Source organism: Helianthus annuus, chromosome 3 (genome assembly GCF_002127325.2).
Source record: "Helianthus annuus cultivar XRQ/B chromosome 3, HanXRQr2.0-SUNRISE, whole genome shotgun sequence".
In the NCBI taxonomy this organism is placed as follows: Eukaryota; Viridiplantae; Streptophyta; class Magnoliopsida; order Asterales; family Asteraceae; genus Helianthus; species Helianthus annuus.
The window spans coordinates 57,076,646-57,132,895 of record NC_035435.2 but is presented as its reverse complement, the minus strand read 5'-3'; the positions used below and the strand labels follow the sequence as shown (position 1 = coordinate 57,132,895).

The window sequence follows — 56,250 nt, the reverse complement described above, 5'->3', positions numbered from 1 at the left end:
AAACAACTTTTACACATCCTAATCGACCAAAAACCTTATTTTTGGACACATTGAGGACAATGTGTAATTTAGGTGTGGGGGGGATGCTAAAACCTTGAATTTTGCAAATCCTAAACACAAGCCTTACACAAAACTCTATTGGAACCGCTAAACACCCCAAATTTTTTCAAAAACTTTTTCATTTTTTATTTTTATTTACTTGTCTTAGTTTAAGTTGGGAATAACAAGTTCTAAAAAGGTTATATTTTTACAAGTTTACAACCGATAGCGTCGTGATAACAAAGAACCAACATAAGAAAATTATGAAACGGCATAACAAGTCTAGTTAAAAATTCGATTATATATACTTGATCACATTAAAAACCCATTTCCACAAAAGTGAGTTTTGAGCCTTTATTGAGCATAAAAATACACATATTTAGACTAATTGCTCATTTTTCGTTTCTTGTGTGAATAGCCGCTTGGTTCTTACAAATCTAGAACTTGCCACAACAATACATTCCCGGTCCTTACCAACTTAAACCCAAGTAAGTAAATGATGGAGGCATTAGGACTAACCATTTTTCTTTCAAAACCATTATTTTTCATTTTTTTTATCACCTACCCAAAATCCCCCTAGATAGCCCCTTTGAGCCTAAACCTTTAATTTCATTACCCCAAAACCCTTTTTACCCACCAAAAACCCTTTTTATTTTTCACCTTTATTTTAGTAACAAGCTCGGTTTTTCGTAAACTCACCTTTTTATGTGATGAAAAAAAATAAAAAACAATGATGAAGTCAAAAACAAACAAAAGCTATATAAAAGCTTGTTTGGAGAAATACTTCAAAATAAAAAGTCACTAAAGACAAGGTATTTTACGAAAACCGACGCTTTTTACGATTTTTTTCGCCCTTTTTACTAACCACTAACCCAACCACCCACCTTTAACCCAAGCCTAACCCTTCACCCAAAAGTCCTCTTGATATTTACAAAGGTAAAAAGTTAAAAAGGAGGAGGATTGATTGCTTGGCAAGCCTATGGAAGGCGTAAGTTCCATGCCGCTCTCGAGTGATTCACTAAAAATATACACCTTCGGCCGAGTGTTGAGTGATCCCCCGTGAGGTATGTGAACTTGTATATAAATGGAATTTTAATAAGGCATGCTATGCCCAAATAAGTAATTTATCTTATGAAACGTTCAAAATAAATCATAACGAATAGGATTGTAAATAAATAAAAATAAAACTTACAAAGACCTTGGATTCCCGACACTCTAGGACAAGCTAAAAACTTTCTCTTCTACCTATTCCATTTGGGAGTGTAAGCCACATTTAAAGAGTTTTGCTTGAGGACAAGCAAAAGTTCAAGTGTGGGGGTATTTGATGTGTGTAAAATGCAACATATAAATCACATCAATTAAGGCATAAAACTAACCCTTTTTAAGTACTAATGTTGGAAAAAGAGTGTTTTTGTCTTCCTTTTGTATTTTCAGGATGAAATGAGCTCAAAATCACAAAAGAAGCAAAAAGACAACTAATTCTAGCATAAATACAAGAAAAGGAACAAAAGTAGACTGCCCGGACCCTCAACGGCACCTCCCAAGGCAAAGAAGAGAAAACAGAGACTGAACACGCCCCGTGTCCAGCGAACACGGGGGCGTGCCTAGGAAGCAGCAGAAAAGACAAACCAGTAGAAGCTTCCATTGCCCACCACGGGGCCGTGTCCAGCGGGCACGGGGGCGTGGTGAAAGTACAGCAGGCGCATTAATTGTAATTGCGAATTACAATTAATGAAGAGAGAGAATGTCAGACGGGCACGGGGCCGTGTCCAGCGGACACGGGGCCGTGCCCAGCCTTCTGTTCAGCCTATAAATAGGGGTGCTTGGCTTCATTCCATTTCATCCCTTGGCACACCACCTCTCTCACACTTCATCCACCACCCACCACCACCATAACACCATCATCCACCACCATCATCCATTGTCCATCGTAGAGTGTGTGAGTCGTCTCGGGATCCAAGATTGATCGTAAGAGTTCTTGACAATCAAGGCCATGTTTGCCTAAGTCTCTTACATCACTTGGTGAAGACAAGTGTTTAGTATAATACTTTTTATTTTTAATCTTTTGCACTTTTTATTTGGTTTTGTATTAATGACTTTAATAACTAGTTACTTATGTTGAAGGTGATCTTTCCTTATCGTTTGTCCGTGGTGTCTTGGCGTTATTTTACTGTCTATATAAAATAAAAGATTTTCACCATTCATATCTCCACGGTCTATATGGAGGTATGTTGGCTACCTGGTCGGGGGTTAAGGGAACGGTTTGGTAAGGGTCTTGCCCTTGTTCAGCGTTTAGAGGTCCTGCTTGGGACCTGGGTCAAATTTAGTAGGATCTCCTTCAATGCCCATAGGTATTGGATGGCGGGGATCCAAACTCTTTGACCCCCTCATAAGTTAACTACTATTAATACTATAACCCGGCTATTTAGGACTGTATCCCTGCTGACTCAGACTACTTAGCCGAGGGTAACGTCACCGCCAAAAGCGGGGCCTACCACAATTTGCATTAATAACTTAATTCATTATCTTCCAATAATCCGACCCTTTAGGATTGTATCCTTGCTGACTCAAACTACTGGGTTGAGGGTAACGTCGCCTTCAAAAGAGGGGCCTACTACAATAACTAAGATAATCTCTTAAACAAGTGCAAAAGTGCGAAAATAATCAAAGGTTATACTAATACACGTGTCGGATCCAAGTGATTCATCTTGTCTATCTGTTTTTATTTTATTTTATTTTTCAGCATTTAGTTAGTTTTTATTTTTCTTAGTTTAAAACATTTTTCTCACTTTTTGATTTGGTTAGACGTTGATGGTAAACCGGTATTAAAAGCTCTTGTGTCCTTGGACGACCTCGGTATCTTACCAACACTATACTACGTCCACGATGGGTGCACTTGCCCATATGTGTGTTTAGTGTTAGTAAATATCGTGTTTTATAAATTTAAAACTTGGCTAAAAGTGTAAAAAGGGGCTTAAATATACATCAAAAATATAACACACTTCACGCACATCAACTACCAATCCAAACAAAGACATAACATAAAGTAAAGTGTTTTGAAAATAAAATACAATCCGAGGGTGTTTGAAATACTAAGCAAAAAGAACACCCGAAATAACAAGTACAGAAATAAAAACCACCAACGAACAACACCATCATCTCCTACTCGTCATCACCATCATCGTCTCTCGTGAAGGATGGGCCCGCATCACCATAACCAGGAGGGTTCCATGAAGATTTATTCTTTTATTTTCTCCATCTAAAATTTCTAATTTCATGAAAATTTAAATTCCCTCCAAAAAATTTTCAATTTTGCGATCCTTCCCAAAACTCATGCTGCTTTCCAAAGACCTAATTCATTATACCCACATGACCTCTCAACTAAAATTCATAATCGATCTCTTCTCCAAAACCAACTCATATGGTTTCCTACCTATAATCCCAATCATTTGACCGTACTTAGCCGCGAGCGACCACCACTCGACCGTTGGCAGTAGCTCGACTTGAGCAATCAACCCATTCAATTGCTTCAACTACAACAATCAACCACGTTCCAATCGACCCCTTTGTAAGTGTGTATACGTTACTATATGTTCCACTTGTTTGTTGTCCTAATTGCAATATTTTGTTTGTCATATTTTCTTTGGACGCCCAACGGTTTCTACTTATTTTGTATGTTTGAGGGTTAATGTTTTCTGTGATGTTGTTTATAAGTGAAAGGTTTGAAGTTGCACGCCAACTGCTCGATGAAATGCTTCATCCAAACTGACTTTTAATTTCATATGCCTTTATATGAGGTAAGCGAATCTTTGATATCTTGTTTTTCAGTAATATTTTTGGTTTGCAAACTGTGAAGACTTATAAAACTGAGATTTCTTTTAAAATTGAATTTGAATTATGCTTTAGAATCAATCCTTTATTTTTTATTTGCTTGTTTAGTTTTTAGATAGTTTTTAACACTCTTGCTATTAGGAAAATATGATCATTTTGACCGCTTTGAACAATTTTCTTTTAAAGATTAAAGTTTATGACCCACCTAATAAAAATTGCTGCTTATAAATTATAACTAATTCAGCCTTATCCCTTTTAAAATACATCAGGGGAAGTTGCTTACCATGGGCCATTTTTTGGGATCATTGTGGATTATCCAGAGAGAGAAGTTACTATTATAGAAAGTGTTCTTAAGATTCTCGTTTGTTGTTAAATCTTTAACAAAATGTTAAATGCTTACATTTGCGGTGCTTTTGCAGTTGAATATATGTAAGTATTTACTTTGAGTTACTTACTTGAGATCGGCTCGAAACGCTTAAACGAGCTCAATCCCGAGCGTCAAAACAAGCTCGTTTAGTAAACTAGCCCGAGCTCAAGCTGGTGCGCAAGCCAAAATGAGCCTGCTATTTCTATAATTTTTTATTTATATATATCGGAATAATAATAATAATTATTATTATTATAATAATCACCATCTATAAAATTATGAAGATATAGCTAACCTATATATAAAATAATAACCATAATTAATATAAAATAGTTAATAAATAACAAAAAATCCGAGCCAGAGGCCCAGAGCTGAGCTTTAGAAACAAAGCTCGAATTGAGCCGAACTCTAGCCTAATCGAGTTCAGGCTCTCCTCGATTTGTTTGCAACACTAAGTAAACTTCATGAATAATTTTTTTCCTTGGCTGGTTCTTTAGGTTTACTTCATTAAAACAACTGCCATGGAGGTTAGTCCAATTCTTCTACCCTTTAAGTAAGCATAATTTTGTTTTCTCTTATTTTTCATTGATTTGTCTGTTTTTTAATTGTTAGGCTAGAATCAAACTAAGGTTGAGAGGAAATTTTGGTGCCTGATACCACAAAGAGAACACCAAATCAAATCTATATGGTGATGATTATTTTTCTTATACTTAGTCAAGATGCTTCTTTTAATGCTATGATACATATCCAACTGACCTAATGGGTCAAATTAACCCATTTCCTACTGATGATCATAGACCCATGACCCAATCAAATGACCCACTTAATTGCAGTCAAATGGCTTATGATTTACTCCACGAGTCTAACATTATTTTCATTTCAATGTGTTGATAAGCAACCTGCTTGATTTGTTTTAATCATCGTTTGACAGGTTGGGCGTCAAGGGCGCAAGAAACTCATTTAGAGGGCTGCACAAGGCAAAGATCAAGGTTATGATCTGGTTTTAAACTTAAAAGAAGCAATATTTAGTGTTGAAAAAGACATCAAAGTAACTTGTCATGAAAGTTGTGGACCTTGCAACGAGTCTTGTGCCAAACCTAGGAGTAGTGCGCCCAAAAGCACATGTGGTGATCAAAGTGAAGTTGTCTATTCAGCTTTGTTTATGCAATTTTAGCTCTCTATATTTGTAGAACTTATACATTGTTGTAAATTTTTATGAATATAATATCTGTAAAATACGTTTAGAAACTTATTTGTAATAGAACTCAGTGAAAATCACTCGTTTTGTATTAAGACATGTTAAATACTAAAAGTAAATATTACCCGAGATTGATTTCTAGTCTCTAAACCATACCTGAGTCTAAAATGACATGATATTTGAGATTAATTTTCAGTCTTTAAAACAATCATAATAAGAACTAAAATGATGCGGTTTCAGAGACTAATTCTTAGTTTCCAAAACATCTTATTAGAGACGGACTAGACATGGTTTGAAGTACTAATTTTCAGTCCCTAAAAATGTGTAGGGAACTGATATATTGTAGTATCAGAAACTGAATTTCAGTCAGAGAAAAAATGCTTCGAAGACTGAAATGATGTGGTACTAGGGTAAACATTTAGGACTAAATTTTTATGTATCAGAGACTAAATGATAGTTCCTGTTGGTGCCATCCAATGGGGACTGTTTTTTAGTTACTAAAACCACTATCTAGTACTAGGTATCCGAGACTGGCTAGGGACTGGCAAATCAGTCCCTGATACACATTTGGGACTGATTTTGATGTATTAGATACTGAATTTTTAGTCCTTAATACTCATTTTTTTGTAGTGAAATCCGGCACTCACCCCCTGGTATAAACTCTCCTGGCTATGCCTAAGCTGATCCTGAGTGGCCCTGAGCTGATCCTGACTAGCCCTGATCTGGTCCTGATTAGTCCTAATCTGGTCGATATAAGTCCCATGCTGCTCCTGCGTAACTCGCATCTGCTGGAACTGCTGGTAAAACTCTGGCCACTCCTGATGCTGGTAATCATGGTGCTGCGGCTCATGTGGCGGTGTCTGTGGCTGGTGTGGTGGTGTGTGCGGCTCATGCTGCTGAACTTCATGCTGCTCCTCCATTTCCTCATCCTCATCGTCTGCTGGAAGTGGGGGCAACGGGTCCCAGACCTCGTTGTTGAGCCCCCTCAACCTATCCCCGTGATCAGTCTCAGCAATTACCCCATCGCCTTCAACGATCGAATATCAACATAAACACCATCGGTCACATGAGTGAGACTCTCAAGCACCTCATCAGTCATCAAGTCTAGGTTGTAAGCAATCTCGGTCAATAATATTGACCGCCATGAATCTGATTGTTGGGCGTTCTACCTGAGCACTGTACAAAGTATTCAGCCATCCTTGCGGCTAGGTTGATGTGTACTCCCTCAACCAGCGCGTATAGAAAAATCAAATCCGGTGTTGGACAGTTCCCCAAACTGTCCATGCGGCCGCAAATGGTGTGGCTAAACACATGATGCATCACTCGAACCAAGGGGTCTCTCAACCGTGAAGCCTTAGACATTCTCGGGTCATAAGGGTCACCAATAGCATTTGCAGCCCAGAATGCAACCCGTGCTTCATCAGACGGAAAGGTAAACTGCTCAGTGAAGAACTCGGAGTCCATGTCTGCAGTTGTGTAGATACCCAGCCTCCTACCCAATCGACCTACCGACCAACTGTGCCAGCGTCCGCCCAACCTAAAAGTTACCCGCTCCTTGTAGCGGAATTTTGGCCTTCTAGCAACAATTGTTTTTTCATAGGCATATGTGGAGAAAAACTCTATCGTTAGCTCAAGATAGATGGGTCGGTCGATAGCTACTAAGCGCGCAAGTGGGATACTGATCATGTTTTCAAGTCTATCAAACTGATTGAGATCCCTCATAACGTCCCAATCCAACCTCCTGGGGACGCCAAATTGCCCTCGCCTTCTCCATAAGGCATCCCGTCTTGGGATACAAAGGGCTTCTCGTTCATCATTGGGGTTAAACTGAAGGAAGGGATGATCCATCTGCATGAGGAATATCGTTAGAATAGATGGAACAGGAAAAATTTCATTCAAAAACAACAGAACGCATAATTATGAAGTTTCTGTCTTCTTGATCTGGGCCTGTGGAACGGGCGTGCGACGGACCGCACGGTCGTGCGTCGCCGACATTTGGCTGACCCTGCACGCCGTTCTCGAAGATGCACCGGTGGTGCGACTCATCGTTCCGGCCAGCCCGCAAACGCACGGGCGTGCGATAGGTGGCACGGCCGTGCCATATCTGCAGATCAGATTTTTCTGCAGAAAACAGTTTCAGCACCTTTTCGGCCGTTTTTCGCCATTTTTACCATCCGCAAACTGTTCTAACACTTTTGCTCACATAAACCCTTCACTCGGCACGTATAAAACTGTACAAACTAACGGAAACTACCAAACACTCCTAAATTATGCTAAAACTAGAAAAACACAAAAAGGACGATTTTACCCCTAAAGCGCTTTTGACGCTCTTGCTATATTTTTGATCCGCAAGTCAGTAGCGTAGACTCTCTCCTCCCCACACTTATGATGTGTGCGGGGTTTGGAGCTCGATGACCTCCACCGCCGACTTTATCGGCCCGGCAACGTACAACTTCAAGCGATGCCCATTTACTTTGAAAATAACGCCGTCCGCGTTCTCTATTGCAACAGTCCCATACGGAAATACCTCTTTGACTGTGTATGGGCCTGTCCAACGTGAATGAAGCTTCCCGGGAAATAAGCGCAACCGCGAGTTGTAAAGAAGAACAAGATCGCCCGCTTGGAATTCTTTGTGGTCCTTCAAGCGTTTATCGTGCAATCTCTTCGTGCGCTCTTTGTACAACATGGAGCTTTCATAAGCGCGTTGTCGCAACTCTTCCAATTCATGAATCTAGAGAAGCCGGGCTTCACCTCCGGCTTTTAGGTCCAGATTTGCGGTTTTTAGAGCCCACATCACTTTATGCTCCAACTCAACCGGTAAATGGCATGCCTTTCCGTAAACAAGCCTAAAGGGAGTAGTCCCAATAGGCGTCTTGTAAGCCGTACGGAAGGCCCACAACGCTTCATCAAGCTTATCCGACCAATCTTTGCGGTTTGCACCTACTGACCACTCAAGGATTCTCTTCAGCCCCAGGTTCGTGACTTCCACCTGCCCGCTTGTCTATGGATGATAGGGCGTGGATAAACGGTGATGCACACCGTAACGGGACAAAGCTCTCTCGAGCTGGGTATTGCAAAAATGCGTCCCTCTATCACTGATAAGCGCTTTCGGAGCGCCAAACCGGGCAAATAAGCTTTTTAAGAATCTCACGACCACCCTGGCATCATTGGTGGGTAAGGCCTGTGCCTCCGCCCACTTGGATACATAGTCAACTGCGACCAGGATGTACTTATTACCTCGTGAGGGGGGAAATGGTCCCATGAAGTCTATCCCTCAGATATCAAAGACTTCACAAACCTGAATCCAGTTCTGAGGCATTTCATCACGTGCCGATATATTTGTCGCCCTCTGGCAGGCATCGCACGCTCTAACCCAACTCTGCGCATCACGAAATATAGTCAGCCAATAAAACCCGGAATCCAACACCTTCTTGGCGGTAAAGTTAGCTCCATGGTGGCCTCCGGTAGGTCCCTCGTGACAATGGCGTAGAATATCGGTCGCCTCCTTCCCTGAAACACACCTCCTTATCACCTGATCAGCACCAACCCGAAACAAGTAAGGGTTATCCCAAATGTAGTGCTTGACATCCGAAAAGAATTTCCTCTTTTGCTGGTGAGTCAACCCTTTAATCAGAATCCCGCAAGCAAGGTAGTTCGCAAGGTCGGCGAACCATGGTGACTCATCGCATATCTCAACACTCATCAAAGACTCGTGTGGGAAGTTGTCATTTATGGAATCCCAACGCGCGTCCACGATGTCTCCATGCTCTAACCGAGATAGATGGTCAGCCGCTACATTCAACGCACCCTTTTTATCTTGAATTTCAATATCGAACTCCTGCAGCAACAAGATCCACCTGTTCAGACACGGCTTAGCGTCCTGTTTGCTGAAGAGATATCTGATGGCTGCGTGATCAGTATACACAACGGTTTTCGAAAGCACCAAGTACGATCTAAATTTGTCAAATGCGAAAACGACCGCCAAAAGCTCTTTTTCTGTCGTGGTATAATGCTCCTGAGCGTCTTGAAGAGTCTTGCTTGCATAATAGATCGGGTGGAAGTGCTTTTCTCTCTTTTGGCCAAGAACGGCCCCTATAGCGTAATCACTCGCGTCGCACATAATTTCAAATGGCAGACTCCAGTCTGGTGCAACTAAAATAGGGGCCTCGATCAACTTTTGCTTGAGAAGGTCAAAGGCACTAAAGCAATCATCTCCAAATATGAACGGAGCATCTTTCTCCAACAAACGGGTCATGGGCCTAGCAATCTTTGAAAAATCCTTGATGAATCGCCTATAGAACCCCGCATGACCAAGAAAGCTCCGTATCGCTCTCACAGAGCTGGGAGGCGGAAGTCGTGAAATGATATCCACTTTGGCTGGATCGACCTCCATACCAGCATGCGAAATCTTGTGTCCCAAAACTATGTCCTCCTTTACCATGAAGTGGCACTTTTCCCAGTTTAGGACAAGATTCGTCTCCTCACACCTCTTCAACATCCTTTTCAAATTTTCCAAACAATGATCGAAGGAATCCCCAAATACCGAAAAGTCATCCATGAAAACCTCCATAGAATCCTCGATCATATCACGAAAAATTGCAACCATGCATCTCTGGAAGGTCGCTGGCGCATTACACAGCCCAAAAGGCATCCGCCGGTAGGCGAACGTGCCGAAGGGACAGGTAAAGGTAGTCTTCTCCTGATCCTCAGGAGCAATAGGAATTTGGAAGTACCCAGAGAACCCGTCCAAGAAACAGTAATACAACTTCCCCGACAGACGTTCCAACATCTGGTCGATGAATGGAAGCGGGAAGTGATCCTTGCGGGTAGCATCATTGAGCTTGCGGTAGTCAATGCAAACTCGCCACCCAGTGACGGTACGGGTAGGAATTAGCTCATTCCTATCATTTGAAACTACAGTCATACCACCTTTCTTAGGTACAACCTGCACCGGACTCACCCACACAGAGTCAGAAATAGGATAAATCATGCCGGCATCCAACAACTTAATCACTTATTTCTTCACCACGTCTTGCATATTCGGATTTAAACGCCTCTGATGCTGTGCACATGGTTTGTACTCGTCTTCCATCAGAATCTTGTGAGTACAAAAAGAAGGATTGATGCCCTTGATATCCATGATTTTCCATGCAATGGCTCTCTTATGAAGTCTCAGAACCTTGAGAACCTGATTTTTCTCATCCTTTTCCAATGATGCCGAAATTATGACTGGTAAGCAACGCTCCTCGTCCAGAAATGCATACTCGAGATGTGGTGGGAGTTCTTTCAACTCCAAAGGCGTCGGATCTTCAACTGAAGGCTTTGCTTCCTCTTCTTTTACATGGCCAATTTCTAGAAACCTCTCCGGACTCTGGGAACCATCGTCACCAATCTGATAGACTGGCTGCTCGAAATCGTGGCCCTCCTGCGTAATGCCAATCAGGTCCCCACACGACAGACATGTGTCCGAATCAATCTCGTCAACAGTGCCTTGAAAATGAGAGCAAACACATGCGTCGACAATGTCGACATAGTAAAGCATGTCATCATGACTTTGCGGATGCTGCATTGATCTTTTAATATCAAATGTCACGTGCTCGTCATTTACTCGGAGCGTGATTTGGCCAGCTGCCACATCAACAATCGTCCTCGCTGTATTGAGGAACGGGCGTCCAAGTATTAAAGGCACTCTTGAATCTTCGTCCATGTCAAGGATAACAAAGTCCACGGGGAAAACAAATTTATCGATTTTTACAAGCATGTTTTCCACAAATCCACGCGGATACTTTATCGAGCGGTCTGCCAACCGAATGCTCATCCTAGTGGGTGACGGCTCACCCAGATCCAGCTTAGTAAAAACCTTATACGGCATAAGGTTGATACTTGCTCCTAAGTCAGCCAATGCATGGCTAACAGACATGTTTCCAATCAAACACGGGAGCGTAAAACTACCCGGATCTCCCATTTTCGTGGGCAGACGGTTTTGCTGAACGGCGGAACAAGTTTCATTCATCACCACACATGATATATCCTCGAGCTTTTGTTTATTCGAGAGGATATCCTTTAGGAATTTCGCATACTTTGGCATCTGGGCCAAGGCTTCAACAAACGGTATATTAATGTGTAGTTGCTTAAACAACTCAAGGAACTTACCGTGTTGCTCTTCGTTCTTCTGTTTCTTCAGCCTGCCTGGATAAGGTACTGGTGGAGTGTAATCTTTGACCGGCTCCTGGACTTGTGCTGTACTTGCTGGGCGTAGCCTGGCTTGCACCTTGTCCGGTGTGTCAGTCGGGACCGCTCCAGTGATCGGCGATGAGTCCGATATGACGGGTCCGGTAGTTTTTCCACTCCTGGTCATGATCGCATTCACATGCCCGCCTGGGTTTGGTTCTGTATTACCCGGAAGACCGCTTGGGGGCCTTTTGGACATCATCTATGCCAGCTGACCAACCTGATTCTCGATATTCTGAATCGAGGCTTTCTGACTCCTCATTTCTCCCTCGTTAGCTAGAAAATGATCTTCGCTTTGTTGGTATCGTTTTTCGGAGCTAGAGAGAACCTGAGCCATCATATCCTCCAGCTTGGAACTAGACTGATGGGCCTGCTGCTGGGAGCTTCTCCCAGTGCCCTGATTCTGGTACGAATATGGACGCTGCTGGTAAGGTTGGTTGTACTGCTAGTACTGCTGACCTTGCTGGGCGCTGGAGCACGCTGAGTGAACCCCAATGGGTTCTGATTTCCTATATTCGCTCGCCACCCAAAATTTGGGTGATTTCTCCAACCGGGATTATAGGTGTTGCTGTAAGGATTGTTCTGCGGCCTTACTTGATTACCCACAAAGTCTACCTCTTCGTGGCTCTCATATACGACTCCCTGAAAGCATGCACCAGGCTCATGTGACACTCCACACTGGTCACATCCCGAACCGGCTTGTGCAATCATCTAGGACTTATCGAATTTCGCTGAAAGAGCCGAGATTTGTGCAGTAATGGCGTGTAGTCATCCACCGCGTGTGCTCCTGCGCGAAATGATGATGATGATGTTGCCCGGCCTCTATCTCCTTCCCGACGCAAGCTGGATTTCAACGCATCTTTTTCTATAATATCATACGCTTCCGTCGGCGTCTTAGTTCCTAGATCGCCTCCTGTGTTCACGTCTAATCGCTCCTGTGTGTTGTAACTGAGCCCCTAATAGAACGTCAAAACTAGCTGTCGCTTGGAGAAGCCATGATGTGGAACATCAATCAACAAATTTTTAAATCTCTCCCAGGCCGCGTGCAACGACTCTCCCTCGTCCTGGCGAAAGGAAACAATCCGGTTCCGAAGCTTGTTTGTTTTCTCAGGCGGAAAATATTTCTGCATAAACTGCTCTGCAAACTGATTCCAGGTCCTGATGGACCCGGCTGGGAGTGACATAAGCCAAGCTCTAGCTTTATCACGCAACGAGAAAGGAAACAACCTCAACCGAATTGCATCCTCCGAAACACCTGTAATCCTAAATGTCGAACAAACAGCGAGAAAAGCAGCGATATGCCTCCCAGGATCTTCATGCTCACGTCCGTCAAACTGTACTGAATTCTGCACCATGTTAATAATACTAGGTCTAATTTCAAAAGTAGGTGTATCTATAGTAGGCTGAAGGATACTCGGCTCCAGGCCTGCCCTTCCGGGCTGATTTGTTTCATTCAAAGGTCGGTCGTCGTCCGCCATGACGACCCTCTCCTCATCCCCTGAGCTTTCGTCTTCAGAGATTATCACCGGCTCGTCAATCGCGTTTGCAATGCGTTGTGCAATGACAAGTGACCTTTCACGCAGCCTCTTACTTCTTCTTAGGTTATGCGCTGGTTCGTCAGTCGGCTCAACAATAGCGGGCGCGGGAGTTGAGGACATCAACCTGCAAACGAAAATTTGACACAATGAATATTTTATTAGTACAATAATGCTATTTTTTTTTTGCTGAAAAGAAACAGAATATTATTTTAAACGGGCTAAAAATTTATAAAAATCCGAAAATGGGCCGAAATCTTTATAAAAATAAAACCAATGAAAATAATCGAATCGGTTAGTGTAAAAATAATTTTTCGGAGCCGAAAACTCACAGAATAAATGAATAAATAAATCCGGATTCGAACAAATAAACGGAACAAAAATTTACAAGTGTGCAAAATAATCACGAAAATGAATAAAATAAATTAAAAGCAAGAAATATTAACAAATGAATCAACAAATAAATAATCACGAAAATATACACAAATATTAATAAGTATATACACTGATAACACAATGACTCTGGTCGTTCCTAAAACTCGCCATTTCCCGGCAACGGCGCCAAAAACTTGATGTGTGCGTGACTACACATATTTTTACAATGAAATTACACACGATTTGGTTTTAAATTTATAAAAGTGATTATTACTTTTACATCAAAACACACGCGAAAGAGGCAAGTGTACCCCGTCATATATGTAATAAAGTATCGGTAAGAACCAAGTATCGATCCACAGAAATGGGCGGAGAAATAATACTAGACCTTTGTCACTAAATTACCGGTAAAAACCTAAGTTGTTTGGTTTTTAATTAAACTAAAGTAAGCATAAACAAATACTTATAAAACATAGTAGATTATATATAAATAGCCTTGCTTAATACACAACCAAAGCATGTCAACTAAGTCAGTTTTGGCACTAAAAGTATTCGGTCAATTTTCCATTTTGAGACAATTAGTATCCCTTTCGGGAATCCTAACATGACAATCATTCGGAAAGTTAAAACGATAAACACACTTTAACCACCTAAAATTGTTCTTTAACGTGCAATTGATAAATGTCTATGAAAATCTCCTAAAAATAAGTTAGTCATCCGTTAGGAATTTTCTAACCTCACTTAATCAAGGAAAGCAACACCGATAAACACAATGCAACCACCGAGACAAGCATAAACTAGATTAAATCACAACCGGGTTCATTTTACAAATCTTGCACATAAATTCACCAAGATAGCAATTTTGGCCGAAACTACTGACTAGGCTAACAAATCATGGTAAGAATTCATAACAACACCATCTAACCCGTTAGAGTCCTTCCGTGAGGGCAAGCTTTCTTGATTAACAATAATTACTTTTTATTAAACCACTAACCATTTCTAGTATCATGATGCCCACATTTTAACCAAGTTAAACTAGTTAACCAAATTAAAAGTTTACTAATACATGATTAATTAAGTTTCATTTTCAACTATCTTAACTAACCAAGTACCAATCATCCAACACAATTACTTATAATCAAGAAATCAATATCAATAACAAGGTTGCAAACTAATCATCAAAGATAATCATAGAAAATACTTCAAAATGTCATTACAAACAAAGATTAACATACTAATGGCTATAATCAAGCAAGGGATTCTAGTGTTTTTGCCCAAAGGCTTACATTAATACATAATAATCAGTCTAAATGCTTGAAACATAACAAAATTATGGAAAGATTTGAGAGACCAAACCATAAACAAGCATAAGAATGAGAATCCGGATAGTAACCGAGCTAAACCGGGCAATGTGGCTTGAATCCGGGCTAAAGCTGATGCTTCCGGAGCCTGAAAATCGCATGCGGAGCTCTCCAAAATTCCAGAGTTACGAACAGAATGCTTCTGTTCGCTTTTTATATTTTTTCGATGTCGCACGGTCGTGCACCGATCGCACGACCGTTCACTTTATGCATTATTGGAATTACTGTTCATGACATCAGCAGAGTTGACTGGTCTTCGGTCTCGCACGACCGTTCTTCATATGGCACGACCGTGCCATTCCGGGATCTTGTTGCACGGACTGCAGAACTGGTCGTTCATCACCGGGATATAGCTGATCATCGGATCCACACGGGGTGCAAGGAATGGCACGACTATGCCGTTCCGGGATTTTCTTGAACGCCTTGTTGCACTGGTCGTTCATCACCGGCTGATCTTGGTTTGTCGGAGATGCACGGTCGTTCCTCAGATGGCACGACCGTTCCACTTGCCCAGGTCAGTTTTCTAACAGAATGTCCGCAGCTTTGTCGTTTTGTCCGGAAAGTCCTCATTTTCACTATCATCTTGTCTGGTTTGATGTTTTAGGCCTGTAAACAAAAGTATACATAATTAAGTATCCGAACGACGGTTTTACGGCCGAAAACGCATAAAATGGGGATAAAATGAGGGACTAAAATATGTATAAATTAGCGAATATCAAAAAGACTCAACAAGTTTTGTCAAATTCCGTTGGAATTCTGCAGGAAAAAAGATAGTTTCGTTGGAAATGCGGAAGAAAAAAATACATTATGTTAGAATTGTGTAGGAAAAAAAAAACCATTTTTGTCGGAATTGCTTAGGAAAAAGGAATACATTCCGTTAGTATTGTGTAGGAAAAAAACTAGTTTTATAGAAAATGCGTAGGAAAAATGAATACATTCAGTTGGAATTACGTAGGTAAAAAAATATTTCCATAGGAACTGTGTAGGGAAAACGAATACATTCCGTTAGAATTGTGTAGGAACAAAAAATAAATTTGTAGGGATTGTGTAAGAAAATTAAATATAATAAATATAAATATAAATATAATTGATTTAAACATAAAATTCTAAAAAATAAATATTCCATGGGAAATGCGTCGGAGAGTTAAGAAAATTAATTCCGTGAGAAATAAGTAGGAGAATTCTAACGAAACATTTGTATGGGAAAGGAGTAGGAAAATCCATAGAAAATGCGTCAAAAAAAGATTACCCACAGGTAGAATTCCTACAGCCCATTTTTGTGGGAAATCCGTGAGTAACTGCAGTTACCCACGGATTTCCCACACAAATTGACGTGGGAATAGTAGCAGTTTTTTAGTAGTGATTGTATAACACACCATACGTAAAACACATCATAACTAGTCATTCAAACTATAAAACACACCATGCTGTCATATACATACACCATTACTGGTAAACAAATCAACTAGTTGAAATGTAACTTTTAATATATGTAGCAATATAATACTCATATTAAAGATAAAAAAACGCTTGTTATTACTATGGTGTAACTTTTTTTTTAAATAAATTACGTATAAAAAGTAATTGATGTTTTAAAAAGATGGGTGGAAATTTGCATGTGACTTTCATATGGGTTCCTAAATTTAAGACACACTAAATTTACTTTTATATCCTTAATCTAAGAAATCAATCAATTTAATTAATACAAACATTACAATTTTACCACTCATTTAATCTCATCTATCAATTACCATAATCTAGTGGCCTTAATCACTTTTTACACTTTTTAAAATCCCATCCATGTATACTACATAAATAATATATAGATGCTAGAGTACACATTTTATCAGTAAATGAGACTTTGTAGGAGAAAGCATAAAATAAGAGTGAATTTCAAGGATTGTCCTTTATTTTTATACTCATTTTTAGGCGCTGTCCTTTATCTTCAAAATTGACGAGTTTTGTTCTCTATGTTTTCATATCATACAAGTTTTGTCCTTTAGGCCTAACCCAGTTAGTTTTTTCAGTTAAATTTGGTCATATGCTTTGCATTTTTGTCAATTCAAAGGTTGCAGAAGCTTTGAGCTGTAAATCTGCCGTTGAACTTACATTTTAATTGACAAAAATGCCCTCATGTGCAAAGCATATGACTAAATTTAACTGAAAAAACTAACTGGGTTAGGCCTAAAGGACAAAATGTGTATGATATGAAAACATAAAGGACAAATCTCGTCAATTTTGAACATAAAGGACAACGCCTGAAAATGGGTATAAAGAAAAAGGATAATCCTTGAAATTCACTCCATAAAATAATAAAAAAGTTATATTCCGGTCTGGTTCACAAGTTAGTCTGGTAACCCGGCCGGTTTAACTAAAAACTGTTTTATAGACAGAGCCGAACGGAATAGGCACCAAGTTCTTAGTTAGACGGTACAAACGTTGCCAAAGACTTTTAAAAGAATCTTGGTTTGTAAATTTATTTTTCTTAAACGAAATAACCTTTTAAATCTATGTTTTTTTTATAGAGGCACGCAGTCGCGGAGGGGTGTTTGGCGAGATGATGTCTTGGTGAGGGTGTGGAACGAGTCAAGACCGGAACGGTATCTTTGGTAACACCTACTTAAACGTACATTACTTTACATGAGATGACGGCTGGCATCAACGTTATATAAAGTTATCTTAAATAACATGGAAATTTCCATAAGTATTGTGCAGTGTCTTATTACTCAACATCTCTTCCAAGCAAAAGAAACTAGCTTTTTGATTCATTCCACTTTGCAACCATTTCCACTAATATTATACGATAGTACAAATTTGCAATCTGATGTTACTTCTTCATAAGGCCTTTGACGGAAATTGGGGTGGTGTTTGTTTGTTAGCTAATCAGAAACCTCTAATACTATAAAAGTATTTGTTGTAAACTTAATAGTTTCACACATAATTTTTACCAAGATATCTAAAGCCAAAAGTATCCATGATACACTAGCAATTGGTCACACATAATTTTGTGCATGCAATATAATGTCTACACTTATTAAAAATAAGGATTTAATAATAGGGTTATATAGAGGTTGTTGATATTCCTTACTATTGTTCAAACATACAATTAATATATTTTTTTTACTTTTACTTAGATCATGTAAATATAACACTTAAAGTAATGTGTATATATGTTTAGGTTTCTGAATATCAATTGAAAACCAGTCGTGCACTCAAAACACATGGATTGCGAGACTTTGGACTTTAATATTTTTATTTGCATAATCCAACCAGCTAATTTTCCACCAATTTAATTAATTCCTTTTTCCAAGTCACCACACACATTACTCCACAATTATATATGCCAGTCAAATTTTAGAGACATATCTGTGATTCAACTATGTGTTATGACGGCTTCAAACAATGAATTTGACTTGGTTTTGCCTTAAATGTACTCCTTGGATACTTTATTTTATTACGATATTTGTATTATATTTATATTAATACTTTTATATGTCCAGCCTGGATTAAAGGGTATTTAAGTTTTTATCATAATTGTTGGTATGCATTATTAATAACTTATATGGATTAGGTTCAAACGTGAACAAAATCCCAAGAATGAACTGCGTGAACTTTTCTGGGCCCTTGATTTGTATGATCTTGAGATTAAAGTGAGTGGCATGATGGTAATTATTTGGTTAATTTTTTCCATTTAATTAAATACAAAAACGGTATATGTGTAATTTCAATCTTAAATTGCTTGCATATATATCTCACAAATCAAGTAATCAATTGTCCTCTTAAATTGATTGCATAAATCTCTCACAAATCAAATCAAGGATTAGGAAAGATGTAACTTAATTCAATTATTAAAATAATTATTTGTTTAAATGCGATGTACACATGTGTATTCTGATTTTGCCCTCTTTTTAATGCGATGTACACATGTGTATATCGTCTGTTTTTGTGATATCTCAGAATTTTTTTTGTATTGAATGTTGATGTACACCTGTGAATTACTGTACACATATGTACGATGCTGAGTACACATGTGTACTGTTCTATTTATATCCAAGTACACATGTGTATACCGTTGAAATATGAAGTCATGTGAATCTTAAAAATCAAAATTTGAATTCTGATGATGAAATCTGAAATAAAAATTAAAATTGAAATCTGGTGATTTGTTGTTTGTTTCGATAATTATCTTATTAATAAATAAACATAATGTGGATAATGAATTTAAATTAGAAAAGATGTAACTTAATTCAATTATTAAAATAATGATTTAAATCTAATTTTCATATAATTACAATCCTACCCTTAACAACTAAAAAGGAAATCAAGGGTCCATATCTGTTCACGCAGTTCACTCTTGGGAGGTTGTTCACGCTGGAACCCTACCCTAACTTATATACTATAGCACTTATACTCTTATCAACACTACAAGAAACATGCACCTTTAGCGACGACACGTGTCGCCGCTAAAAGTCCTTGTTTGTCGCCACTAATGCCTTTCAGCGGCGACATGTCGTCGCTAAAGTGTCGCCGCTATAGATCGGCCGCTATTGGTCACCTGTCGTCGCTAAAGGGTTGTCGTCGCTATTGTTAATGACTTTTAGCGGTGACAGTTGTGGCTTTTAGGGGCGACATATGTCGCCACTAAAAGTAAAAAAAAAAAAAAAAAAAAAAATAATTTACTGCTATTTACATTTTTACCCACATACAATTACATGCACATTTTTTAAGTTTTTCCTAAACATACATGGATCAAAACGTTCATAAGTATACAAAGAATTAAACAGTAATTCACATTCAAACAACCAAAAATTACATAGCAGTTTGTTTATATCACCATATTAAAACAATAGTAACTAGTGCTTTCTATGCATTATTCTAGGTTACATATATATGAGAAGCTGAAACTAAAATGAGTTAGAATATGCTCTTAATTATCCTCTCTTACCTCTGTTCTTTTCAAAACTTGACCAACGGGATCTTCCATCTCTGCTCGTCTATGCACAGATTCTGCAAGAGCACGAATCTGAAAAGGAAAACATTAAACTTGTTACGAATACCAAGAGTCAGGGAATACAACCACAATCTCCTTCTCTTTGCGTGTCAACAACCTGTATAAGTTGTAGGCGAAAACAACATATGTGAGAGTCAGGGAAATGGGGTGATTATTTTCATATTCTCATAATATGTTAAATAAGTTTTAAAAAAAGTAGAATAAGAAGTCACCATTTCATAAACTTCAACCCCCGGGCTGCAACGTCTTCAGGCTTTTCTCTAGTCTTTGGGCTCCACCAAACATCGTGGTCAGTTTCTATCTGAATACAATGAAACAGACAAACAATGTACTTTTACGAGGCAAATTAACTTTAAAACTACATTGTACTTTAGAATGTATAAGATTATATATGAAGAAATAATGCATTTTATACTTGAGTATCTTACCAAAGAAAAATCAATTGCTGGGAACATGGATTTGTATTCACTTATACTTCTCCTCTGATCACAAGGATGAATGCCCTATGCGAATTGCAAAATGTGAGTTCAACAACATATAAATAGTGGGCTGGTTAACGGATCAAAAGAGGTATAGTTTTTGGCATCTTTGTGCTAGATATTACAAGTGACGTACCATATCCTCTCGACAAAGCTCCACAGCAATGAAGGGAGGACAATTTAGGCTTGAAATTGCAGGACGATTACTAGTGCAGTTTCTCACGCTTCACGATATGCTTTAATTAAGTTAGTATTCGTTCATTTCGTGACAAGATTGGTAAAGTTTGTATTGGTATGAAACCGACACTCGGTATAGCAACCGAAAGAGATATGTTCAACGGGATACTGACTCGTGTTTTATAATAAATGAAACCATTAAAATGTATAGCGGTACCTGTATCAATGTTGTGTGACCCGGTATCAATTCGAATTGTTATGGCATTACCATACCATTGTTGTTAGACAAGTCGAGGAAACCACTAAAATGAATATGGTACCGGTACCGGTACTGATGTTATTTGGATGGTAACATTTCAGTTTTCACTCACGGCAAAGAACAAAAAAAAAAAAAACTATATCGAATACAACATTTATCGAATTGTAGATAAAAACAAGGGAGGCGTAACATATATTTGAAATTTATAAAACATTATATTATATTGCTATATATAATAACGAGAAGGGTAAACACATCACTTAAAAAAATGTTAATCACGACTAATATGCTACCGGTACTAATGTTTATGTACTATCCTTAGAACAGTTGTTATAATTTCATGTGTCCTTACCCAATTGTTCCATGTATGATGAGAACTTTAATGTATCTTAATAACAATACACGACTGACAACCCTGTATTAGTGTATTACCTATACAATTTCTCTTAATTCAAGAAATTGTTATATGTGTGGTGCACACAAGATGTGATTTATTTACCAGAAGAAACTAAAGTCTGTGTACATAATCTATGATAGCCACATAATTAAGGCATAATCACAAACATGGTATGTTTTTACTCATGGCGTCACCAAAAAATTCATGGAGACCGAAAAACAATGATCAGTTGATACAGTGGTAAGCTATCGTAAACTAGCTAATTAGAATTAATGATGTCCTTAGAGTGTATCGGATACATCTAAGAAAACGTAAGAGCTTAAGACGAGATTAAAGTAAACCCATATTAACAATGAAGATATTATGATATGTATAACTTAAATCATAGAGTATTTATATTTAAGAAAATGAAACATATTTCACCACATTTTATTATCGACACGTGACCTGTTAAAGGGTGACATCTCAAAGTAGGTCAAGAAGCAAGCTGATAAGACTTTCAGTGAGTGCTATATCTATTGTACTCTTTTTCTCATAACAAAAATACAATAATACAATAGAAACTCGATAAATTAATACTTGATTATCACTACAAAAAAAATGCCATTTAGTGGCACACACTTTTAGTGACATTTAGCCTTTGTGCCACTAATTTAGGTTTATAGTGGCACTTTGAGTATGCCATATTTGATTAACACACACTTTTGGTGGCATATAGTTTTTATGCCGCTAATATAGATTTTTAATGGCACTTTGTGCATGCCACATTTATTTAACACATACTTTTACTGGCATTTACCTTTTATACCACTAATTTATGTTTATAATGACACTTTGCGTATATCATTGATAATTTCAAGCAACTCTAATTTCCTTTATTGAAACCCATATCTGATCTTTAATTCCAAAATGTAAAACAATACTAACAAAAAGAATATATAAAAAAACAAACAATATTTCATCATAGTTAGTTAAGAACCATTTTAACTAATGAATCCATCAATGTCCAAAAAAATAGATATGATAAGCCATAATTCATGACAATTTGTGACAACCTGATCCATGCAAATAAGTTATACTATTTTTTTCATTTTTTAAACTCATAATTTAAACACATAAACATTAAAAATAATATATATTAAAAAAATAGAAAGGAGTGATTATATTAGTTTCAAATAGGGGTGCAAACGAGCAAAGGCGAGCTCGAGCTCGACCAGGCTCGAGCAAGATTAACTTATGAGAGCTCGGGCTCGAGCTCAGCTTGTTGGTATTTTCTTAAGCTCGAGCTCGGCTTGGGCTCGGCTCGTTTATTATCTATAAATTAATATATTAAATAAAAATAATATAAATAGACTTTTTAGGCTCGCGAGCTCGATAAATGAAGCTCGGACTCGTTTACTAAATAAGCTTATTTTTAGGTTCGAGGTCGGCTTGTAAACAAGTTTAAATAAGCTCGGCTCGACTCGGCTCGTTTACACTATGGCTCGTAAAGTTCGACGAGCCTATCGAACTTCACATGTGAGGCTCGAGTTCAAGCTCGATAAACAAACGAGCTTTATTTTAGGCTCAAGCTCGGCTCCGGCTTGATAAGGCTCGGCTCATTTTGAGCTTTTTTCTCGAGCCGATCTCGAATAGCTCGCGAGCCGCTCGGCTCGTTTGCACCCCTACGTGAAACCGAAACCGGTTATTAAAATTACCAGTTTGTGCTCCTCTATGTGTCACTGGCCACAACGTATTTCTATAGGAACACAAAACAATGGTTTTAGACCATTAGTCTATGTTAAATTCGGTATCTACACACCTAATCTCCATTTTGTTTCAACTTTTCATTTTCTAAACTTTGTTTCTTTCAACATTCGGTTTAGTTATAATTTGCAAGTCATGGTAACAAACTAATGGCACCGCGTGAAGTTTTCTCTCCTCTCCTTTCTCTCTCTACAACCTTTTACCTTCACCATCATCCAATATACATATTACAAGAAAGCTACTCTAAAACTATAACCGTGGATTGACAATCAGACGACCCAAAATAAGAAGGGTATTGTTTCCAGCCGTGCTTTTTCAAATATAAAGTAACCAGGGGTATTCCTTTTCAGTCGTTGCGCAACATCACAATTTAGATTCAATTAGGTACGGTTACAAGCATTCCTCATGTTAATAACAGTTTGTCATTAATCTATCATGGTGTTGTTTATAGTGCACCGAACAAAATTTGAACTTGATGTAAATTTGATTGAAAGATTGTGGGTTTAGTTTATCAAGGTCATTCATTTGAACTTGATGTAACTAATATGTTAGTTGAAAATGTTTTCTACCAGTAAGTTTATGGGAATTAATTGGTTATAAATTCGTGAAACTTATGGTGAGGTAGAGAATATGCAGGAAAAACAGGTTTGGACATTATTTCCCAACGGAGGCAAACTGCAAAAGCTTGAACCAGACATCTCAAGATTCCAGCATACTGAGAGGGTGAGTCAGTGAGAGGGGGAGTCTGGGTCAACAGCTAATGGGAAGTATGGAGTCAGTTCTAGAACCTGTGAAGAATGCTGGTGAAGATAGACAGAGTTGGTGAAAAGACAAAGACTGAAGACTATGGATCTGAAGATGCTAAAAAGACTACGTCAACATCCAAGGGGGAGTATGTTGATACACGGAATGTCTGTTGACTGCGTCTACAAAAAGTCTGAAGTCAAGATTGGTCTATAGGGGGTCAAAGTGTAAATATTGAGTAATATAGTGTTAGGATCGCTTATTAGGCAATGTAACATTGTGGACCGCTTTTAGGACATTAGTGTGGATCGCTTATGTGACAAAGGTGCTGGATCGCTTATATGGCATGTCACATAAGCGGCCCTGGATATCTATAAATAGGCAGGAGCGGTTCATTTGATGTAACAGTGTATGTGTGTGCTACGGTGCTGAAACTCTGCCAAAATTTCATCAGAAAGCAATAGAAAGATAAGGAATTGAAAGGATAAGCTGTTGTAACTTCATTTACATTGATTCCGCCTTCGTATGTGAAGATGAACGACCTTGACTGACTTTTAGGGTCATAGAACGGTCCAACAAGTGGTATCAGAGCTCATGACGAGGAGTTCATACTACGACAGCATAGATTTGCAGAAATCTCTCCTTTCTACTCACTTTCTCTCATACTTTTTCAGTTTCTAGTGGTTCCAACGGTCAAAATTGTCTGAAATTCGAGTATAACGTGTAAAACTCACTATTAACAAACCCTAGAAAGAATTAGGTGAAAATTTGGACTAAAAATGGTTAAAATCAGCTAAAAACAGTCGATCGCTTTTTCGGACAATTGGATCGCTTATTTGGACCTAGATTGTCTGGATCGCTCAAAATTCACCTTTAGGATCGCTCTTTTGGACAATTTTGCTCTCAGGATCGCTCGAACGGACTTTCTTGGACCGCTCGAACGATCACATCTGAACCGCTCATACGAAATTTGCTGAACCGCTCGAACGATCATTCTTGGATTGCTCGAACGATCATACTTGGATCGCTCATTCAAACACATTTGTGCCTCGCTTTTCTGACAATCTGTGGTTCGCTCAAAAGGAAGCGAAAAACATTTTTTTTAATCAAGTCACTATTATTCAAAATTTGGCAAAAATGTTTGATGAACAAGAGAACAAGAATCTTGAAAATCTGAATAACTGGAAAAAAGAAGCTTGGAATGAAACGAGATATGATAAAGAGGTTTATATAAAAAGATACGAAAATTTCTTGTGTATGAAAGATGAATCGATGGAGATGTTGAAAGAAAGATTTTGGGAATTAATCATCAAATTAGAAAAACATAAGATATATCATTCAAAGGATGAAAGAATTTTGAAATTTGTTGATGCTTTACCTTTGGAGTGGGATAAATTCGTGAATGAACTGAAACGGGATTCTAGTTTATTACGTTTTGATTTGAGAAGTTTCATCAATACAATATTAACTCATCAGTTTGATGGAAATGCAGATAAAAGGAAGTTATTGGATGAAATAAAAGAAGAATAAAAAAATATTGATTTGAATGTAATCAACGAAATAAGAAAACGAATTAATGTGTGTCTTGCAGCAAAAAAGAATATGAGATACGATATTAAGAGGGGTTGTTATATTGATAAAAATTCGAATCCTCTTGATTTTGTTAAACTTTTTTGTGCAGGTACATATGAAAAGATGATTGAAGATGGTTTGAAATGCGAAAAATCAGAAACAGACAATGTCAAACTTCTGAAGGATGTAGAGAGTTTGACATTGGAAAACAAAACTTTGAAGATCGAGAAGAAGGCTGATGAAGATCAGATTTTGAGTTTGCGCCTGAACTGCGAAAAATTGAGATCTGATAATGACAATTGTTTAAAGATTGTTGAAAATTTAACATCAGAAAACAAAATGTTGAAAGAAAAAGAAAAAGGTTTTGAAAGCAAAAGAAAATCTTCAGAAGATGAAGATTTCTGGATAAAATTGGAAAACAAAAATCTGAAAGAAAATGAAACAAGATTTCAAGAACAGTTAAAAGTCTTGGAAAATGAAAAATCTGTTCTTGAAAATCTTAAAATTGAACATGAAAAATCAATTAAGTCTCATCTTGAAAGAATATCTCAGCTTGAAGATGAAGCTGAGAATTCAAGGATCAAGATTGAAGAACTTGAAAAGAAGTTGAAAGGTTTTGTGACTTCATCAGATAGGTTGAATTTTTCCTGTCCAAAACCAATCAACTCTGTTCCAATAAGTGACAATGTCACAAATTTTGACAAAGTCAAAATTGAAGATTGTGATGAAATATCTGATGATGAAAAAGAAAAAGAAAAGAAAAGAAAAATATTTTTAGATTTAAAAGAAAAATTTAAAAATACTATTTTACAATCTACTGAGAAAGGTGAATGCTCAAAGCAAAAACCTGTAAAGAAGATTGTGGAACAGAAACAAAAAGATAAAAATTTGAAAAACCCTAAAAAAGAAAATAAAAGCTCATCAGATAAGTCATCCAATCATTTTAAAAAATCAGAAAAATTTAAAAGTGAAAACTTACAAAGTGTTGGTAATAAGTGGTGCAGGTTTGACCACAGTGCTCAAATGCCAAATCAAGGATACAAGAAGAGAAATGACTACCACAAGGCAACTCAATGCTATGATTTAAGTGTGTGGTATGAAAATGGTATACGATATGAAAGAGAGAAGAGGTATGATAACAGAGTGTGTTACTCTTGTGGCTATCAAGGATACATTGCTGTTAACTGCCAGAATTGGAGTTATGAAACGCGAAGATGCTTTAACTGCCAAATTAGAGGACACATTGCCAGAGATTGCCCAAGGAGATCAATGGGAAGATCGAGGGCTGAATCTCAAAGTAAGGCAAAGAAACCAGTCAAAGTCAAGCCCAAGGAACAGAAGGTTCAACAACCTAAAGTTCAGGAAACAAAAGTAAAACTTCCTCAGGGGCAAAAAGACAGACTGCGGAAGAAGAGGAAGAAGGCGAGAGAGTATCTCGAGAGGATTTTGTCCTCAGGTTCTTCAGTTGGTAAGAATAAGAGTACTGATGAATCGCTTCAATCGACTGCAAAGTCAAACAAGCCGAGTTCATCAGTTACAAATTTGAGGACAACAGAGAAAAAGGAGAAAAAGAAATGTGTCGGCGATGAATCTGACAGGTCAAAGTCAGACAAGCCACACTCAGGCAATGATTCTGGTTCGACAAAACCAGAAGAGCCAGTTGTTGAGGTAAAAACTATCAAACCTAAGGCTGGTCAGGCTTGGGTGGATCTTTTCAAATGAAAAATCCTGACTTGCCGGAGTTCCCAGGTTGGTAAGCGTGGAACATGAATCGGCATATTTCTTGAGAAATTTCACTCTGGTGATTTTTCGTCTTACATGTGGTAAATCAGGGACATTAAGTTGTACTTGATTTCCTACAAGTGATGTTTGAGATTAAAGGAAAACAATGTGATGAAATAACCCCGAGTTTATGAAACGACTCACAAAACTAATTTTCCGGAAAAACCATTTTGATTAAAACAAACTTAAGTGTTTTGAAATCATAATGGGAAAATAGTTTGTTGTGAGGGGGAGTTCTGATTGTTTACGCCAAGTGGATGGAGAATTGAAGTGATTCGATATCAGTTTGTCATTTTATTTGTACAGTTTTCAAATTTTCCTTGAAATTCAAAATTGAAACATATTTTGATTTTAGGGGGAGAAAAATTTAAAAAAAATTAGAAAATTTGAAAAAGTCAAAAACATTGAAAAATTTAAAAATGAGTTTTGTTGATAAAAGAGGAAATGATAGTACATCAGTGGACTATCACAGCATGCTAAGGAAATGAATTGTCAAAAAGTTATAAACGGTCTCACTGATGATGTGATGATAGGTTTTCATATATTTAGTAGATTTATTCGGGATATAAACCTAAAATTTTAAACTTGTGAAATTCGTGGGGAACACTACTTGGATATATAGGTAACCCCTGAAATCTCGTTTGAAAGGTCTCGTATTCTGATATACTAGGTGGTTATACTCTATGATGTCTGGGGTATTATTCCGGGACTTCTGCTGAACGGTAGTTCTGACCTAGTCCTTGGCTAATACTTTATCCAAAATGCTTGAAACATAGCATTATAGCCCTCAGAATGATTAGACAATAAAATTGATAATCATCTGTTGTAGCTAAAAGATCCTCTAAAGGGGACACATTGCTAAGTCGAAGCTGATATCTCTCTGCTGAACGGAAGTTCTGACCTGAGATCCCTCAGTTTTCGCATTTAACCCCTAATTTATGTACAGACATCATTGTAGTATTCTTGCCTGTAAGACTGAATATTGAGATTCTGGATACGGGAGTATATTCAAGAGGTGGGACACATGAATTGATCTAAGTTCCTAAAATATCTAAATCGTATCCTGAATAGATTGAAAATTGTGTGAAAATTTAAGAGGACAACTATATCGTCAATCGAGGTGAATCGTTTAGAACTTAAAATGATTAAAGCTTAACGGTGCTAGTGATTTGTCTCATGAACTGATATGATCCTCTTACACAAACTCACAAAAATATTATTTGTATATATTTGTTTACTGCTTTTCATTCAAAAACAAAAATCCAAAAAGATTTTCGGAGTGTTTTAGCATAAATTTTTGAAAAGTCAAAAAGATTTTCGACAACTGATTTTGAAGAGCTGATATTCAAAATTCGAGGGCTAATCATGATGAACAGGTTTGAGGAATATGTTGAAAACTTTAAATGACATGTATAAATTTGATTGAAAGATTGTGGGTTTAGTTTATCAAGGTCATTCATTTGAACTTGATGTAACTAATATGTTAGTTGAAAATGTTTTCTACCAGTAAGTTTATGGGAATTAATTGGTTATAAATTCGTGAAACTTATGGTGAGGTAGAGAATATGCAGGAAAAACAGGTTTGGACATTATTTCCCAATGGAGGCAAACTGCAAAAGCTTGAACCAGACATCTCAAGATTCCAGCATACTGAGAGGGTGAGTCAGTGAGAGGGGGAGTCTGGGTCAACAACTAATGGGAAGTATGGAGTCAGTTCTAGAACCTGTGAAGAATGCTGGTGAAGATAGACAGAGTTGGTGAAAAGACAAAGACTGAAGACTATGGATCTGAAGATGCTAAAAGACTACGTCAACATCCAAGGGGGAGTCTGTTGATACACGGAATGTCTGTTGACTGCGTCTACAAAAAGTCTGAAGTTAAGATTGGTCTATAGGGGGTCAAAGTGTAAATATTGAGTAATATAGTGTTAGGATCGCTTATTAGGCAATGTAACATTGTGGACCGCTTTTAGGACATTAGTGTGGATCGCTTATGTGACAAAGGTGCTGGATCGCTTATATGGCATGTCACATAAGCGGCCCTGGATATCTATAAATAGGCAGGAGCGGTTCATTTGATGTAACAGTGTATGTGTGTGCTACGGTGCTGAAACTCTGCCAAAATTTCATCAGAAAGCAATAGAAAGATAAGGAATTGAAAGGATAAGCTGTTGTAACTTCATTTACGTTGATTCCGCCTTCGTATGTGAAGATGAACGACCTTGACTGACTTTTAGGGTCATAGAACGGTCCAACAGATTATTTAATAAACTCTCTAAGATAATATTTTTTGCCGGTCCCGACTCGGGGATAGGGTGCTAAATTAATAATTCGCTAAAATTATAAGATAATACATTTTTGATAATTTCTTTAGACCCCATATAAAATACAAATTAATAATTCCTTATATATAGCATATTACATGAATGATTTATGAAGGTTTCTTGAAAAATGACTCAATTGTCTTTTGTTTTTTGTTGAAATCAATTTCCCCTTGAATCTCGTCTCTAATTTTCCTTAGCATGGTAAGAACTTCTGGTGTTGTTTTCTCATAGCTCAACAAGAAATTGTTCAATGTGATTGCCACTTTAATAGCTTCGTTTCGCGAAGGGGGCTCCATTGTAGAACTTTCATCATCTTCTTCATCGATATCATCTTTATTAATTCCAATAACGCTTTCAATAATTTCTTCATCAGTCAACAACTGTGCAACTACATTTTCTTCTGGGTGAGTCAGAACATCTTCGACATCCATTGCATTGCGATAACCCAACTCTTTGATCAAATTCTGGAGTTCTTGAGTGCTTTCACCACCTTCATCTAAGTTCTCAAAAGTCATGTTATCTGTTGATCGAAGTTTACAATGACGAAAGCAGTTCGCAATTGTATTTGCACGAACATCCATAGTCCATGCTGAAATTGCAAGATTCATTGCATCTAATACATTTATTTTTGCTGGATTTGGAACCCCTAATTCATAACCCTCCAAAAGTGATACATTGAACACAAGAAGCATAATAAGGTGGGAGATTGGAGGTTTCTTTCAAATTGGGCCGTTCATTTGATATACATGCATTGTATACAATAATTAAGTGGAAGCTTGAAAGGTGTTTGTAAACTAAGTATTCTACTATAAATTAATAAAATATTAATTAATATATAAATTAATAATTATTAATTTATCGATTAATTAATAACTCTTTTAATTAATAAATTTTGGTGGTCCCAAGTGTATTATTTTATAGAGTTTCTACTGTAGTAAATTGGCTTACAAATTTGTGTATTGTTAAATGACGAAAAAATATAAATTATAAACTTGTCTATAATCATTATTAATGAAATTACTTATTAGATAAAATAGTAAAACAAAAGAACAGTTATATTTTCAGCTATTCAAAATAATTTTCTAAGTTTTTACTTCTCTCATGAGATACTACAATCCATCTTATTATATGACTTAAAAGAAGTAACACTAAAAAAATAAAAAAATAATGTTCATAAAATTGTAAGTATTTTTAAAAAGAGTTAATTATATAGTTAGCCCATGTGGTTTGCACAAAGTAACATACTTAGGTACTAATAGTTTAAAATTACCTTCTAGGTATTAACTTTTTATTTTGTAACGTTTGGAGGTATTAACGTTAATTGTTTGTTAAACTATTAGTACCTAAGTATGTTATTTTGTGCAAACCACAGAGACTAACTATGTTAATACCCTAGAAGTTAATACCTCCAAACGTTACAAAATGAAAAGTTAATACCTTAGATGGTGATTTTAAACTATTAGTACCTAAGTAAGTTATTTTGTGCAAACCATAGGGACTAACTATGTAATTAACTCTTTTAAAAATGATTATAAGTTATGAGGTTATGGTAAATGAATTGTAATTAAATTCTATTATGTATATTAATGATATAGTAAATAGTTTGATATAAATACTATCTTCGGATAGATAGATCATGAGACGAGATATGGATATCATCATAGTATAGAAAATATTACATATTAAAATAAAATCATACTACAAATAAAGTATAAGTTTAAAAAAATAGGACTAATATTTTTTAAACTATAATTTTGAGCGCTTACAACAACCTCTTTAATTAGTAGTCGACATTTAAATATTCAAATTAAAACTTACATGAAAATAAGAGTTCTCTAAATTCTCACAACCCAATGGGGTAATAAAGTATACGTTTAAAAAAATAGGACTAAAGTTTTTTAAACTACAATTTTGAGTGTCTACAACAACCTCTTTAATTAGTAGTCGACATTTAAATACTCAAATTAAAACTCGCATGAAAAATCGGAGTTCACTAAGTTCACACAACTCAAAGGGGTTTTCTCTTGATCCAAATATATATGACCAAGCTTTGTGTTAAATATGTACTTTATTCAAATCTGTGCATATCAAAACATGTTGTCAAATTTTACAACTATATCATACATAAGTAACATAACCATAACCAAATCCGATTGATGTGAAAATAAAAAAAAAACCTATGTAAAATGCATTTAACCATATCCGGATATGAAAAGTTATTTAATACATTAATATTAGTTATAGATAATTATTAATTAAATTAGAAATTATATGTTTGATCTCTAACTATATTAATTAATATTGTACTATATATTACATTATATTATATTATTTGATACATTTATATTAGTTATAGATAATTATTAATTAAATTTTAATTTATACATTTATCTCTAACTATATTAATTAATATTATACAATATTATATTATGTTTTGTGTATCAAAAAATTAATATGTAATATTATTATTAAAAGTGAGGAGGCACCAGAGAGTGACACGTGTACAAAAGATTTTTATTTATTAGTATTTGATTTGATGATTGATGATTTGATGATTATCCAATATCTTTATTAATATATTTGAAATCTTGAATCAAACAAAATATTTATTTATTTGAAAAATAAGATTTAAATAAACATGATATATATTTATCAAATTAATTATCCTTATATTAATTAATAATATAATATTTAAGGCGGGAAAACCTCATGGAGATTACTCCATAGAATGACATGTGTCCCTCATATGGTTTCTTTTATTCTATAGTATTGGTTTCTTTTATTCTATAGTATAGATTAGTAAAATATTTATCTATACTAACACCTCATCACCTATTTGGACACTCTCAAGCATGTCACTTTTAAATTTTCAATGTCAGACAACATCGTACATACATGTCAATCAGTCAACATATACACAATGTATAGGCCTATACGTGGCGTAAAGGATGACTGATTGACATGTATGTACGATGTTCTCTGGCATAAGAAATCGAAAGTGAAATGAGAATGTGCCTCGTATTAGCCAATACGAGGTGTATTGGGTTGAAAATTTACCTTACATGTGGAGAACCTAAGACGGTTCATTCAGATGGAGCTTCTCAACATTCATCCATCATCCACATTTTCGAACTTTTGCTTCCTCTTACGATTCCAACTTCAACATTCATTATCACAATCATACGATTCATTCATTAGTGATGTCATATTGGGACGACAACTATTTTTTTGACTAATATTCTAACGTGTCATGGGTGCCTGAAAGAAATCTAGAATAACATATATTAGCTTTTTTGTTGTTAAGTTTATCAAATACTTATCATACCATTGTTTTAGGAGGGGATTGACATTCATTCTTTTTATGACACAGGAGGGCCTGCTCAACACGAGGAGGAAGTATTATCCGATGTTCGTTCTCATGACAAAACACTATTGCTAGATTTGAATGAGGCAAAACATCTCTTTATTTATTTTGGCTGTTAAATTTACCATCACATTTTAACCATGTAGTTGTTTCAGGATTCCGTCCTTGACGATGAACCCTCTTACCCAAAACAGCCCAATAGCGCGTTCGTCTACAAGGGTCAATCTTCATACGCAAAATAAGGCTATCCGGACTACATATACGAGGGTGAACCTTCGGACGTGCAACAAGGCTATACGAACCACATATACGATGGTGAACCTTCCTATGTACAACAAGGTTATCAGTACCATGGATACGGGGGTGAACCTCGTACATACAACAAAACCATCCAGACCACAAAAACGGGGGTGGAACCTTTTACGTACAACAAAGCAATCAGGAGTTTGTTCATGAAATGCAATTGCTTAACCTGAAGGTTTCATATGAATTAACCAGGCATGGCATTCCTTTAGTTATGTCGTTTTTGAAAAATATAAGGTAGCGTTTGGTATGAATGAATAGAGGGCGGAATGGAATGGATCATTCCGATGGAATGAAAAGAAACATGTTTGGTTATTATGTGGTAATGGAATGGGGCATTCCACAAGGATTGTAAACTTTCCAAATATAACAATTTTTATTCCTTTGTAATGTGGTGTTTTTTTTTTCATTCCTTCAAGGAATGGAACAAATATATTATTATTATTATTATTATTATTATTATTATTATTATTATTATTATTATTATTATTATTATTATTTTATTAATTTTTTTTACCATTACTGTTATTATTATCATTTTTAATAACCCACCACCGTCATTCACCTCCGCGCCGTCACACGACACCACCTCCGCCGCCAACCACGGGTGACACCAATACCGACACAACCGTCCTTGTGACTATTGTCGCCGCCACCCACCGCCACTGTTACCCACTTTCGCCGCCACCGCCACCACCCCAGTCGTGACCCACCACCGTCACCACCCACCGCTGCCCTTGTTGTCTCCCACTGTCGACACCTCCGCCCCCGTTGTCACTCGCCACCACCCCCGCCCCCGTTGTCACCCGCCACCACCCCCGCCACAGCCGCCACCCACCCCTACCTCCGCCGTCACCCGTCACCCGCCACCCACCTCCACCACCGACCACCACCGTCGACGTTACCCACCACCATTGTCGTCGTCGTCACCTACCTCCGCCCTAACCACCACCCCGCCTCCGTTGCCACCACCTCCGACCACCACTCCAAACGCCACCTATCAGCATCCACCACCACCGACTGCCGTCACTCACCACCAATTTATTCCTTCGTCTATTCTTTCTACCAAACAACACAAAGTAATGATTATTTCATTCTCACATGGTAACCAAACAAGACATGGAATGGTAATGATACATTCCATTACCTCGTTCATTCCATTACCTCGTCCATTCCATTCCGTCGTCCATTCCATTACGCCATACCAAACAGACCCTAAGTTTAATCGTACCGTTGTTTTAGGATTTCTTGTCTTTAAAACAATTGAAGGATTGAGCATCTAAAAGGGCACGTGAGAATGGTTACGTCATTGTGTCCCGATGGTCGAAGAAAAAAGGATAAATGGTCACGAAGGTATGGCTTGAATGTGATTGTGGTGGTGAGAACCATACTACCACCCACAACCATGATGCGATGTACCGCTGTTGTGTTGCAAAACACGTCATTTTTCCCTTTTATTTTGTATATGTTTTCTATATTTTGAGTCGTTCATGGTTATTTATAGCTTGTACTTAGTACATTGATACTTTGCAGGTGTTCGTGTGCAAAAGGAGTCAAAATCAAGTCATATTCATGAAGAAAGGAGCACACGAGGAAAAACTGAGGAAAAAAAGTGCGTAGAAAAGAGTCTGAATTTCAAATGGCCATATCTTGCGCTAGAAAATGAGTTATAGGGGGTATCATATATGAATTTGGAGTAGCTCCATGAGGAGAATCCAAATGTGAGGTTTACTAGACCCCTTGCGGACCGCAAGGCCAAAGTCATACAGTACACAAGGCTATGGGGATTTAAAAAAAAGCTGAAGCCCTTGCGAATTGCAAGGCAAAATCCATACAATTCATAAAGTGTGTGAAAAACCAAAAAATAGGTTTTAAACAGTTTCAGCTGTAGGGTTGAAGGGGATTCACAATTTTAGCAAGTAGGAGGCGACTTTTGGACATGTTCTTCAAGGTTTGAAGATCCGGTATCATCGAAAGATTGGAGGCTGCTCGGGTTCAGTTTTATGATTTTTACGTGTTTAAAACTTATCCGTAAAACGTTTGATTCAGATTTTAAACAAGTTTTTGTTGCTTTGATTATGTGTAGCTAAACTTTTCAAGCTACCTAGGTTAGATGAACTATGATTTGATACATTGAATGCTTAGTTTTGATTATATGGTTAAATTGTGATGATTTACATATTTTTGCTTTGTGATTGTTTATGAACTTGTGTACTCATCTTGGTTGTGATTGATTGTTTGGCTAGGTGATCCCGTTAGTCTGGTTTGTAACAATATAGATCATTCTAGGTTCGTTATGTTAGGTTTTCGGTCTAGAGCTTGAGATTAGAGATAGTTCAAGTTTAACTAAATTAATTAAAATCAACTGAGTTTTGTGTGCAACCTTTTCTGGAAACTCTAGGGATGAGTCAATATTGCTAGGGGCTCATAAACATTACATTATACATTAGATTTTCGTGCCGCAGATGTTGCCGAAATTTATCCCCATCGTGCTTCCAGGGGTTTGGGGGAGCCGCCACAACCGCCGTATGAGCATGATATGCCACCGCAAGTGCTGCCACCGGGGCTTCCTTAGTATCTAGATGACATTTACCGAGATGTAGGTTGCTTCCGGCTGTGTACCATAGGATTACTTGCCAGATCGATCTGATTGAGGTCTTGTTGGGGTTTGTGGTTAAGGAGTTGTAGGATAGTAGGAGATCTACGGGTCTTGATCCCGACCACTACCACCGGTACGACAATAACTAGATCCTGTTCTGGCAGGTCAGGATCCGACAGCGTAGACGTGGTCTTTCTCTATATTTTGTATTCCATAATCAGTTGAATCCTTTCTTTTGTTATATATGTACAACCTAATGTTATATTTATGTATAGTTTTGGTTGTTTATATATGTGATGTTTGTTTACAATGTTTAACATGTTTGGTTGGTTATGTATCAAAGGGAATTCTAGTTTTGATTCATTTATAGTGTTTGTATGATTTAATAATTTGTATTTATTTGTATAATATTTTGGATATTATAAAGTATAAATTTTCTTATATAAATATAAAATAAAAAGTTTTGTAATATTTATAGTATTATAACGATACCTATTGTACGTATTATTTTTATAAAAAAAACTTTTATAAATCTTGTTATAATGATAAATATTCCAAAAAAGGTAGAAAATAACATAAAATACTAAACGCCTCATGATGGTCAATATGAGGTGTATAGCCCCCACAAAACCAAATGGCTCTAACTATTTGCATACCTTGGCAGGCTATCTACACATTTAGGGTTTACCTACGCTGCGTAGAGACCTATACGCAGCGTATAGGGTTACCTCTTACGCTGCGTATAGATCTATACGCTGCGTAGGTAAAGGGTAGGTACACGACCAGACAATCAAACCTAGTACCATGTCAAATCAGTCTGATATACGCCGCGTATAGACCTATACGCAGCGTATGTACATCAAGTAAGACGCTGCGTATAGGTCTATACGCAGCCTATGTCAGTCTGATTTGACAATGATACGATGTTGTCCAGGCACGTGAATAAGGCTATACGCGGAGTATAGAGCTATACGCTACGTATGATTGTAAATTCAAAAGTGGTATTTAGCCATGTATCTCTGCCTTCGACTTCAATCCTCATTTCCTCTGTGCATTCAATCACTTGTTATAGGCTGTGTTTTTTGTTCAATTCATTTGTTGTGTATATCTTCAATTTCTCTGTATCAAACACAATATTATGTTGGAGGAGCATGAGCTGGCCAACGTCATTCCGGAGCCACCATAGCCGCGTGGACCATCCGGGGCGCCTCAGTTCCCACGACATGTTTGGCCCAGTCCCGACCCATCATATCAGCGGCTACGTCGCGACGTTGACATGCACAACTATCTGTTGGAGTGGGTGGTTGCGGAGCTGCAGGAGCGCCGACAGCGTGACGGGTTACCTTCACGACCCTACATTCCGGATGCGGAATGGGATCAGCATAGCAGCAGCAGCAGGAGCAGCAACGGCAACCATAATATTTATCATTTTGTTATGTATGCACAAACTTTTGCTGTATATATTAAACTTTTGGTGTACATATAAAACTTTTGCTGTAAACGGTGTAACATATTCGAACAGTACCCGGGTATTTCCACTTATTTAAGCTATAATATTTTAACGTTATAGTATTCGAACCATATATACGCTTTTCAAAATTTTAACATTATACGCTTTTCGACGACATCGACTGAATAAATTAACGACGACGTCGACTAAATAATAAAAAAAACATTATATATTTTCAACTCGTTATATATTTTAAGTGAGTTAACGTTGTAACCGGGTGAGAATTTATACCACAAATATGCCGAATGATGAAACAAAATTCTGAAAGGTTATATACGCTGCGTATAGCTCTATACGCAGCGTATATAAACCTTGTAAAAATCTGATGCTTCAAACCCACCAAAATGACCCCAAAAGTTATACGCAACGTATATAAACCCTTGTTTTCTGTGCAATGATTGGTGATCAGGCACTGAGATCCATGCTTTACCTACGCAGCGTATAGGTCTATACGCTGCGTATAGACCTATAGGCAGCGGTGTTAAACCCTGATTTTACTAGTGTTTGGTGTGCCAATAGGCACATTGGTCTACCAATTATAGGTACATTGGTGTACCAATAGGTACACCCAACCAAAAAGTGCCTAAGTTTTGAAGAAAACAACACATGTGTCGTATATAGGGGATATTGTCATATACGTGGCGTATTGGCCTATACACGGCGTATAAGACTAGTCAGCAAACCAAGACTTACATGTGTCACTCCCTGCTTTTAAGATAGTCCTAAACATAAGCGAATGATTTTTTAATTGTATTTGTGAACATCTAGAAAAGAATTATAGTATAGAATTTTATTATTTTATCTTTTGAATGGAACTATGGAATTATATATTATATAATTTGAACAGTTACATGCATCCTAGTAATAACATGCATGTTTATTAATATTATTATTTATATCTATATTGCAATTTAATATTACAATACTAGGAATTGTATTATTCCTTTTCTTAGTTTCTACTTCTTAATTTTCTTTGCATATATTTTAATTCTTTTTTATCGTAGATTTCTTACGATATGGCAAGAACATATAAAAAATAACTCATATATGCTGGCCATTAGGATATACTTGTGACCCAAGTAAAATCATGCAAAAATAAGCCTTTTTTAGGTTTTCGTGATTGCAAGCAAACTGAAAAAAGTTGTATTCTTGACTTTTTGTTGGTTAATAATCTCCATGAAATGATAATTTGTTCTCTAAGCTCAATCTCTCTATATGTATATAATATCGCACATCTTTAACCTTCTCATAAACCCTAGAAACACCATCATGAATCAAAGAACCTCCATGGAGAGCCAAGGCAGTGTTCATCTCCCTATAACCGACCTTTCACCCCAAATATCCACTCAAATCCAAAGAAAAAAAACCACTATTTTCGATCCACAAACCAGTATGGAAACAACACAAAGTAGCAACATCAACACAACACAATTTTCAAGGCAAAAACAACTGTCAAGAGCACCAGAAAAAAAACTAACCCTCTTTGCCCTAAGGCTAGCTATTCTTGAGAAAGCAGCCACAGGGTTAGGAACGCTAGGTTTTATCTGGGCCACGGTGGTTTTGTTAGGTGGGTTTGCTATAACCATAGACAAGATAGACTTTTGGTTAGTAACTATCATTCTTTTGGTTGAAAGTACCCGGATTTTTAGCCGGAGTCATGAGCTGGAATGGCAACATCAGGCCACTTGGTCGCTAGCCGACCCTGGAGTCAGTAGCTTTCATGCCATAACGTCGAGCTCGTTGTTCCATCCTCGTCGAACCCACGAGAGTCCAAATAACAGAAAGACACCATCGCGGACATGGATAAGTTCTGATGTTCCTCTTCTCCCATACGGTATTATTGATTAACGATTTAAAGGTGTAATATGATAATTTCAAAGGAAATTTAATCAAAGCATATTTCATGTTTTTTAATTGTAGTCAGAATAGGTGAAAAGATCTATAGCCACGACATGTCGTAAGGTTTTAATTCTTGTAACAGCTTATAATAAGCCTTACCTATTTAACTAATATATTCTATCTAATAGGAAGATGGATCTTCGTATCAAGCAACATGAGTAAGCTTCTTTACTGGTTGCAGTTAGTATCTGCAGCATCTTGTGTGTTCATTTCTGTCACACGACTTGTGAATCATAACTTTGATGAAGTGAGCGACGACTTAGATAATCATAAATTGAATCGAGCATCGGCTCTTTCGATCTTCTACGGTTTGGCCTTGGCTGAGGCTATGCTATTTCTGTTGGAGAAAGCATACTGGGAATGGAATGTGATGTACAAAAAGATGCTGGAAACGGTGAACGAAGAACTTGAATTGGGACACACGGGTATGGTATCCATTCGAAGGTTTTTCTATGATTCGTATTCGAAAAGTGTTAATCGAAGCATATTCGATGGATTACAAATGGACATGGTTTCTTTCGCTATGGAGCTTCTCAACTCCAATTCATTGGACGAACAACTGATTGGTGTTCGAATATTTGAAAGGTGTTAGCCGAGTTTATTTGATCTATATTAGTTTTAATTCAGTGCAATCTCCCTATATACATAGATTTTGTTTTCATTTATTCATTACTCACCCTCATCGTTTTGTTATCGTTTTAATTCGTTCAAAAGGTTCACTACAAATTCAAGATTTTCTCAATACACACTTCAGAAAATCGGAATCACCATATCAGTAATGGAACGATTAGTCGAAATGCTAAACTGGAAAGACCCACAAGAAGAGGAGATACGCTTGTCCGCCGCGAAGATCATCGTTAAACTCGTCCGTAAAAAACAAAACGCCCTTAGGGTCACCGGAATCCCAGGAGCCATGGAATCAATATCATCACTACTACACTCAGGCGAAGCTTGTAAAACCGAACTCATCCGAGATCATGGAGAATACGATTTCTGGGCCTTCAACCAACTTGGACTTCTAATCCTTAAAAAACTAGCTCGTGATCATGACAATTGCGGCAAAATAGGTAACACAAGAGGCTTGTTAAGGAAGATCATTGACTTCATGCAAGCTGATGAACGTTTGTTGAAAGACAAACGTGTCACACAATCTCAAATATCCACCGTTAAAAGATCGTTACAAGTTGTTAAAATGCTAGTAAGTTCTACTGGTGTTACGGGTGCACAACTTAGAGCAGAAGTTTCAGAACTTGTGTTTACAATTAGTTACATCCGGGACATATTAAAACATGGTGAGAATCATCCGCGGTTGCAGAAGCTTGGGATCGATATTTTAACGAGTTTGGCGTTGGAAGAGGATGCGACTGAACGGATTGGAGGGACTGGTGGTGTTGTGAAAGAACTGTTTAATATTTTCTTTAGGGAAGAAGTTCTTGAAGCTCAAAATCATGTGAGAATTGCAGCTGGTGAAGCACTTGGGATGTTGGCATTTGAAAGTAATCGAAATTGTCATCGTATGTTGAAGTTGAATGTTGTTTACAAACTTAGTGACGCCTTGGACAGCCCATTGCTCCGAGTAAACGCTGCTAGGATTTTGCGGAATTTGTGCGTATTTAGTGGAGCTGGTTTCTTTGAAGAACTAAGAACGATAATAATAAGAGCAGCACCTACGGTAAGCTTTTTTTAAACCCTAAAATCCACTTTACACGTGATGCCTCTAGGCCAAGGTAAGTTATCTTAGAAATCAAAACTATTTGACTAACCCTAGCTTGTTAAAAAAGTGCATGTAAATCCTGTCTGGTTTAATCGTTTAGGGTCGTCACGATCCATTTTGGGTTGGGGTGATTATCACTCACCACCCATTTATCACTCACAACATCCAATCAATTTCCGTCATATTATCAACCATTATTTCATCACTCACAACCTTTTTTAGTGAAAATGCCTATCACTCACAACACCCAACAATAAACCCTCACACCCACTCACATGGTTACATTTATCACGCGTCAATTTTATCACGTGAATTAAGATTCACGTGTACTTTTATGTGTGGCGGTGGTTTAATAGCTTGTATCACGCGTGGAAGTAAAATATCACGGGGAAATTTATACCCACCCCAGGTCCCCTTAACGCAAAGTGAAAACACAAAAAGACATTTCTAGAGAACTCTTAAATAAACTAGTAGATTATGGTATGAATAAAATCTTATACGATTTACACTAAATAATGAAAGACGTAGAAATGACCAAATTTTGTGAAAATTTTAATAACGAAATCATAAATCTAATTGATGGAACTTGGGTATGATACCTGGGTCATAGTGCACATGATCCGCCACCTCAAGACCTTTTCGTCCACTACTTAAGGGCCCGTAACTTTACTTATAGTTCAAGTTATGCCCTTTTTATGCTGGGGGCTTATTTGCCTTGTTTTCTTCTGTTTTGCTGGTCCATGTAAGAGTTTGCTAAGTTTTGGATAAACTCCATATCTAAATTGATGAACCCGAATACAAAATGACTCACAAACATAATCATATCCACCAATTGAAGTGTGATATCATCTCATAAATTTATACATATTTTACATGAAAAATAAAATAAATATTGTAGTAATTTTTATTTAATTAAATTTATTTTTTGAGGTAATCCTTATTATATAACTAAAATTAGATTAAAATGAATAATAAATAGAATTAATTTTTATGAAGTCATATGAGTTTAGTATTTGTGTCGTGTGTAAATTTACTAAAAGTCTATAATTTAATGAAAAGTTCGATTTGAAAGAGTTCATGAGATCTAACTACTATTAGTAAATACAAATTACTATTGTAAGATGTGGGTTCAACCGCATTAACACACCATGAGATATGACTATAATTGATTTCTCAAACTCTGGAAGTATCTAAAGGATTAGAAATGTAATCGCTCATTATTTTCTCTTCAAAGAAAATTGCCAAAAAAAAAAATAATACAATAAAACAAATCCGTACGCTCAAATCACATTAAAAGACCAGCCCCGCAACGTGGGGAATCAATTCTAGTTACAAGTAAACCGGAAGCGCTAATTAAAACCGTTTAACCCATACACTGCCTGTATAACCCATTGATTTAAACGAGTCAAAAGGGAAAGGCTTGAAATCAAGATGTCCATATGATTGACTATAACTAGTTAATTAGTTTGTTTAATTGATACTCATGCAGGTACTACAAGAAATTATGATCACAACCGAGATTAAGTTACAAGAAGTGATGGTGGGATTAGCAGCACATATGTTCAAATTCATGACATACGAAGAAACTAATGCCATGTTCAAAAACAGCAAAATACATGATGAGGAATTAGCATCTACACTTGTTCAGATTTTAAGAAAGTACCGAAACCCAAATACTAAAACTCCGCGAATTCGAAGATATGTTATTGAACTCGCGATCTGGATGATGAAGGATAACATTAAAAATATCCAGGCATTCAAGAATTTGGGCATGATGGAAGAACTTGAAGGTGTTACAGAAACAACATCGGAATTAGAAAGCTTCAATATTTTCTCTGGTGCAATTGGATTGAGTAGATACAAAATATCAATTCATTCGTTGGTTGAAACAGCAACAAAGTTAATGACGGATCATAGCTAGTTAAGTACGTAATGTGCATGGCTAATGGCTTGTGTAATACGTAGTATTGGAAAAATGGAAGCTACCAAATTAAACATGTAAATATGGATAAACAAATAAGCTAATTTCATCAACAATATGTGTATATATCTAAGATATCTATTATACATTCTTACTATAAAATAAAATTATTGTTTTCATCCTATGCATTGTATATATATTATAATTAATAATTAATATAGTATTCAAATATATAACTAAATAATAAAGTTATTTGACGGCCAACTGATCATAAATGTGATTTATCGTAAATCAAATTGAAAAGATATAAAATTTTCATTAAGTTTTCGGTAACACTGTTTCTATTACATATATTGTAAGTGACAGAGGGTGGGACACATCAAAGCTTGTCTATGGTCATCCTAGCTAGAGATGAGCAAATGGTATCCGATACCGGTACCGAACCAATACCGATACTGAATTTACCGAATCGGATACACTTTCGGTACCAATTTCATACCAACGTTTGAGATTTTCGGTACCCACTCATTGATTTTCACTGGGGTAAAAATATATATTGAATCTCGATCAGTTTCCTTCTCTTACTCCTCTATAAAATCATAACTAATGTTGTTCGAAAAATAGGTTAGGTTTTCTTTTAAAACTCATTAAACGACTGCATTTTTAACCAAGGTTAATTGAATCTTAAGGATATATATTTGTTATTGCACTGACCTGTTCAACTTTTATGGAATCTTTCGAAAGTTATACCAACTTAGGGTGATTTTTACTACACTGCGTAAAGTAATATGAGTGAGTAGTAATGAAGACAAGAAAGAATTTTTGAGGATCAAGTAACCTACTACTAGTCACATGGGTCTATCTTAGTGAACAAATTACTTTGTTTCATTTCTCTTTTATTTCAAAAATTAAAAACATTCGACTATCATGTAGTTTAATATTTGTTTACATATAAGGATCGGATATATTTGTTTAGAAGGTTCAAAGATCTTTTTTTTTTTCTTTTTTACCAGTAAGTAGTAAATTTCTCCACTCGTTGCGGCGGCTTTAAATGTAAAGTAACTCGAATTTGTACAGTAAAGACATAAATCGTTTCAGAACACATGTTACTTCAAAACGCAGATAAATTGAAAATGTATATAAAAATAAGCACATCAACGTATTATATATGGTCCCATTTATTTGTTACATAAATTTACATTGAACACCCCGAAGACAGCTACAAAAAAGAGTATAATGTTTTCTTAAGTTAAAAATGGTACCGCGTGTTGTGGTGGCGCTGAAACATAAAGTAAGTCGAATTTAAAAAGTAAAACATATTATATTTGACCCCACTTGTTGTAAAAAAAAAAATTTATGCCAAAACGTAAATCAACCGAAAACTTAAAAAAACTTGAACCTATACCGACACGTACATAAAAATAAGAAAAAAATATGCTTTTTTAAACTAAAAACAGTTTCACGCGTTGAAGTACCGCCGAAACGTAAAGTAAGTCGAATTTATAAAATCTAATGAAAACATATTATATTCGACCCAACTTGTTGTAAAACAAAATTTATGCTAAAACGAAGATCAACTGAAAACGCAAAAAAAAAAAGCAAAAAAAAAAAAAAAAAAAACCATATTGTATCTCAGCCTGTCCATTTTCAAATAAGTGTAATTAATTTGAATTTATACCGAAACATACATAAACATGTAAAATATGATTATAAAGTTTTTAAAAAGTTGAAGGGTTGTAACTGACAATACTAAATGTTGAAATGTAATGGTAAAAAGACAAAAAACTTATCAGAACCAAATAAAAAAAAACTATAAAGGGTAACCAATGCTAGCTGGTCATCCCTCTTCAAATAGAGCGGCCTTGATGCTCGTAGGATAACTGTCGTTGTAGGGAATTCAATTAGGAGTAAATAGTTATCTCAACTTCCACCTAAATCAATGACGCATGCTCCCAGCATGTCTTCCAATGCTTGAATGGTACGATCACTCTGTCCATCAGTCTGAGAATGGTAAGCTGTACTGAAATTTAATCGTGTGCCCATTGTTTGTTGGAAAATTTTCCAAAAAATGAGATGTGTATCTAGTATCTCTATCGACTACTATAGATACTAGCACTCCATGTGAAGACACAATATTGTCCACACATAATTTGGACAATTTATCGGAACTAAAAGTTTCCTTAATTGGCAGAAAATGGGCTGACTTAGTCAGTCTATCGACAATCACCCAAATCGTGTCATTGCCACGTTTGGTCTTTGGTAACTTGGTAATTAAATCCATAGTTACCATTTCGTATTTCCAAGTAGGAATTTCAGGTTGTTGCAGCAGTCTTGACGGTTTCTGATGTTCAGCTTTAACTTGCGAACATGACATTTTGCTACAGAAGTACTATGGATTTCTTCATACCCATCCACCAATAATTCCTTTTCAGATCCTGATACATTTTATTTCCTCTAGGATGTACAGAATATTTGGAATTATGAGCTTCCTGGAGAATAAGATCTTCGAGTCCTCCGAAGATAGGAACCCATGTACGATTATTCAATCTCAGGATTCCATCATTTCCAGGTGTTAACTGCTCAACAGTTCCACCTGTTCCTTCATTAGAAGCATTTGCTTCTAATAAGGCTTGCTTCAGAGCATCTAATAGCTTTTCCTTCAAGCTAGTCTATAGCTCAATGCTTTTGGCATTAACCCAATCGGTTTAACTTTTCCTTGCGACTCAAGGCGTCAGCAATGACATTTTCCTTACCAGGATGGTAACGAATATCACATTCGTAATCATTTAGAGTTTCCATCCAACGGCATTGTCGCATGTTTAAGTCTTTCTGACTAAACAAATGTTGGAGGCTTTTATGGTATGTGCATATAATACACTTTTTACCATATAGATAATGTCTAACTTTGGTGTGAATACAACGATCTCAATTCCAAATCATGGGTGGCGTAATTCTTTTCGTGCACCTTAAGTTGTCTTGATGCATATGCAATCACTTTACTTCTTTGCATAAGTACACAATCCATTCCTGTGTTCGAGCCATCATAGTATATGACAAAGTCTTCAATCCCCTCAGGTAGGGTTAAGACAGAAGCATTGCTCAATTTCTGTTTTAGAATCTCAAAGGATTCTTTCTGTTTGGTACCCCAGTCAACTTGAAATTTTGCGGGTCAAAGTAGTCAAAGGAGTGGCAATTCGAGAGAAGTTCTCAATGAACCTTTTATAATAACCAGCTAATCCTAAGAAACTACGGATTTCAGATGGAGTCTTGGATGCTTCCCAATCTTAAGAAACTCTGGAAGTAGATGGCCACATCTTGATTGTGCAAATATATGTATGTGGATGACATAATTTTCGGCTTTACAAATGATGCATTGTGTAAAGACTTTGAGAGAGTCATGAAGCTTAAGTTCAAGATGAGTTTGATGGGGATATGAAGTTCTTTTTGGGACTTCAGATCGATAAATTGGCTGATGACATCTTTATTCATCAGACAAAGTACGTGAATGATGTGTTGGAGAAATTCAGCATGAAGGGCACGTCACCAATGTCTACCCCGTTAGCACTTAATCATGACATCGGTCCGGATCCGAATGGAGAGAAGATCGATGAGACTCTCTACTGGTCGATGATTGCGTCGCTCAATGTACCTCACAACATCAAGCTCAACACAAAGTCTACTACTGCTGGATGCAAGTTCTTTGGAACGCGTTTGGTAACATGGAAGTGTAAGAAACAGACAACGATCGCTCTCTCTACTTGTGAAGCTGAATACGTTTCGGCTAGCAGTTGTTATTCCCAAATTATGTGGATTCAACAACAGATAAGAAACTATGGTGTGCAATTTCTTAACACACCTATATATGTAGATAATGAGGCAACCATTAACATAACAGAGAATCCTGTTCACCACTCTAAAACTAAACATATCAAAATACGACATCACTTTATCCATGATTGCTACCAGAAAAAGTTGATTCGTATTGAGAAAATCCACACCAATGAACAAAAAAATGATTTTTACATTAACCATTTGATAAAGAAAAATTTTAATATCTTTTGTAATTAAATGGTGTGAAAAGTTTGTCATCAGGGGGGAACATTAGTGAGGGTGAAACCAAGACGGGGTATGATTTGAAGTAAACCGCATCGGTTTGTCATTTTCTTACTTTAAAATGTTTTTAATTTTAAGGGGAGAAAATGTGGTGAAAAACACAAAAACATTTAAAAATTTGAAAAAGTACAAAAACATAGAAAAAGACAAAAGAGTGTTCGTTTAAAAAGAGGAAATGATAGTACATAAGTGGACTATCACAACACGCTAGAGAAATGCAAAGCTAAAAAGTTATTAAACGGTCTCACGGACGATGTGCCAGTAGATTTCGCACATTTATTATATTGTTTTCAAGATATAAACATAACGAAACTTCTTAATAATTGGTCTAACATCTCTCGGATATATGTTCTTAGTACATTGAAATTTCATTTGAGAGGTTGCCTGATTCTGAGATACTAGGTCATTATAACTAGTGAATATTTGGGGTATTATACGGGTTCTGTTGATTTTGCGCCAACAATGGCCTAGAACTTGTAGAATACTTTTGTTTTAAACCCAAAAACTGCACAAAAGTTGAAAGTATCGAAAGATATTACAATTGCAGTAAAAGGATTCCAAATATGGAACACCACTTATAAGTCGAGCCTTCATCTCTTTGTTTGTACGGTGGTACTAACCTGAGCTCTCAAGGCCTTGCATAACCCAGAGACAGAAATCAACTAGGTATACTCACTTGTAAGACTGAATCTAGGGAATCTTGATACGGGAGTATATTCTAAGGTGGGAAACACTGTTAAGCTAGTTCTAAGACACTTAATTACCATATCTTGAAACAATTGAACTTTGTGTAGAGATTTACGTGGACAAACATACACACAATCTAAGTGAACTTGTTTAAAGATTAAAGTTTAATTAGATCAACGGTGTTAGTGATGTGTCTTAAAGAAACTGATATGATCCCCTTACACAAACTCACAAAAATATGTCTATAAATATGTTTGTGCATAGTTATTTGATTTCAGAAAACAACCAAAACGATATCAGGTGTGTTTAGCATAATGTTTGAAAATACAAAAAGATTTTTTTTCATATTATTTTCGACAATCGATGTTGGAATGCTGATTTGCAAAATCTGACTACGCTGAACGAATCCTGAAACTATGGGTTAGGAGTTAATATATGAAACTCAGAATGAAGAATGTGATGATGCAACCTTTCAGGGGGGCAAGGTTCTGATACGTAACACGAAGCAGAATCTTCGAGAATCTTCATGGATGTTACCCCACTAATAGCCGTTCCCGAAGACAAATTGACAAGAACAATTTATTTGTGTCACGACGTTGATGAAGGAGAATTTGTGCATAATTATACTCGTGAAGAGATTGCGAAAATGATGGGCGTTGATGAAGATTCATTCAACTTCGACTTTGAAGAAAAGCTCCACAATATTGATATTTCTCAGCCTGAAGCGAATAATATTGATGATGTTGTCGTGGAGGATGATTCTGATAATGATGAATGTTTCAAGTATTCTGGAGAAGTGTTAGAGGACTTCCTAACATTTCAAGAAATGTTTGCTAAGAATACGAATGAAGTGTTAAGAAGAAAAGTTGAAGAAAGGGTCAAAGAAGGTGTTCCTCCGAAGCTGAGCCGTGAAGAACTATCAGAAGCTCGGAAACACTAGTGTAGGGCAATGCCCAAAGAAAGAAAGTTCAAGAGGCCGTTAGCATTCTTCACAAGACAACCTGATGCATCCCTTGGTGATGTTCTTAGTTGGGGGTGGATTCCTGAGCTAAAGGTGTATGCTATCAGAAGAAAATTTGGAGTACAGTATTTCCAACATCTCATCGACTTCAAAACTCTATCGTGGTGGGACGTGCAAGAGTTGTGTCAGACAAAGTGTTTTAATTATTTGATAAGATGGGGTGAATAAAAGCTATGACAGATAATTCTTTACGAAGCTAGACATAACTTTCCAAATTGGAAGCCACAGTATCCAAAGAAGGTTACCAAGATAGATCCAGTAACCAATGAAAAATATGTCACTCTTCATGTTAAAAGAGCCCGAGTACTGAGGAACATGCCACTGATGAAGCTTGAGCAGGATTTCTATAAAGAATTCAAAGGATGGTATTATGATTCTTCACTAAGGTCTAATAAGAATGGGATATAGAGAGGTATTCATATCTTAGATCCTATGTGGTTGGTGAACCTGTCGAAGAAAGATGTTGAGTGTTTCTACTTCATGAAGATATGGTATGATGCAGCTGATAAAACTCAAGCGATGCAGTATCAAAGGGTGATTAGTACGTGTTATGCTAAAGATATTCACTCAGGAAGGATGTGGGAAACAAGATGGTGTGAACTGGAAAGAAAGGAGTTCTTGAAAGATGTTCGAAAAGAAGAAAGGATCGAGGCTAGAATGGAGAAAACAACGTTCTTAGGACGTCTGAAGTTTATGAACAAGCCTATTCCTACCGATCAGACTCCAATTCCTAGCGAAGAGAGAATAAAGAAGCCATACAAAAACTTCTTTGAAATAGGGTTCCAGAGACAATGGTATTTGAAGAGATTAAGAGAAGAAAAAGAAAAAGATAAAATCATGGAAGAATGAAGACCGATCGTGACTACGGCTACATCCAAGGGGGAGTTTGTTAGTGCATAATGTCTTTAGCCTACGTTAGCGTATTGAGTCATGTATGTAACAAGTTTGATTGTTAGAACAATGGTTTTGTATTGTAAAGACCTCTTCGTACGAAGGATTCCTTCGCACGAAGAGGAACTAGTCTGTTCGCATGAATGGCTTAGTCCATTCGTCCAAGCCCACTCGCACGGGTTGTCTAGGACTAAATATAGGGGTGTGAGTGAGAGCTTTGTATGAGTTTTGGCATTCGGACGGTGAAGCACTGCCGAACTAATTTCAGGGTCTGTACTTTTCATTATTGAATGAATCAGTGTTATGTGTTGATATCTTGTGTTTGTCTATTACTCAATCGGATTTCGCACGATGCAACTATATATAGTTGGCCTGAGCGTAAACGACGAAGAAACGATCCTCAAAATAATAGTCTCGTGTTCACATTCGTAAAAAATTCATTGACATATAATATGGAAGATTTTTTATTTTCGATTTCAAAAAGATGTTTTCTATTTTAGGAGGAGAAAAATTTTTAAAATTGTCAAAATCAAAAATTTATGTAAAATCGAAAAACATCATTTGAAAATCATTTCAGATAGATAAAAATTTTCAAAACGTCAAAAAATAGAAAGCTTCAAAATATCAAAAACATTGAAAAATGAAAATGAGATTACTTGTGCGAAAAGAGGAAATGATAGTACGTCAGTAGACTATCAATGCATGCTAAAGAATTGTAATGTTTAAAATGGTTAAACAATCTCACTAAAGTTGTGTCGGTAGGCTCAGTTAGACTAGTAGGTTTGCAAAAATGATACAAACTTAAATTAATAACCTAGTTCTAATGGGAAACACAATTGAAAGTATAGTACTTAGTTTTGTCTTTCTTGAATGTGTACCTACTCGATAATTACTTAATGCTGAAAAGCATAAAAACCGGTCAGTTTGTGATCTTTCACAATTTACTTAAAAAATCAATGTGATTATGTATTTCATTTTCAAAAGATTTAAATTTGTTTTATTTCTTTATGTTGTTTAAGCATTGGACATCCTCTGCGTATACGAAAGTATCGAATTGGATGTAAGTGCCTCAACGTTTCTGCTTTATTTTATTTGGTGTTTCCTTTAAATCTTGGTTAACCTCTGCGTATATGTGAATATCGAACTGGTGGTTAAGATCTAAACAATTTCAACTTCTTTTTACTTCTTTTTTTTTGTTTAAACATTGGACTTTCTCTGCATATCGAAAGATCGACTTGATTGTTAATGTTTAAACATTTTGCTTTGTTTTTACACATATCACAGTTGGTAAAAGTTTAAAGGCATTACTTGAGTCAGTGTATTACATGATGAGTGGATATGCTGAGAACGTGGGGTCCATAAGAACTTAATGCACATTAATGTACCTTAAACGTGTCGGTAAGCATTACGCAAGTTTTTAGATTGAGTTTAAGTTACAACAATATCTACAATCAATGTGAATTGTTTAAACTGAATGTTTCATCTAGATCAACGGTGCAGCTGATATGTCAAAATAAACTGATATGATCCTCTTGCACGTTTTCTCACAAAAATAAAAACTGTAAATATTATATTCGAGTATGTTTACATTTGTGCATTCTATATTCAAAATCTAAAAAAAGTTTCTTTCAAAATCTTCCATTGAAACCTAATAATGTTGAATGTGAGTCAGACAAACGAGACTATTTAGACACTGTTTATGTGTGGAACGTGTGTAGATATCTAAAATTCAAATCTTAGAGACTTGACGCATTATTCAAGGGGGAGATTGTGTTTTCACTTGAAGATGTTATTCAAGAGTGCAGATCAAGACTGCTGCGACATCCAAGGGGGAGACTATTAGTGCATGTGTCTCTTGCCTCCGTCTTGATGTCATAGGGCTAGATATCGTAAATATGAGTTTGATTGTAAAATAGGCTCATCCGTGCGGATGTAGTACATCCGCACGGATGTAGCTCATCTGCACAGATGAGCAGGTACGTATGAGGGTAGTTTATGTCCGTACGAACGTACATATTAGTCTACACAAAGATAAATGTATATAAATATTAGTGAGGACTGAGTGTTTAGGTGCTGGAGAGGGATTCGGCAGACTATGAGGTGATGCACTGCCAAAATTGTAACAAAACTGTGAATTATATAGAAAACATAGAAAATTGTGAAATCTTGTGTTTCTACCTATTGCTGATGGACTCCGCACATCTGACTTAGGATTAGATATCTCCATAAACGTTAACAACGATCCGCAAACAGACCTACAATGCATCTTTGAAGACCGAATGGAATGCTCAAGTAAATTATACAAGATAACTGTGAGCTAGGTTTAAGGGTGAGTTTCATTATTTTTGTTTTTTTCTCGGTTCTTTCTACCTATTTTGGATCTTGTCACACCCCCAAAATCCACCCGCGGAGTAACACCGCTTGGAGGCGTGACATGACCAGGATCAAGCCACCAATCATTTTGAACATTTCAAGTATTAAATAAAATTCAACCCATCAATATAAAAGGTGGTCAAAACCAAACATAGTTAAAGTATAGTGGAAGCATAATTGTGAATAACCCAAACATAAGTAATAAGTTCATGAAGTGTAAATGTTTAACATGGAACTCAACAGCCCATGTTCCCACAACGACCGCGCCTCCCGTGCAAGCTCCTTGAGTACCTAACGTCCTGCAAGGCATGTAACAGAGAGTCAACAACAAAGTTGAGCGAGTTCACAGTTGATTAATCAGTTAATGTATTCGTTCAGGTATCGTAAGTTCGTTTCATAAACATGCGGGATCTACTAGGCCAATAGTATGTTCGGTTAGTAGGGGCTTCCCATGTTGTATGTACTAGACTAGTTGTAACCATAAGTGTTCTTCTTAACCCGAGAACAGGAGTACGTACGAGGTTTACGTAGGTTTTACGTAAGTGCCCTTCTTAACCCGAGGACAGTGGTACGCGTGAGATTTACGTAGGTTTTACGTAAGTGCCCTTCTTAACCGGAGGACAGTAGTATGTATGAGTTTACGTAGGTTTTACGTAAGTGCCCTTCGCAACCTGAGGACAGTGGTAAGTACAAGTTTACGTAGTTTTTACGTAAGTGCCCTTCGCTATCCGAGGACGATGGTATGTAGTTTAGTAATAGTGAAAGTACGAGTAATTGTTCAATCCCATTCCCTACCCACCGGGGAATCCCATGCCTTGGAAGAGTGTGAACTCACCTTGGTTTGCTGGGCAGATGAACAAAATGGTCACTTGAGTTATATGTGGTCAACCACGTCCTAACATGGTTACCATACAAAGTCAGGTCTACGCTCAAGTATTGCACATAAGCTAATAGGTTACGAACACGTATTGATCATGGCAAACACGTAGAGCACGTCAACAGTCAAAATCACACATGATACCCACATTGTGCGACTCCGATGATTGAGCTGTTGAACTTATACGAGCCCAATCATCTTGTGCGATCCAATAACAGAGCCCAAAGGCAACCGGCCCAACCTATTGTGCGATCCGCATAGCTTGTGCGATCCACAATGGGTTGTGCGTGTAGGTCCGTGTTTCGGGATCCAATCCGTGATTTTCATGATAATGTTCAAAGATGGAAGAGATAAGAGAGGATAAACAAACAAACTTTGTATTAATCCGGTAGTAAACATTACAAGTCGGCCCGATTACATGATAACCGAACTAATACCAAAGAAGTATACATCCGGGGAGAAACCAAGTGGTGATTTCTCCCGGTGAGGTCTCAAACCTCCACTCACTCTCTTGCACACACTTGTGCTCTCACTCTTGTGTTGCAAATGACAAGGTGTTTGGTATTTATACCAAACACAGGTTGTACGGTCGAAGGATCAGACAGTCTGATCGAAACATCATCTATCGATCAGACAGTCTTCGAAAGATACACATATACCTCGAAGGATGCCATATCCTTCGAGGTCCATCTTCAACCTTCGATGGATATCTTTCGAGCTCATCGAAGGATACACAATCCTTCGATGCCTTATCCTTCGACACCAACATATACAACCATAATTTGTCTAGCAAACACACACGGTCAACCGAATAACCCTCTCGTTTGACCACTTCAAACGAGCGGGTCTATACACGTTCGATAGACCGTTTCACTAACTATTACAAATTCAGCGTAAAATAATAACTAATCTATTCGACAAGCATCGGACACAAAATCTGCATCAACAAATTCCCCCTTGTCCGTTGCTGTCGAATGCTGAAAATGCAACTGCAATCATCGATCTTCAGTCAAGTAATCATCTTCTCTGTGTAAACAAATTCCCCCTTGACCGATGATCCAGGTAAGTAGTATCTTGACGCTCATTGTATAAAGCTTCCCCCTCAGAGTACGCGCATCCGTGTTGAGTGTTGTGCAATTTCCTCAAAGGACTCAATTGACCGATCTTCCGCTGATCTTCCAATACTCCAACCGGCATTTGATAAGGGTTCCATTCTATAACAACTGCATCAAGTCTTGATCTTTAAGCATACCTATGATTGCGTTTAGAAATTTACCGAAGAAATTCAACATATGAAAAATTTTTATCCCCCCATTTCTTTGGTAAAATCTCTAAACCTTAACAGATTCTTTCCACTTCAAAGAAACTGTCGTCAAATGTTCACCAATTCCCTCCACTGAGCGGAACTGTCGTCAATCTTCATTGAATGACGAGCGGAAGCGAACATACCGTGTTGTTTTTGGCCCATAATAGTCGCGTTACCATTTTTGCCATTGCATCGGTAACCGTGACTACCCCACAATTTTCAAACATCAAGTTTTCATCATCTTCTGTTTTCATCGTTCCGAATCATTCCGCGCGCTCCCAAAACCCATACGAATTTTGACCTTGATATTAGGAGCGCGATTCAGATCAACTCCGCAAATACCCGACCCCACTTCACAAACTTGATGCAAGCCCAAATCCCATTCACTTGATTTATAAACAGCCCAACACAAGAAAATAATTTCACACATTTGTGGCCCACTATTGAAACTGACTAAGTGATGGACCCCAAATGAAATTGAGAAATTATCTCAATCGTAGGTGGGCCCAAATAAGTCAACAGGTTTGAAACTTGTTATCTTAGCCCATGAAAGAAAAGACATTATCATTTTGAAGCCCTAGCCGACAACAACCTTGATCAGCAGCCAAACATTCTAGTATTATCTCTTCTCAAAAGTCAACAACCCTAATATTTGAAAACATCACAGCCGACATCCATTTTGTACAGCCATCACCCTTCAACTTTGTCCTTTTCTTCGATACATAAACAACAATCAGCCACCAACTCAAATCAAAAACCCCACTGATCTTTCGAAACCATATGATCTATCGAATCTGATCCTTCGAAAGAAACATCTGATCTATCGATTCTGATCCTTCGAACATCAGTTTGATCTTTCAATTCTGTTGACCTTTCGAAAAACAAAATGGTCCTTCGAAATCTGGTGAGATGACCTTTCAAAAACTGTTTAATCTTTCGAAGTTGTGACAATGATCCTTCGAAGACATGGCTGATCTTTCACAGCGAAGATCTGAGGTTGTTAAGTTGACCTTTCGAAATCATTGGGTTTTGTGTTGATCTTTCGAGGAATTGCTTGACCTTTCAAAGTTGTGAAGTTGACTTTTCGGGCACATGTCAGATCTGGATCTGACAAACATCAGCTGCTATCATATCAGAACTGATCTTTTAAAAAAAGATTTGACCCTTCGAAACAAAGAATGATCCTTCGAATCATGGAAGGATGACCCTTCGAATGAACTAATGATCTTTCTAGCACTCCTTTTCATCTTTCGAAACATGAACATTCGAAATCTGTTTGACCCTTCGACTAAAGGAATGATCTTTCGAAGACCATCTGACCTTTCGAAGTTCTTCACATCTTTCAAAACATGAAGATGTGAAGAACATCGAGAACATAGCAACCTGGGTAATCTGCAGATTCGATGAAAACATTTGTACATGATTTTTGATGATGGAAACTTGAAGATTTAGGAGAAAAACATAAAACCCAACACTCGTTTTATCACAGATCTGGATATTCGGGTCCAGATCTGAGTTTTTCTCATTTTCACCATTTTTACATCTTGAACAAAAACCCACAAAAATCACAGATCTAGAGCACATGTGACTTAGTAAACGGTTAGTTTTACTAAATCGGGCACCATGGCTCTGATACCAATTGTAGGTCCGTGTTTCGGGATCCAATCCGTGATTTTCATGATAATGTTCAAAGATGGAAGAGATAAGAGAGGATAAACAAACAAACTTTGTATTAATCCGGTAGTAAACATTACAAGTCGGCCCGATTACATGATAACCGAACTAATACCAAAGAAGTATACATCCGGGGAGAAACCAAGTGGTGATTTCTCCCGGTGAGGTCTCAAACCTCCACTCACTCTCTTGCACACACTTGTGCTCTCACTCTTGTGTTGCAAATGACAAGGTGTTTGGTATTTATACCAAACACAGGTTGTACGGTCGAAGGATCAGACAGTCTGGTCGAAACATCATCTATCGATCAGACAGTCTTCGAAAGATACACATATACCTCGAAGGATGCCATATCCTTCGAGGTCCATCTTCAACCTTCGATGGATATCTTTCGAGCTCATCGAAGGATACACAATCCTTCGATGCCTTATCCTTCGACACCAACATATACAACCATAATTTGTCTAGCAAACACACACGGTCAACCGAATAACCCTCTCGTTTGACCACTTCAAACGAGCGGGTCTATACACGTTCGATAGACCGTTTCACTAACTATTACAAATTCAGC

At 37.1% G+C, this 56,250-nt stretch overlaps 2 protein-coding genes and 1 long non-coding RNA gene across 3 annotated transcripts; 2 read left to right on the top strand and 1 right to left on the bottom strand.

Moving 5' to 3' along the window:
- Window positions 1–3,344: 3,344 nt before the first annotated feature.
- On the top strand, window positions 3,345–5,489 carry LOC110927831. The gene is made up of 6 exons (XR_002585939.2): window positions 3,345–3,607; window positions 3,754–3,836; window positions 4,140–4,299; window positions 4,735–4,764; window positions 4,850–4,925; window positions 5,169–5,489. It is a non-coding gene; the product is annotated as an uncharacterized LOC110927831 (long non-coding RNA).
- A 23,278-nt stretch (window positions 5,490–28,767) lies between these two features.
- LOC110931745 lies at window positions 28,768–30,035 on the bottom strand. The gene is made up of 2 exons (XM_022175127.1): window positions 29,637–30,035; window positions 28,768–28,839 (listed from the first exon to the last, which is right to left on the bottom strand). Exons 1-2 carry the CDS (start codon window positions 30,033–30,035, stop codon window positions 28,768–28,770), a joined length of 471 nt encoding a protein of 156 aa, XP_022030819.1.
- Window positions 30,036–38,546: 8,511 nt separating this feature from the next.
- Window positions 38,547–42,841, top strand: LOC110929327. Its single transcript, XM_022172470.2, has 4 exons — window positions 38,547–39,037; window positions 39,231–39,687; window positions 39,817–40,774; window positions 42,306–42,841. Exons 1-4 carry the CDS (start codon window positions 38,596–38,598, stop codon window positions 42,735–42,737), a joined length of 2,289 nt encoding a protein of 762 aa, XP_022028162.2. The 5' UTR covers window positions 38,547–38,595; the 3' UTR covers window positions 42,738–42,841.
- Window positions 42,842–56,250: the final 13,409 nt, after the last annotated feature.

Bases quoted from the DNA above. Each gene is read 5' to 3' on its own strand.
- LOC110929327 (XM_022172470.2), top strand. From the start codon at position 38,596: ATGGAAACAACACAAAGTAGCAACATCAACACAACACAATTTTCAAGG. The intron at 39,038-39,230 runs GTATTATTGATT...TCTATCTAATAG, and splicing joins TGTTCCTCTTCTCCCATACG to GAAGATGGATCTTCGTATCA. The intron at 40,775-42,305 runs GTAAGCTTTTTT...ATACTCATGCAG, and splicing joins TAATAAGAGCAGCACCTACG to GTACTACAAGAAATTATGAT.
- LOC110931745 (XM_022175127.1), bottom strand. From the start codon at position 30,035: ATGAATCTTGCAATTTCAGCATGGACTATGGATGTTCGTGCAAATACA. The intron at 28,840-29,636 runs GTTCTTACCATG...TATCTTCACCAG, and splicing joins ATGAGAAAACAACACCAGAA to CATTCTTCACAGGTTCTAGA.